At 39.3% G+C, this 72,089-nt stretch overlaps 4 protein-coding genes across 6 annotated transcripts in view; 2 read left to right on the top strand and 2 right to left on the bottom strand.

The window, feature by feature from the left end:
- Positions 1–7,491, top strand: part of LOC135482343 (small ribosomal subunit protein mS35-like) — a 13,894-nt gene extending 6,403 nt beyond the window's left edge. Inside the window, 6 exon segments of the mRNA XM_064762278.1 lie at positions 858–904; positions 906–998; positions 2,622–2,731; positions 4,649–4,718; positions 5,870–5,995; positions 7,210–7,491. Of these exon segments, the coding sequence (XP_064618348.1) occupies positions 858–904; positions 906–998; positions 2,622–2,731; positions 4,649–4,718; positions 5,870–5,995; positions 7,210–7,398 (635 nt within the window). The 3' untranslated portion in view covers positions 7,399–7,491.
- Positions 7,492–14,897: 7,406 nt separating this feature from the next.
- On the top strand, positions 14,898–25,454 carry LOC135470520 (PRKC apoptosis WT1 regulator protein-like). Of its 3 annotated transcripts, none has more exons than XM_064749525.1 (7): positions 14,898–15,623; positions 17,406–17,525; positions 17,796–17,836; positions 18,352–18,844; positions 21,460–21,552; positions 22,483–22,501; positions 24,947–25,454. In XM_064749525.1, the coding sequence occupies exons 1-6, from the start codon at positions 15,237–15,239 to the stop codon at positions 22,492–22,494; spliced, it is 1,146 nt and encodes a 381-aa protein (XP_064605595.1). In that variant the 5' UTR covers positions 14,898–15,236; the 3' UTR covers positions 22,495–22,501; positions 24,947–25,454. The 3 variants fall into 3 exon arrangements, with proteins under 3 accessions (XP_064605595.1, XP_064605604.1, XP_064605587.1); XM_064749534.1 differs by having other exon boundaries at positions 22,483–22,505; XM_064749517.1 differs by lacking the exon at positions 22,483–22,501 and having other exon boundaries at positions 14,899–15,623.
- Positions 25,455–27,957: 2,503 nt separating this feature from the next.
- Positions 27,958–55,575, bottom strand: LOC135481733 (sentrin-specific protease 6-like). Its single transcript, XM_064761401.1, has 19 exons — positions 55,448–55,575; positions 53,969–54,146; positions 51,394–51,493; positions 50,684–50,993; positions 48,694–48,808; positions 47,795–47,942; positions 44,094–44,433; positions 43,321–43,652; positions 42,533–42,716; positions 41,056–41,235; positions 39,828–40,122; positions 39,108–39,224; positions 38,601–38,726; positions 38,146–38,238; positions 37,401–37,524; positions 35,904–35,980; positions 34,378–34,446; positions 31,078–31,228; positions 27,958–30,356 (listed from the first exon to the last, which is right to left on the bottom strand). Exons 1-19 carry the CDS (start codon positions 55,461–55,463, stop codon positions 30,213–30,215), a joined length of 3,099 nt encoding a protein of 1,032 aa, XP_064617471.1. The 5' UTR covers positions 55,464–55,575; the 3' UTR covers positions 27,958–30,212.
- Positions 55,576–66,131: 10,556 nt separating this feature from the next.
- LOC135482184 (DNA-directed RNA polymerase III subunit RPC8-like) lies at positions 66,132–67,133 on the bottom strand. Its single transcript, XM_064762050.1, has one exon. The coding sequence runs from the start codon at positions 67,047–67,049 to the stop codon at positions 66,441–66,443; it is 609 nt and encodes a 202-aa protein (XP_064618120.1). The 5' UTR covers positions 67,050–67,133; the 3' UTR covers positions 66,132–66,440.
- Positions 67,134–72,089: the final 4,956 nt, after the last annotated feature.

Raw genomic sequence — 72,089 nt, 5'->3', positions numbered from 1 at the left:
TTAAGCAGGATTAGATTAATTTTTTTATTGTGGTATTGGGTATTAGGTATCAGGCATTGAAAAGAAAATTATATCCTGCTCGTAGTTTTATCTAAACTTGAATATTTCCTTGTTAAAAGATTGACATGTAGCCCTACTATTCCATAAAGCAGCCACGTCATTTTGCACTGTGACGTCACTCTGCTGTCAAAATGACTGTTGACAGCTCTGTGACATCACTCTGCTGTCAAAATGACTGTTGACTTAAGTTGAAAACTTTGTATCAGTTTTCGTTGTATTCAGAAAGCCTCACATCACATTTAAGGCGGCAAATTTGAACTACTTTTGCTTCACCAGTGTATTCTGTTTGTTAGGGTGTGTGGATTAAGGCACTTGCCTGTCAGTCTCCAGCACAAACGATGTGTGGAATTTATACTCTAGATTCTCTCGCTCTAACTGTTGTTTGGCCACTCTTGGCCAGCTTGGTTGACAGCTGTGAACAGGCGCACATTTTGAAATTCCACTTGTCTTCCACCAGTATGATGTGCATATCTGTAATGTCATACACGAGAAAGTTGGTCAGTATCTTACCAAAGGTTGGTGGGTTACTCTTACTTCTGCCACCCATAAAACTGACCATCAACTTATAAGTTGAAATGTGGGAAGGTCTGTCGGCAACCTGCAGATGGTAAAGGGTTTGCTCGGGCTCTGCCCGGTTTTCTCCCATCACAATGTTGGCCTCTGTCATGTACGTGAAATATTCTTCAGTGTGGCGTAAAACACCCATCAAATAAACAAATAAATATAAGTTTAAACTTCTGGAGTATGACTTAAACAACCATCAAATAAATATGTAAATGTTGTACTTTGTGATCCAGAATTCTGTACACCTTGGCCTAAAGGACTGGAAACAGATGAGAAATGTGAGGGCACATTTCCCCCTAGAGGTGATATCATCTAATTACTTGTCAGCAGGTCCATCAATACGCAACCCCAAAGCCAGAGGAGTCACATGCAAGGTATGGTAACTTTTGTGAGAAAGAGCCAGCGATACATCTTACACACCTGTACCTGGTCTGGACCTTACAGAAGTGTAAATCAAGAAAACACTTTTGACCAAAGTCTTTCTGTGGACAATCACATATGATTTTACCGAGAATGGAATGAAAATGGGAGAATGGATGGTGGGATATGGGGTATGTTGGATCCCATGCCTTACAGCGGGAAGGCTGCAGAGGTTGTTACTATTATAGCCTGATACCAAGGACAAAGTATTAGGTGATTGGCAAATTTAGGAATAGGAAACTATGATTGTAGCCCCTTAAACGTACGCAGGTAAGGTGAGTCAGCATCAAACAGTTTGAATAAACCTCAGTGTGGTGAGAAGTAAAAACTATGATTGTAGTCCTTAAACGTAAGCAGGTAAGGTGAGTCCAGCATCAAGCAGTTGAATAAGCTACAGTGTGGTCAGAAGTAAAAACTATGATTATAGTCCCTTAAACTTAAGCAGGTAAGGTGAGTCTAGCATCAAGCAGTTTGAATAAGCTACAGTGTGGTCAGAAGTAAAAACTATGATTGTAGCCCCTTAAACGTAAGCAGGTAAGGTGAGTCCAGCATCAAGCAGTTTGAATAAGCTACAGTGTGGTCAGAAGTAAAAACTATGATTATAGTCCCTTAAACTTAAGCGGGTAAGGTGAGTCCAGCATCAAGCAGTTTGAATAAGCTACAGTGTGGTCAGAAGTAAAAACTATGATTGGTAGCCCCTTAAAAGTAAGCAGGTAAGGTGAGTCCAGCATCAAGCAGTTTGAATAAGCTACAGTGTGGTCAGAAGTAAAACTATGATTGTAGTTCCTTAAACATAAGCAGGTAAGGTGAGTCCAACATCAAGCAGTTTGAATAAGCTACAGTGTGGTCAGAAGTAAAACTATGATTATAGCCCCTTAAACATAAGCAGGTAAGGTGAGTCCAACATCAAGCAGTTTGAATAAGCTACAGTGTGGTCAGAAGTAAAAACTATGATTGTAGCCCCTTAAACGTAAGCAGGTAAGGTGAGTCTAGCATCAAGCAGTTTGAATAAGCCTCAGTGTGGTCAGAAGTAAAAACTATGATTGTAGCCCCTTAAATGTAAGCGGGTAAGGTGAGTCCAGCATCAGACAGTTTTGAATAAGCTACAGTATGGTCAAGATTAAAAACTATGATTGTAGCCCCTTAAAAGTAAGCAGGTAAGGTGAGTCCAGCATCAAGCAGTTTGAACAAGCTACAGTCTGATCAGTTGTTTTAATGTGTTGTTATGTTGTTTTAATTTGATGAATCAACCCTACTTCATAAAATGTTTCACAAAAACTAAAAATAGCAAATTACCTAAAATTTTGCCTATGACTAAGGTTTGCATTTTGCCATAATCTATTGACCCTTAGAAAGGTGTTGTTTCATGTTTCTTTTATTTAAAAAAAAAAACCTTTAAAATGGCACTGTTCTGGATGAAATTTACCATAATCATTTTATACCTTGATGTAAATATGATCCTACCTGTGGGCTTCTATCAACAAACAAACAAAAAAACAAAACAAAAAATGGCAAATCCAAGTGAAGAAAGTGCCATTGTCACATCAAACCCTTTGAGAAATCAATTTCTTTGTCAGTTGAAGCTGCCCAGACTGGAATTGGATTATCATGGCCGAGACAAGCTGATCCGACTTGTGGGGGACAAGTACAACCCTAAATCACAAGAAATCACACTTCACAGTGATAGGTTTGTAAAGCTGTACCGTCACAACATGGCTAAAATAATGCAGATATGGTATTAAGCCATAATCTTTCGTTCAGTAAACTTCAGAAATTAGTCTACAGTAGTGTGATGCCATCATATTTCTTCAAACATTTTAGCTGAAGGTCATGTTATCAATTACATTGCATTCCTGAAACAATACACTGGATTTTGGATGAAATTACACCGCTCTCTCGAATTTACGCGGCTTGATTTAAGGCGGAATCGCAATCAACACGATGGTGTGGTGTCCCCCATTTTTTTTTTTTTTTTTTTTTTGTACCGGTATCAAAATGTTTAAGGGGAAAAACGGCAAAATTGTTGTCACAAGTACCTCTTGAGGCATTACTTTTGACCAAATTTGAGTGTATATCAAGTTTTTATTAATGTAAAGTCGTAATATAACATATTTACCATAACACCAAGTATGTTTCTTTCAAATCACCATGAGGCTTGCCTGCTTGAGCGGTGGAAATTTGGTTGAAAAACATTATTTATCTGTTCAGCTGTTATGTAAATATAAATGGAAATATGTGTATTGTGGAGTGACCTTTGCTCGACCTACGAAGACTTGGGAAGAATCCCCCTTTGTGTTTATTTCGAGTGACAGATTTATTGTCACCAGTCCAGAGATGTATCAGTGTGTAGTCGCCATCTTTGCTTTCTTATACATTGTCAAGGCGGATTAAGATTTGCTTTCTTTAAAATACATTATTCCATAAAAAAAAGTAAAGAATTCTTGACATACTCTTGTCGTGCAGGTCTAAAATTCGCCTTTCTCGAAGATAACAGATTATCGATTTGCGGATAAAGCAATGATAAATCACTTTCATGGGATAATGTTCCATTATTTCAAGACTTCATTGCGACATGCAAGAATTTTTATTACTGTTATTTTTTTGTTAAACTAGGTAACTCAATCAGCACAAGTACCTGAAATTCTTGTGTACATTTTGTATCATACCATACAACTGTCGTTGGTCACGTTCAGAATTCTACTTATTTTCCAGCTGTTACAAATTATCTGCCTTGTCAGGATTCGATTTTGCGTGGATTCGATTATAACAGGATGTGAATCTTTTGGGTGCAGTTGAGCGTATTATTTCGAGGGAGTAGTGTACAGGCAATCTCTTTTATTCATCTCTTTTATTCATCAAAGTTGTCTCCCTTGACTTAGACTGGACATGAATGTGAGGCTGTGTAGATCAAAAACCAAACAGATCCTCACTTTCTTAACTGCTTGATTGTTACATGTTTTTTATTTCATTTTTTTTTTAATATTTATTCCACTATTTTCATCGAATATACCCTTTGGGGAAAAAAGCAATACTGAAGTAAAACTAGGCCGCCATCTTACACTATTTGTTGATAGCTGAGAGAGCGTCACATTAAGGTTAAAGGAAAAGAAAGCTAAAATATGAAGTAAGGTTCATCGTAAAAACTGAAGACTATGCGTAAAAATACTTTTATTTATTTTTCAGATGCCCTTGAGAGTGTTGAAAGGCATTCAAATATTTGAAAACTATGGTTTCCTTTATGAGTCATTCTGATGGTATCTAGGAACTGTGACGTCACATCACCTTTTTTCCTGATGTTCACCAGAAGGAAGGAATTTCTGTGAATATTATTTCAGTAATCTATGGATAAATCAAGTTATTCCAACATTCATTGTGGTGATTAGAGTTGAATAAACTTTCTGTGACCTCAGAGTTCCTAACCTCTGATAGTATTTTCCATAAAGCCCACCTTAAAAGTAAAATGTTTGAGCGCCTTTAATTCTGTTCACAAAAATCTAAAAAAATAAATGAAAGTATATTTATGCATAGTTTTAAATGGTCTTCTTAAATGTGGTGGACTTTTATGTTGAGTTTTAAGTTGTTCTGTTTGCTTTATCTCCTCCAGATGCCCTATGGTAAAACAGAACAAGGACTTTGTCATATATCTTCTAACAGCCTTATACTTTGAATCCCAGGTAAAGTATAGAAAAATCAGTAATCATGTAAATAAGTAAATACAACAAATGCAGGTGGATATATTTTTTGGACTAGGTGTTGGATTGATTGGGTCTTCCTTAGTTGAGTAACTGTTTGATTGGCTAGTCAGTTAAATCATTGACAAGCTGGTTGATAGTGTCACAACAGACTGATTGACTGATTGATTGTGTCACCGTTGGGCTGATCAGTTATGTCAATTTATGCTAACTAATTTATTTGTTGTTTGCTGTCTGGTTGGTTCAACCACTGCACTATCTGGTTGGTTTAGCCATTGTACTGTTTGGTTGGTTTAGCCATTGTACTGTTTGGTTGGTTTAGCCATTGTACTGTTTGGTGGGTTGAACCATTGTACTGTTTGGTGGGTTTAGCCATTGTACTGTTTGGTTGGTTTAGCCATTGTACTGTTTGGTTGATTATGTCACTGAAGGGCTCATCAGTTGTGTTACTGTATGAGTGCATTGTTTGAGTTACCAACTGGCATGTATATAACAAAGTTCATTGGTAGCCTATGATTAGATTTAACATTAGCTATTGTGTCATTGTTATCTGTGATCAGATGGTAATATGTAACATAAAAACTGCATTCACAATTTCAGTTTGTAAGCACTGATCATTTGAGTATATATATTTGATTGGTGTTTTATGGCATATTCAAGAATATTTCACTTATTCAACGAAGGCCAGCATGTTGGTCGAAGGAAACTTCCGGGGGAAACCCACGACCAGCCGCAGGTTGCTGGCAGATCTTCGCACGTATGGCCGGAGAAGAAGCCATCATGAGCTGGGCTTTAACTCATAGTTACCACATTGGTCAGAGGCTCCTGGGTCATTACTCCGTGTTGACACTCGAACCACCTCATTTGGGTTTGTTAACTTCATGATGTTCCCATGTTGGTATCCAGACTTCTTGTTTCACTAGTACACATTACAAGAACCTTATAGTAATACTCAAAACTTTCCATTCAACCTTTGTCGATAGCAAACTTTTTGTAAACTTTACAGCATTTGTGGTTACTCCAAACCCAGTTACCAGTTCCACACATTTTTTGTGAATTTATTTTATAAATTCAGGCACAGTTAAATTAAAATTAAATTAAAGGCATACACAATTGCTGTTCTATGTTGACAGAAAGTAGAACCATGGGAAGAAGAAAAGACAGCTGCAGATATGGAGCAGTATTTTTGGGACATCAGCAAATCCAAGACTTCTGTTGTTAGGCTTCTGACCCGAATTCATCAGGTCAACCGAAATCAGGTATGTCAGATAATGTTCTTATTCACAAAAGACCACAAATACTAGCTGTAAGACAAGCCAGTCAGCAAAGGACCCCTTGCAACTATAACGGACTGTGACAGATTGTCTGCGAAATGAAGCAAGGGCTTCCCCGGCATGCAGTAGAAGCTGTTATGTAACGGGTGTGACCTATGGGATAGGCCAAGCTAAAATATTTGTTGATAACCGGTAGCTTCGGTTCACGTAATCATATTTTTATTATCATGGGAATTCCTGCAGGAAAATGCCTTAAAATAGCAAAATCTACCTTTGACCCTACTTTTGTCTTTTGATAAAACAAAAAGTAAAAATTGCATCACTCCAATTTTTAACAAACATGTTCTTCAGTAATTGTTCTTCATATTCAAGTAAGTTTTACTTGTTTTTCTGCATGAAAAAAATATTACACCTTACTGCTGCACCGAATTGAGATGATTTCCTATCTAGTTGCAAGAGGGCCTTTCATATAACCCTTCAGCAAACTTTGAAGTCACAGGGTCAAATCTATCTCATACTGTATTGGTTGTGGTTTTAAGTCAGGGGTTGTCCTGTGCCTGGCAAAGAGTCGAGTTAACTCAGTTTTCCAGTTTACCTCGGTGATAAACTCTGACAGCCATTGTATATGTAAAAAGTTCTGATTTAAGACAGGTCCAGGTAAATAAAATAAGTATCAGTTCACTTTGATATTTCTTAGCAATATCTTACATGCATTTTCTGTCCATGTTGGATTGAAATACTCCAGGTGTGTTTCATTAATGATATCCATGCCATAGATTTTGTCTTTTGTAGAACTGATTTTCTTTTTGTTTTAATATGGTATTTGTGTGTGCGTTTGACAGTATTCTGCTTTGTTTTCACTTTGTGTTAATAACAATAGCGTAATAATACAAGCTCATGTAAGACATAATGCCTCTAAACAAATATGCATTACCCCTTTGATGATCATGTCAAAGATGTAGCTTCCATCGTTCATTAGTACATATTAAATTAGCGGTTGGAGGAGTCTTGACCAGTCTTCAGCATAAGAATTGTCCAATTAAAGATAACAGTGTTTCTTAAACCGCTTTTTAAATGACATCCACCACTCTGGTCATGAAAGAAATACGTACTTATGTTATAAGTGAAATATGAATTATATATTAATAAATCAAATAGCTTCAAATCTGCTTTTTTTTTCTATTTTTTTTTTTTGACAGACAGAGAATGATGCCAGCCCTGGATCTCCAGCTTTAGGCGAAGTGCCCAACCCTGAGGATCTACTAAAGATGGAGACAGTACAAGACTACAAGGCTGCCACCTGTGATCTGATCAATAAGGGAGAAGACCAAGCCAACATTAACCATTATAAACAGGCTGTGATGAAACTTCTCAATCTGCGGAGTTAAACCTGATTGCCTGGCCTTCACCTTACTTTTGTTTGTTTGTTTTTGTAGAATAACGTGTATTTTACAGTGTTGACATATTAATCATGTGGAATAAATGCCATATACTTGTAAGACATTGGCTTTTTAGTATTTATGAAAATTCAGTGTAAGATGCACCCAGAGTCCTTAACAAATTTGGCCAGTGAACTATAACTTCTGGTGCTGTTCAGATACACCTATGTAAAAGGCACTGGCATGGGTAAAAGCCCTGGCATATTCCTCTTGACCGTTCATTATCCAGGAAAAAGTACCAGAGCATCCAGGGCAAAGTAGCAGAGGATTCCGGGAAAAATAGCAGAGGATCCATGGGAAAGTAGCAGAGGATCTGATGGAAAGTAACAGAGGATTCAGGGAAATGTAGGAGAGGATAGGGAAAAGTAAGTAGAGGATCCACGGAAAAGTAGCAGAAGATTCAGGAACAAGCTGGAAAGGGAGGAGATAACAGTAGAGACCCCCTGGCGAAACTGGGATGATACTGACTAAGGAAAATGACTGAAGCAGGAAATGTTTGTGAGGAAAGTTTTGAGAGCATTCGATGTGTTTGAGGAAAAGTGAGGTTAGGAGAAGTCCATAAGGTAAAACATGAGTTTGAGACAGATGTCTGTTAAGTGAGTGAGTGTTTGGGGTTTAACACCGTACTTTTTTCTCTAGTCATATGACCACGAAGTCCTTACAGTGCACGTAATGTGCCTTCTTGTTCTTGTTCCACAGCTCTTTTATCTAGTGCTGCTTCACTGAGACAACTTACCAAAGGCAAGTAAGCCACCCCATCCGAGCCATTATACCGATATGGGTCAACCAGTCATTGCACTATCCTCTTAATGCTGAACGCCAAGCGAGGAAGTCACAACTTCTTGTTTTAAGGTCTTAGGTTTGATCCAACCCATGATTGACCCTGGATCTACCACCCCAGAAGTGGACCCTCTACAAACTGAGCTTTCGGGCCGGTCTCTTAAATGAAGTCTCTGTCTCCGGACATGTCCATCATGTAAAACAACGAAGGGAAATGTTTCTTAGGTGAATCGCAGTAGCAGAAGATGTCCATGAGGTAAACAACAAAGAAAATATATGTTGTGTGAAATAATTTGCATTGAAGATGCCCAAAGAAGAAAATAACGAGAAGATGCCTCTACGTCGAAATTTCTCTCTCAAGAGATGACCACTATGACTGACTTTGATGGAAGGTGTAACCAAGATATATTAGTGGAGGACACATTTCTGAGATAAAATGGTTAATGTTTGGGGAAGGATAATTTTTCTGTGAGATACAGTAACAACAAGAGATATGTCCTTGAAATGTAGCGGTAAGGTAAGTGATGGAAAGAGATGTCTGCGAGTAAGGAGATGGCTCTAAGGCGTTGTAATGAAATGATGAGTTTCCATGATATAAGGAGATGGAAGCCAATGTCCAGAAGGGTATATAGTGACAAGAGCCGTCAATTGTCTGTGGCCGAAGATATCCGATGAAGGGAAGCAGTTGTGAGATACAATCGTGGAGAAAGAATATGCCTTGGACCTGATGTGTTTCGAATGATATTTACGGGAAGTAAACAGAGCACTGGTGCTTTTGGATGCGCCCTAGTAACGAAAAGTATCAAATAAATAACGCGCCGGAAATTATCCAGGAGATTATGTGATGAATATACAAAGGGTAAAGTGTCCTTAGGGGATAAGGTGGCGGAAAGTGGAGATGTCCAAGAGGTAAAAGCTAGAAGGGAGGTGTTTGCGCCGGGAGCAAGTCACGAAGTATCCGGGATATGTCTTAAGAGGTAAGTGCTAGGAAGTAGTCGCGAAAGTGCGTTTGCTCGGGGATAAAGGGGGGAAAATTTTGAAGGAGATAAAGTGACGGAAAACGGATATGTCCAAGAGGTAAAAGCCACGGGGCAGGTGGGTGCGCTCGGGAGTAAAGTGACGAAAAGTGTGCAGCAGGTTGAGTAACGGAAAGTAGATATATCCAAGCGGTAAATGCCACAGGGCAAATGGGTGCGCTCGGGAGTAAAGTGTCGAAAAGTGTGCAATACATAAAGTGGAGAGGTCCAAAATTTAGGAGGAAGTCAGAAAGACGATGAGTGTGCCCAATTCGACGGACGTTGGAGGTGTTCTAGCGATTTGGGGTGTCCAGGAGATAATTTGACGCTCGAGTTGTTTGAGACGAAGAGACAGGAGATGCCGTAGAGGTACAAAGCTATTGGAAGGTGTGAGGTGATTATGGCCTTAAGTTGTGACGAAGGAGAAAATGTCCGAACCGTATACTGGGGATGAGATGTCAGTGGGTTACATCCTCAAACGTTTTATCTAGTGCTGCTTCACTGAGACGACTTACTTAAGGCAAGTAAGCGGCACCACCCAAGCCATTATACTGATACGGGTCAAACAGTTGTTGCACTATCCCCTTAATGCTGAACCCCAAACAAGGAAGGCAGAACTTCCTTTTTTCAGGCTATAGGTGTGATCCCACCCAGGACTGACCCAGGTTGTACCGCCCCCGAAAGGGGAAGATGAAGCCCGGACTATGATGTTGCGGAGAGTATACCTACACCATGCCATATGGATGTATAGCAGATCCAAAACAATGGAGAAATATATCTGATTGAGTGAAAATGAAGCCGGGGGCGTGTTAGTTCATTATGGACAGTTCATATGTACCAGGTTGTGGACGGAGAGTTATAGATATGGAGGAAAAGAAAGTCCAGAATATATAGCTGAAGAAATATATAGAAGTAAATTAATTATACTGTGTATAAAGCAATCCAAACATTTTGTGTCCCCAAGGCCGGGATTTAATGCCCACTTTGAGTGCATCGTTGTCAGGAGACTCCGTATTAAGCTACATCTCGCCCTTACTCACATACGTTCACTTTACACCACTTCCACCACCAGTAAATTTTGTACAGGAGTCTTGAGCAACTCCAAGGTCACTGGGGTCACAGTACTGATGAAGAAGGGACTGATGTCCAAAAAAACACTAACACTGTCTCAACCGTTGTTTCTGATTATACTTGATTCATATGCAATTTTTATTGATGAATGCTGATTATAGGTTCGCGCCACGCAGGACATGGTGAGGCTAAGTCTACACAAGATTACGTGCATCGCACAGGATCCAAAGGTCGAGCTTTTCTATAGTGGCAATGGTGTTAAGCGAGCGTATATAGATAGCCTGGCATACACTGTAAAAAAATGTTTCCCTCTCCCTGTGTTGAAGATATATGTGTCTCAGGAAAATATTCCACTGTGGATTAAGCAAAATTAAGGAAGAGCAAAATGATGTCCTGTGTATACTAGTAACGGGAGCGGGATGTCAAAGTTCAACAATATATATCGAAAGAGCAAATTATGCACGTAAGAATGAGATGTTCGTGTAGAAAACGACAAAAGCAGTGAAAAATGTGTTACGAAAGTGCATAAAAAATGATGTCCAAAGAATAAAGCGACAAGAGGGAGATGTCCAGTGTGAAGCTGTAATGGAATAATGGAGTATTCAGGACACATTGCGGAGGAAGGTGCAAGATAAATGGGAGGAAACTAGGCTACATGCAGAAGATGATGTTAAGTTGGCGAAGGGGGAAATGAATGATGTGCATTGCGAAATGCGACGGTAATGGTAAAGTTAGCCCAGGCTATAATGTTGCTGAGACGTTAATGGAAAAGTTGGAACATATATCGTGGAGGAAGATGTTGAGGGGTTTAAGTGGTGGAAGGGGTAGCTAAAGTTCATTCATTGCGGAAAACGGCGGGAATGTTGTAATGAATATTTTGAATATATATGGCAAAGGAATTCAAATGTTCAAGTGGCGGAAAAAGAAAATGATGTACATTGCGTAAAGCGACGAGAATGGTAAAGTAAACGCTTGGAACATGTGGCACGGGAATTGAGGTGTTCAGGGGTTATGGTGGCGGAAGAACAAAATCATGTACATTATACCTGAAGCAACGGGAATGGTAAAAAGGATGGCTTGGAATATATATGGCGAAAGAAAATTTTCAGGGGGTAAGGTAACGGATGTTGGAAAACTGATGTCCAGGAGCGCAATGGATGTATAAACAGGAACTGATGGAAGGAATAATGTCTTGGATATGTCTGCATGTATGGGCGTATAATCTAAGAGATGCGGGTGCGTAGTAGTAAGGCTGGCGGTGGGGGTGGTCACAGTGGTGCACATGTATGCGGGAGGAGAGAGATTTTTAGAATGGCTTGAAATATACTCTGGCCTTAGAGGATGAATGATGCTTCATATGGTGAAAAAAAAACTAAGTAAGAGACACACACAAAGATATATATATATATATATATATATATATATATATATATATATATATATATATATATATATATAGTGGTGGTGGTGGTTGTGCAAAAGGCTTGGTTGTGCAAAAATGTACGCAGTGATCATGGGTGTGATCATCAAAGTCCAGTGTTATTGAATAAAAATAATCTGTTCAGGTATGGCTCATGACGGTATGCGCCTTTATAGCACTGTGGAGTTTTGGATAACAATAACAAGTATGCACCTGCACGCCTGTATATATGCTCAGTGTGGTCTCTCTATATTTGTGCTCTCTAAAGGAAATCCGGTTTCTGAGCCCATCTATACTAAAATTTCACACGCCTCGAACACAGGCTTTCAAGTTCAACTATTTTAACGCACATTTAACAGCACTCATAAAAACAGGCCACTTTTAATCCCATTCCAGAACTTCGGTATGCATTATGCGAGACAATTTACGTTTGACAAGGTCCTGTGCACCATATATTTACCATTAAGCTTTCAGATTTATTTTCAGTGTGTGTGAAATACCGGATCCGATCACCCGGAACGCTTCGGCAGCACGCTGCACAAATGTACATGTACTAAGACTGCCTATAGCAATGACATAAATATATGGTAGACTGAAACCATACAGTGTTTGTATATATATATATAACTGAGCTCATGCAAGCAGAACGGACTTTCTCGGTGGTTGGTGTAGGAAAATCGAGAGTTTAAATACAGTGGTAAGAAAATAGAAGACATATAAATATAGTGTGTGTATACAGTCAGTGGAAAAGAAAGCAAAACATGAAGCCTTGTCCCACTTTGTTTGTCTTTTTTTTTTTAACAAAATGCATGTATATATTGTACGACGCCCACGTAAATATTTAAGGTGCTAACCATGAGCATATAAATATATATGAACCAAGCAGTTACTTAAAAAGTACGTCTGATTTGTAATGTATAGATATAAAGAAGGTGGTATGCTAATTATATACGCCTTTTTATATATTTTTGGATTTTACGGTAAATACCTGTGTAAGGTTAAATGGAATCCGATACCGGTCGACCCGCATTTTCAAAACATTTAGGACATAACTATAATTCATGGACCAACGGAACTTATATGCACAGAGGTGTCTGTAGGACGCTATATATAAGTTCGTGTTTTATATAATCGGTATACAACGTTGTTCACATATACGTAACGTGCCATGCGACTTTTCAAAACTGTGCTGTCCATAAAAGAGATGTGTATATATGTATGCCTCCTTTCTGTACTGCACTCGTGTGTACGAAGGTAAAGCAAAATTACAAAATTGCAACCCCTTGTAAACGTCAATCATTTTGTATAGTTATATATACTAAATTAGGAAATAAGAATGTAGGGAGTCTACATATGCTTAGTTCTAATTTACTTCTATAATATAAACAACAACAAACTATACACAGCCTTATATACAGATGAAAATGTACTGTAATCATATAGTTTACGCTCAATGGGTACAATTCACAGCTATTCTCGTAAAGGGATCGAATTGTAAAAAGAAGAAGACATGTATTTCTTGGGCATTATTTAGCGCAAATGCATAGTTGTAATCACTGCATACTTAAACTCGGTATAGCCATATAGAATAAGTCTGAAACGTTTTTAAAAAGTATATGTCTTAACAGACTTTTGATTAATGTTATTTATATGTTTGCATGTGAATACTATGACAGGTAGGCTATACGTTATATGCTATATAAGCTTGGATGTAACAGACCCGTTATTTTTGGTTAAGAAACCTTGTCTCTCAGTACTTCGTACACTCGACCCTCGGAAAGAGAATTTTTAATTGTAGAAAATTGCCTGGTTATGTCTGCTGTATAACTGGCAAAATAACCATTCATACACAAATTGGTTGTATTTAGCACTTAATGCTGAGGTTTTTTAAGGGTCTATTCTATATGTGTATGTAAGAGAGTAAGAGAGGATATAGCTTTGTTTATTCTTGAAACAAAGTATATCATACGTACTTGCGCCCACTCGAAAACCTCATCAGACACTAGTGTACAGTAATCAGACATATTACCATTAACTACAGTTCAAGTTTTAGGATATATATGTACATGAAACAATGTGGGAGTCAAAACTCAACGTGTATATATCGGTACACACATAAATCGCCAGTCACACAGAAATGTACATAATCTCATACAATGTAAAAACAACTGTGATATTTATAAACACTGTTAAATACCTATAACTTTCTATCCTTGGCGGAAATCCTGTTATTTCTCTTTAAACAAAAACTAGTTATACCTCATGGTTCACCCATTCGCAAATGTGGGGACCTATGTGATGTACAGCTTGTGACTTTGCTAAGCACATGACAGAGAAAAACACACATTACTCTATAGGTGGCATGCCTCTATCATAAGTCTGATTGCATACTCTAGGTCAGCTGCGTTGTTGCATTCAAGTTACAGGAATGAAATTTATATACAAAGGGCTATAGGGGTCTATCATATGTATATATACATACAGCTTTGATGTCAACATATGTAGTGTTTAAGCTATACAGGCCATGTCGAGTTTTGGTATAGTCCTGTCGCCCAGAGAACAAAAACTATACATGTAAATTAACAGAACTTTGTTTCAAGCTCTAAAGATTTAGTTATTATAAGGAAAGATTATAAATTCTTATATATTTAGAGCTACAGGTATATAGGCCTACATCTAGGTATACAACGACCATTTAAATTTGCATTTATGGTATAAACAGCAGGTGTGTGAGAGTATAGTACTGATTAAACATCAACATTAAACTTAAGAATACGTATACGTGTAAGCCTAACGTGCAGAAAGGAATGGTATGCCCAGAGTCTTTTCTTTTGTATTTCTTTGGGTTTGACATTTAGACATTTACAAACTAGCTGCCAGTAGATCAGTGTCAGAGCAATTTATATGTGAATGTGTGTGTGTTTTTAAGTGAACTTGGCACCCAAACAACTTTATTGAACATAACGGAAGGATCGGCATGTTGGCTGACCTCTTCACCATTGTGGTTCCGTCAGCAGGCTATTTATAAACGCTTGCCCATGCATATCCTTTGGTGGCGTGCTCGGATATGTCACCCTTCGGCTGTATTTAGTGTGTGTCATTCGCAGTCAGTGAGCTGAGCACTGAGGATGTGTACAGTAAATTATTTTGAAATCCCAATTACAATCAGTTAAGAATAAGAGGAACAGGTAATAATGTAATGTTTCTTACATGACGTCATGGTATTGTAAGTTTCTTTGGGTATAACCGTGTGCCAGAACGAGGCTGTTTTAAGGCCGCGAGAGGAAGTAGGCCTGTGTTCAGGTGAATTTTGGGCACTCGACATAGGAAGGAAGTTCTGAAGGCTACTGATCATGTGTGTGAAGTGCTCTTTAAGCCGATGTGGTCTGGCAAAGTAGCTGTTGTTTTTCATTATCAGGGAATCAGTTTTAATCGACAGGACAAGGCACTTATAGTGAAATTCCGTTGAACCAGGCGACTACCCGGTTGACACATCAATCATGGCGTCGCCATCGAGTTCGATGAGCCAGGAAAGTTTAGACCATGAAGAGGGTGATGACGGCTTCGCGAACAGAACCAAGAGTAAAAATATCCGGCTGTTGAGAGCTAGAGGAGCTCTTCGCACAGACAGAGACAACGGGGATAGTTACGATACCAGAGACAGCACCGTTCAAAACGGCGATACCGGGGAGGGGGAAGGGTGCGGGGGTGGTAGTAGTGCGGTGGGAGATCATGAGTCGACAGGCAGGTCACTTGCATCCAGAGATCGACCTAAAGATAAGAGAACGAGACCCAATCACTTACAGAGGGGCAAATTACCCAAAGACAAACGAAAACTGCGAGAGAAAAGGCGAAGTACAGGAGTGGTCCATTTACAGTCAACAGAGGTAGGTGGGCACAAATTCCAGAGCAGGTGGTTTATTCATAGTTGTCTGCCCTTGAGTACCAGGTGTGTACAAGTGCATATCATTGCTTTTGTCGTTAGTTATCATTTTAAGCTATAAATCTTCCTTGTTTTTTTTCCCCTGTATATTCTTTTGGTGTAATCTATGAAAATAATACATGTATGCATATTTACTTCACAAAGAAAGTTTTAACTCCATTTTCAACAATGAAAATGTCAATCTCAAGAATTTAATGTCATTTTGCATGTCTAAGTCTAACTGCCTGCTGATTCATTATCAAAATATTAACTCCATCCACAATGGTCTAAAAACAACTAAGTTGATACTTGTACTTGCACAGTAAAGAGATGTCCCATGTTAAAATCTTAAATACTTTTAAGTGTAACAAGTGAAAATAATGTTCGTAGATGCTGGAGCTCACGGTTGAAAGCAAACCACTATTATGAAGATCTCTACAATTTATTATGGCACTGGCGTGTTAATCCTGGAAAACTGATGTATTATGTATAGGGGGCAGGGGAATGATTGGGGAGTCAAACCCATCTTGAAAGAATCGGTAAATCCATAGGCCCCTATAGATGCAGTTGAACAGTTGGATGGATGATTCCTTCATGGTTGACTTCACACTTGCCATAAATAATGCAACTCTTCCTATGTGTACGTTCATCGCATTTGTTCTGTGCTCAGCCTCCACTGTACAAGCTGAAGGCCATCATTTATTTATGAGTCTGTAAACCAGTTAGTTTCTGTACTGTAACTCACAGACTAAAGTGCACTCCTTTTAATCCATTACATATATATCTCACATCAACATGTACATGCATGCAGCCTTTAGCATTGGCAGTTAAAACACACAGTGATACATAGGCCTACAATAATGGACATGCTTGAATTTTCAAACCTTTTACTTCAGCAGCTTCAGATGTACAAATGTTGTAAATGTCCTGGCCACAATTTTCCACAATAAGCAATGTTCCCCACCATCTCAACTTTGATCTTTTTCCTTTAACCTTTGAATAACTGTCATTTTTTATGTTTCACTTCTTTTGAACCAGATAGAATTTTTGTAACAAATTTGCCAGTGTTTTCAGTTGATGATCAAAGGTTTACATGAAACCTTTTTTAGTTTGTTGAACAACCCCCTTGTTTGGCATGATAAGGATGATATCAGGAAGAACATTGGGTTATGCAATGACTTTATCCCACAGTGGCATAAAGTTAAGTGTCCTGCAACAAGGAGGCACATTACATGCACTCTGAAGATTCCTTTGTCGTCATATGACTGAAAAATCGTTAAGTACGATGCCGTTAAACCCCAAGCACTCAGTCATTTCCTCATAAGTTAAGTGAAGCCACACAACGTTGTACCACAGTGGTATCAAGCTGTGTGGAAGGCATGCAATGTTGTACCACAGTGGTATCAAGCTGTGTGGAAGGCATGCAACATTGTACCACAGTGGTATCAAGCTGTGTGGAAGGCATGCAACGTTGTACCACAGTGGTATCTTGGTGTGTGGAAGCCATACAACGTTGTACCACATTGGTATCAAGCTGTGTGGAAGACATGCGACATTGTACCACAGTGGTATCAAGCTGTGTGTAAGGCATGCAACGTTGTACCACAGTGGTATCTTGCTGTGTGGTGGGCATGCAATGTTGTACCACAGTGGTATCAAGCTGTGTGGAAGAAAAGCAATGTTGTACCACAGTGGTATCAAGCTGTGTGGAAGACATGCAACGTTGTATCTTCTGTTAAACCTACAGAGTACTGGAGACTCCTTAGATGATGAAGATACAGACAAGGATAGACCTGTGATGGAAACCAGCCGAAATACCAAATACAATGAAATCATTGATGCCGACAATCCACAAACACCTGCAGAGGTTGGTTTTTGACTTACTATGCAGCTTCAATTACAAGTGTATGTTTTTCTTAGTGCTTTCTATGCAGACAACTAAAATGTTTGAGAAGTTACAATATACCCAAGTTTAATAAATGTATGTACAGTATTCAATAAAGGCCTCCATTGCTGTACATATGACAAACATATGTTTGATTTACAGAGAAACCATTCAAGAACAGTTAAGCTCAACAGCTACATGTACATGTCAAAAATAAAACTATTTTTATATAAATGTCCTTCTGTTTTTCAGAGTCATGGAAGGAAAAGTTTTGCAGCCAGGAGGAATAAAAGGTAAACAACTTTCTTAAATTTGATTTATTCTTGAGTGGTTCTCGCAGATCAGACAAGCAGATGTTCATGAAATCTTGATCTTACTGTCACTGTATCAGATTTGGCATTAGTGTGTTGAACCACTGAACATTACATTTTCACTTACATCTATAAAATGATATATAGAAAGATCTTTTATATACATGTAGTATTAATATTGATGATGCCTGTGGAAACAGAACTTTTTTCCCCTGAAATTTCACCTTGATGACAACCTTGAATCTATTACTCATGACGAAGAGAACTATTCCTGCAGTTATCCTCTGTTTGGGAAAGATGGCATGTAACATCAAATTAAATCCAATAACAGCAGCATGACTGACTATTAAATTTATACTTGAAAATGTAGCATCGGGAGCTTTGAAAGTAAAAGTGTGATCATATGTTGATGTTTAAGTAACTTTATCTTCAACTTGATCTTGTATATTTATATGTTGATGTTATCGTTTTCTTTAGATAAGTTTTCTTTGTTGCAGCCCCTCTGACCTAGAAGCTGACTTAGAGGACAACCAGGATTATGACAGTACTGTTAGCCAGTCAGAGTGTAATCTTGTGCTCATTGACCAAAAGGATCCTGTCTCCTATCCCAAACGAACACCAGTGCCCGTCTCTCAACACACTACCAGGGCTCCTGGTTATTCAAAGATTGGCTACGGGGTGGCGGCTACTTCCGTGAGGGGAGAATCTCAAGTAAAGACGTCCTATGTCGCCTCTGTCTTATCCACATATCCCACAAGCGAAACAAATCGCCCACGACATTCCAGTGTTTTGAGCCGGTATCAACCAGATAGAAAACCGGAGACATCCTTTAAATCAGACTTTGGCCATCGTTTTCGCGACAGAGACATTTCATCAACTGGTACCAGTGTAACCAGGGTACAATTACCAAAGGAAAACCTGAACAACTCCAAAGGCAGCAGTTCATACAGCAGCCGGCAAGCCGAATCTCAGTCTTCTCAGCTGGAAATTGTAAGTTACTCTTGTTACATTACAAGTGAGAAATGGCGCTAATTGTGTTACCCTAAGTAACCTAAGATTTCACCCACAAAGGTGAATTTTTAGAGGCAAATAATTGTCACAAAATCTTTTATTTGGTGCCGAAACTTACAATTTTGCGATAGAATATCATCCCATTTTCCAAGCAAACCTCAAAACACCGTTTTTTAAAATCAGTAGAACTCTGAGAATCAGGAAAAATGGTCATGGACGGGAGTTATGGTCATTTAGGGCATCTCTCTTGCACTAGTAGTGCTTGGAATTCCCAGTTTGATAACTGGATCCATGTATTGAAATTCAAAGCTGTTGACAAACCAGATGTGTTTTTGTATTGAATTTGTATCAATTCAAATTGATTGACTTTCAGTGAGAATAGATTTTCCATTGACACATTGCATTCAAATGAATATATCATTGTGAATGCAGTGTACTCAGTTCAAGGTTTCAAAAGAGTTGTGTTGCAAGGATTTCTTCCACAATACATCCCATTTATATTACACCATGAGGAATTCTTTCTACTCCATCTGAATTTTACTGAATGGATCGGTATTCCAGTTGACGCACCTCGTCACCGATCCAAACTGTATCCGAACTTCTCAAACCACATAAATATTTATTTATTCATTTGATTGGTGTTTTACGCTATACTGAAGAATATTTCACTTGACATGATAGTAGCCGACATTATGGTGGAAGGAAACCAGGCAGAGCCCGGGGAAACCTGTGTCCATAGGCAGGTTGCCGGAAGATCTTCCTACTGCATACATATGTGTGGATTGAGATTAACACACATTGAAGTAAAGTTGTAACTGAATTTGGTCCATGTGCCCACATCCATTTTCATGCAAATTGATGCACATTCTGTTTTGGTGTGTCAGGGATTTTAGGGTAACATAGGAGGCTTTTTCTTGTATGCATTCTGTGATGTCACCAAATCTTACTTCCTCTCCTTGAGTGCATGTAGCTTTAGAAAATGATAGGTACCTGGGACTGGTTGTTCAAAAGAGTATTAAGCATTAAGGTAGGCTTAAATCTTATTACCAGCCTTGGCCTAATACACAACTAATGAAACTTCAGTTCAGACTAAAGTTAATACCAGGTTTAACCTCTAATACACTTAAGAGCGACCGAACCCAGTACATTAATTGATTTATGACTCTCACATCTGCTGTGTTCAGTTAAGTTTACATTCCATTGACCTCTCCCTGTAAATATGTTGCACCAGCACCTTCTGGGGGCTGTAGCAAACAGGTGCTGTTATGATAATACATATAAGTGCGATCACTGATGGGCTAGGCCATCCTTAAAAATTCTGTGTTGGGGAGGGTTGGTGGGGCAGAGAATTTTATTTTTTGAATTCTGGCAGATGAAAAAGATAAAAATTTGAAAGAAATTAACATGGAGAGAAAATTTAGACAGAAATTCGACCAAACCCCAGTAAAAACTTTTTAGATTTGGCTTTTTTCTTCAGGGGTCGACTGGTTTACAAGCAACAAACATATTTCAAAAAATGGCTGTATTCTTTACACTGTATGTTGTTGTATGTGGACATTGCACTCATGTTTGTTTAGAAAGTAATAATCAACAGGCTTGTCAGCCATATACATGGCATCTATACTGTATACATAAGATATTAAGCGGCGGTGTGCATCTGACTATGTGTGGGCACATTGTTGGTGCTTATTGATTTGAGTGAGGAAGTAGAGAGAAAGATAAGCACAAAAACCCCCCTCCCCTCCCCCTAAAATTAGGTCCATACGTGTACATAATTTCTTCAGAGGAGTTTTTGGCTTAATTTCATGTTTGTGTAGAATATTGTACAAGAGGTTTCTGCTGGCCAAGTCGAAGAATCTATGTACCTGACAAGGGTGTGGGATTTACCCTCTAAAGGCATGCCAGTTTCCTTCACGCATAAACCTAGCTGTCATAATATAAGTGAAAAATTATTAAGTGCATCGGTCAAATAAATAAATTGTATTGGAGTTATGTAGTCAGTGATTCTTAGTTTGATTGAGATTTGGTGAGTGTTGAAAAAGTAACTTTCAGTACTTTAAAATATTATTCTAGAACATAGGATCATTGTTGAAGTGAAAAATTAGTTTTCTATAAATTATAGTTTTCTATAGTCGGGCAAGGCTTTAAAATGGTTGGTTCTGTATGCAAATGACAGGAGTGATGCAGCCATTACAGAAATAAAGGTACATGAACATGGTATGGTCAAAGTTACTGTATTAGAATCATATCCCGTTAAAAATGGAGCGCAACTTGTTGAACACTGCAGGTTATATTTTATCTTAATAAATTTTGTCTGCAAGTGAAGACTGTTTAAGTGTTATGAAATGCTGATCAGCAAAATTATGGATAAGAATTTAGATTTTTGCTGGATCGGTTGAAAAAACTTGGTGATGAACTTTGTCACACATATAGCAAGCTGTAGGGGTTATCCACAAGTACATATAGAAATACTTAACCATGTGGCATCAACCGGAATCAGAGTGAGACTAGTACCCAAGTAAAGCATTACATATGTGTGGGTGTGTGTGTACCTGTCATTTGTCATCTGGGTTCATTTTATTTTATGAATACAGTTGAAAGAAGAAAATAGACGCCTTGAAAAACTGCTGGAAGAGAAAAACAGAAGGATTGGAGAGCTGGAGGAAAAGATATCTGCTCTAAATGAGGTGTGTTGAGACTAGAAAGTCTGTTATTTGATAGCTTTTCATGCCATGAAATATAGCTACCTTACTATTTGTTAATGAAATAATGTTATTTAATTAATTTTGTATTCACCCAAAAATTTGAAACATAAAGTACATATGTATGTGTTTGTAAAATAAGGGAACAACACATTTTGACATCTGAACAGACAGCATGGTCACATGGAATGTAAGGATGTAAGGGCTGGATTGCAGAATTACAGCATTTTTGTTATGCTTATTGTTGTAATTAAACATCGTTTTTGTCTCAAGATTGATAATGTGATAGCAAAATCAAGGAATTACAAAAACACAGTTAGATTAAAATGCTGCTATATTACAATACTGGGGGATAGAAATGCTGTAATTCAACAATGCAGCTTTTACAGACCATGACAAACAAGCATCATTCACTAGGCAATAAAGAAAAGCATGTGTTGAGTTTTGCTTACATTACAGAAAACCTGTACTTGCGAAATAATGTGTATTTTATCCGGAAACACTTGACAGATAATGAGAATAGTTGATGCCAACATGAATAAATGTGAGCAGCTGTAAAATCGTTGATTCATGCCCCCTCCTTGTGGTTAGCACAGCAGCATGGCGCAATGACCCAGGAGCCTCCCACTAATGCAGTCACTGTGAGGTTAAGTCCATCTTATGCTGCCTCCTCTCTGGCTGTACGTGGGAAGGTCTCTCAGCAGCCTGCGGATGGTAGTGGGTTTCCCCCATGCTCTGCCCGGTTCCTCCACCATAGTGCTGGCCAACATTGTATAAGTGAAATATTCTTGAGTATAGCATAAATAAACAATCAAATAAATCATATAAATAAATTGATTCAAAAATAAAACTTATTTGGCCCAGTATGCAGTGTTTTGAACCAAACATAAGCTAAGTTTTTGTGGTTGTTATCAGATGATTCACTGATATGAAGGTAGGTGAGTGACCATGTACGTGTATGTTAGCCTGCATGTTACTGTACATGTTATGTACCTACCCCTTCCACAGCCAATGTACTGCTGCATACATGTTAAACTGTGTTGTTGATATGCCAGGATAGCCAGTAGTGTGAACGTCTCGAAAAATGGAGACAATAAATTTCCTTATGGTTAAGTGCATGTAAGCTGAGCTCATTTCTTAACGAATTCTGTTAACAATGTGTTTAGATAGACAGGTGTAGCAAATTTTTTTTTTTCATTTTTTTTGGTACCAAAATTTTGGTACATCAGCAAAAGGCAATATTGTTTAGAAATTGCAAATTCTTCTTAAAGTAGTATGTTTGAACTCAAGACTGATAATCAAAAAAAGCATCAGGCATAGTGTTTAGACTACGTGAATATTTTGACTCATTTAGGTTAAATTTTGGCATGGCAAACTTTCTCATGTCAAAATCTGGAGAAACTTCGTACTCATTTTCCTTCAGGATGGGTTGTCAAATCTCTCGATTTTTTTCAGTTCTTTTGTGTTGTAATGTTTGACCCACAAAGTTTTTGAGTTGACTTTAGAATAGCCATAGACTGAAGACCAATGTCAGCTTTTTATACCTGATGCACAAAATTCCCAGTCTTTTTGTATTATTTGTCTTTTGAACTTCTGAGGCTCTTAAAAGGCTGTTCACTAATTTTGGTCATTTTCTTAGCCAGGTTTCAAAACCCTAAGGAGTTTAATACTCGTCCAAAAAAAACAAAAACATTATGTTTAAAAACCTTGAAAATGGGCATATCAGAAGCCCAAAATAGACTGTTAAGAGGGTAGCAACATCATTATTCATATGAAGGATGAGTTATTTGATCCATAATATAGGTGAACTTATGTTTTTATTGAATGCAATCTGGTGAATTCTGAATTGGCTAAATCCTGATATTTTTCCAATATAACATAAGTCAGTCACAGCCGACAAGCCCACGAAGTTCTGGCAGAAAACAGGAACAGGGTAAATGCTGAACCCATGTCTAGATGTGGACTAAACTTTTCTGGTGCATCTTTACAGATATGGGTGATGTAGATTTAAGCATATATCAGGTATTCTATTCCTGTACATGTACTTGTCAAGCTGCTGTCACCCAAATGACCTTAGCTCGTACCGTCCTTTTTCTAGCCTTTTCACTTGAATGTCAGCCAGACCTAGAAGTTTAATACAATGAAGCTGATAAGAAGAATCTGGAATAACATGTTTAATGCCTTTGAAAAATAGATGCAGAACAGCTTCATCAATACATTTCCATGTACAGTACATCACTGTGTGGAATGTGGATATTTTTCTTTGTGAAGTTTCCTTGAAGTTTTTTTATCTGATTAAATGTTTCTTTGTAATAAACTTGTATATACATTTGTGTGAATGTTCAGCATGTAGATACACTTTTAGCCATTGGTATTGTTGTTGTTAATTACAAGAAATATCACATGTAATATGTGCATGTTTTATTTTGCATGCAAATTGCTTGGATATGATCTTCACTTTTCCATTGTCAGTCAAGTTTCTTTGTAATTTTTTTTTTTCTTGAGTATACTGTTATATAAATTTGTTCGTATATTTTGCATTTTAAGTACATGTGGTACACACTGTAATGTCTTTGTTCGTCATGGCTTGATGATTTCCATTACTGTCCTCAAAGTAAGGATTAACACATTGTAATCTTACTCCTAATGCCTTGAATGACATTTTATGTCTTTTTCCCTGCGATGTTGTTTATGTCTATGACCACAAGCTGCTAATGGCCACAGACGTGTAGCTATGTTTCCTGTATTGACCTACATCTCCAGTACTGGTTATGCACAGCACAGATAAGGAGCACTTTTGAGAACTTTCTATTGTGACAAGAGAAACAGTTATAAGCTGATCTTTTCACTAAGTTATTCCAAGTACACCATTTACATGTAACTTATAAAGGAAGGAATTTCTGTATGTCTGTTTTTCATTTTTTTCCCACAACCTTTCATGCGAACGACTTCATGCGTTGGGTGTATTGCTTAGGACCCAAAGAAATACAATGTCAAGTATCAAAACATTATGTGTGCAATTTCCAAATTAGGCAGTGATGACTTGGCAACTTTTTTCAGGAGGCATGGCCTCTGTCAGACATGCAGGGTTTGTCATGCACAAAAATTACGTTCCTCAGATCTGCAGAAGGTGTAAGTGACTGTTCTTTAGCAATGGAATGAATACTATTTGAAGCTGAGGTATGCGACTTATACTCTGTGACAGATATGCATTATTTTCGAGGGACACTGCACTCGTATTATTGAATTATCAACTCCTGCAGTGTGGCAGGATTGTGCACTGTGGACAACCTCATTAAACAGTTGATTGAACTTAAATGAGCATAACGAGTGCATATATGTTGTACAAACTAATGAATTTTTTTCATTTTTCTTCCAGCAAGTCATCTACGTGAATGAACAAAATGACAACTTGAAGGGGGAAAACAGCGCATTGCTTCGAGCTCTCACCCGACTAACAACTTAAAATGGGCAGAAGTATTTGTTTTTATGATGCTACATCAAACCACGCATCACAAGTGAAATGGACATATTGTTATGACAGACTTACTTGTTGTTCTTTATTTATGATTGCTTGCATAATACCCTTGAAAGCATAATTCCATTTCCACTTTATATGGCATTTATAGGCTGACCAGGAAAGCCTGCTTCAGCTAACATATCGCTACGGTTCGGGGAAGCTACATGTAATATCCTATTTCTCATTCAGAAAAGTCTTGGATTGTCTATCCAGTTAAACAAAAATATACAGACATTACATTGCTGCAATACCATGACAACTGCTACTAAAACTTGATAATAACATTTGGTTCCATATCAAATATGTGGGAAGTGGAGCTTTACTTTAGAAAGCCATGTACATATTCAAATAAAAGTATTTATCATTATTTAGAACTGTTTGTCTTCTCGATCCACCAGACCAGACAAACTGAATGGAAAGTTGAGCATTTTGCAAGTCACATAGTTTGCTTGATTCTGATTGATGTATTCAGCTTATGGGGTCATTTAGGAGTTTTATGTGAACATTTGTTATCAGAAGTGTTGGTATTGAAAGTATCTTAATGCTGTTATGTGCTTCCAAAAGTACATTTTAAAATAATTTATAGGAACTGTCCACGATAAAAAGGGCAAGAATCTGTGTCATCAAATTTATTAAGCTATTAATTTGATTGGTGTTTAAGCTGTACTCAAGCATATTTTACTTATGCAATGGCAGCCAGTTGTAGTGGGAGGACATTAATAAACTGCCAGTGATTGATAACCATGGCTGGAAATTTGATCGGCCTTCTTATGCAGAATGGCAGCGTATGAAGTATAGCTAAATGAACAAAGAGTGTCAGTTTTACAGATCCGACTTGAATCGGGATGATTGCTTACAAAATATTTTGGGTTACCCATGCCTGTCTGCAAAAAAGTGATTGTTTTTATACAGTACCTACATAACAATAGTAGGTATGCTTAGGGTTGTACATTGTACTTAACAAGGAGTCATTAGGTGTGAGAACATATACTTTACCTTCCTATGGCAGGTTGTCCATGCTGGCAAAGTATTACGCTGAAGACACCAGACATGACACCCCACCCAGTCGCATTATACTGACAACGTGCCAACATTTTCTTGCTCTGACCTCTCTCTGTTGAGTGCCTATCAAGGCAGCAACAAGTAGGCCTTTTCAAAGTGGTTGGTATAGCCCTACATACATGTATGTTTCATCCCATCTAAGGACTTCCAGGTGGACACTCCATTAGGTCAGTAAAGCAGCCTAGTCAACAAGAGCAATGAGTGAGTGAGTGCTTGGGGTTTAACGTCGTACTTAACAATTTTTCAGTCCTGTGACGACGAAGGAATCCTTAGAACGCATGTAATGTGCCTCCTTGTTGCAGGATGGATTTCCTCTGCTCTTTTATCTAGTGCTGCTTCACTGAGGCGCGTTACCGAAGGCAAGTAAGCCGTCCCGCCCGAGCAATTATACGGGTCAACAAGTCGTTGCACTATCCCTAGGTGTGGCTCGACCCAGGATTGGCCCTGGATCTACTGCTCCCGAAGCAGACGTATTACCAATTGTGCTATCCGGGCCCAGTACTTCAAAAACCTAAAATGTAATTCATTTTAGGTTTTTATTCACTACAGCTGAATCAGCAAGAGCTAGATTTGAACATAAAACTTCATTGGTCACAGGCCATCCTGCAATTTAAGTTTGATTCCGGTGTTACGAAAGAGATTGTCTGTAAACTGAAAGCACCTGTTTATACCGGGTACCATCAGCCAATACCTAAAGATTCTTATCACCTTCCCACAATTGCTACAATATTGTCAAGAAACAAGACGGCGGACGCAACACTTACGTATGATTGGCCAATTCTGAAGTGTCCTCAGAAATGACATGTTTAATAAACAAAATGTACATAATATTATAGAAGTACCAATTACTTACACATGACTTAAATTAGCACATTCAGACAAGTTCAGTCACTGAGAATTCCCACACATTTTATAATTAATAGGCACAGCTAACAACAATACCAGTTAAGTGTAGCTGAGAACTGCTAACCAATTTCTTCTACTGACTTATGTGGTATTTAAAGAGGAAAACCTGTTGAAGGATCATTGGTTTTCACAAATGCAAATTTTGGAGGTAATGGTGAGAAGTGGAGAGAAAAGTAACACTCAGAGTCTCACAGTCACCTTAAACGAATTGCAAGGAATTACTTTTGAACTGAATGAGCAGTCTAGAGCAATGAATAAGTCGTATTTACATCACATACCTAAGATCAGAAGCCTATCTGAGTAAAAAGAAATAAGCATTCCAGTGTCCTTGCTGCTTTTAGTAACTAAAGACTACAGATTAAGACAATTCAGGTTCAAGCTGGAAACTGGTTTGTGAGAATGCCTGTAATCAAAGTACACAAAAAATTCAGGAAAAAAATCTTAGACCAGTACAGACCTGATACAGGATAGAATTTTTTTTCATTTTTTTTTTTTTTTTTTTTTATACTTTCTGGAAGTAGCTGATTGTATTATAAGTCACAACTACATGCAAGTTCCTGTGCACAGAAGCAGTTCTTGGATCATGTGACAAAATGGGCATTGAAAAAGATGCTACAAATACCATGACTGCATATACTTCTTCATTTCACCTGGAAAGCTGACTTAAACTCAGGATATTTGTTTCCAAATTGTTAAAAATGCCATCAATTAAATTGCTTACAAGAAACATGTACATAAAGTCCTGTTTGTTGCCCACTGAGAGAAATGCATAGTTTTAGGTGTAAGCAAAAAGAAATACTTTGGTGATCCATGAAACTCACAGAATAAAGAAAACTTGTTGACATACTTGTAGCATCAGTCTTGTAACAGAAACGCAACCATTGATTGTCATCGATAAAATACAATTTCGTTATGGACTGGGATTGTGAGACTTGTGAGAGTTACCAGTATCATACATTTGAATCATGATGGTTACCAGGTTTTCCACAGGGCAAGATTTATTGTACAGGATGTGGAGAAGTCAATGGGCTAACCTGTCCATAATCTTTGTGTGCGACGGACATACCCAAATGCTTTACATTAACATGCGCATGCATGAATTCTTATCCATTTGAACACAATGACAAATTGTGCAGCTGCTGAGATGGGGGGTGGGGGGGGGGGGGATATTGTGTAACACTGTTGAAATAACCATAACAACGAAACACTGTTAACTGTACTCGCTTAAAGCATAACAATTATCCTGATACTGTAATACTGTATTGTACATGTCTTTTAGTTCTGCAACCACTTTCACTAAACTGTACATCACTTCTTTGGAACTTTTATCAGAAATAATGTTCTTTATATACCTATACTCTGGATAATGTTTTTCTTATGAGAAGTCAAGGAGAAATATGACTTTAAAGATTTGTAAAAGTGGCCCCAGATGGGAAGACTTGACCAAGAGCTGCAGGAACTGTATACCATGATTCTTCTTTCCTTCATTCGGGTACTTATTAGTCTAATTATATTTGTTTAATAATATAAGCAGAGAAACACTGTTTCAATTTGAAAGAAGAAACTGAAATGACAGACACGCACACAAAAAGTTACAGGCAAAGGTGATTTTGTTCTACGTAAATATCAACGCTCAAAATTAATTTCTCAGATCTGATAAACCTCAGAAATTCATAACACAGAAATAAAATGTTCAACAGTCTAGACAGAATAATACACTAAAAACAGAAAATTTTTGGATGCACAGCTCTGTTTCCACAGACATGCAGGGCCAAGTTGTTTAAACGTGTACAAGATGCTTCATGTATGCCTGGTATAAACTTTAGTTTGGAGAGAGGTCACATTAGTTTTTTAATAGAAAAAATATTGTATAAAGAATTAAATCTGGCTGATTAAAAGGGATAAAGAATCTATGCTGATTAGGTGGTGTTAAGAGATGAATGTAAGCCAAACCTAAGCTGAATTTTGGAAGTTAAATTTTATTCAAGCTTGACAAAAGCTGTAAGATTAAACCCAGGGAATCCTGTCTCCACTGTCAGCCCATCAAAGTTGATTCTGAATTGCTTTAAGTCTTGAAGCACTTTAAAACAACTCATTTCTGGTTCACAAATTCTTCTTGTTAAAGCAATAGAGTATCTTAAACCTAAATGAGGACTTCCACTAATACAGCCCGTGTCACACCACCAAAATAATATAAACCCACCCATTCAACGTGACGTATACACCTATCACAAATACTGATCATAAATGTCCAAGAGTCTCACACAGCAAACTTCTGAAGCCCTCTAGAAAGATCACTCTCAATAAAGACTGCTGCTCACTCTTGTCCTCCAACCCCAGCCACCAGCCACACATACAAAGAGTGTTTGTCCAAATACTGGACTAGTACATGATTCACCCTTATATGACAGCACATGTATTCAGTTTTTGCAAGATGTTCCAATCGCTCATACTTTTGAGTTCAAGAGCAAGTTCATATAGTACTTATGACATGTTTGTCACACAGTCTGCAGGAGCAGACTGTATCATGATGACAGAATAATGCCCCTTCTATTACCACTGTTACCACAAATGCAGTCAATCCTTGCACTGCAGAATCACATGAATGGCTCCTGTAGGACTTCAGAGCCTGTGTCAGGCTGGTGTAACGGTCTTTCTGTACCACCACTAAATTCACACGTACCTTGTTTGCTCACAACCTATCTCATGGCCTGCTCCTTTGGAACTCAGAACCTGTATCATGATGGTAGAATAACACATCTATTGTTTCCCCTGGACTGAACAACCATCACAAATGCTGTTAGTCTTTGTGCTACAGAAGGACTGTTCCTGTAGTTGTGATTGTTGAACAACACCTCTGATTTGTTTTCTCCTGCTCCTTTGGGACTCAGTACATCCATCGTGATGGTAGCAAAACACACCTTTTATTTTCTCTGGACTAAACACCCATAGCAAACACTGTTAGTCCTTGTGCTACAGAAGAACCGTTCCTGTAGGACACAGGGCCTGTGTTATGGTTGTAAAACTCCAGAAAGCCAGAGTCATGCTGGTAAAAGATGCCTCATTTCAACAGGAATGCACCCCCCATCACAAATGCTGTTATCCTTGTACTACAGTATAACAAAGTCTGCTCCTGTAGCACTTCAGAAGGCCTGTGTCATGACGGTAAGGACTGTGTTTTGCTCTTCTGATGTAAAGATAAAATCAGACTCCTCAACTGTTCACGCTTCCGCGACACCTCCTCCTCAGAAAACCACTCCTGTAAACCCTTGACTGGAATGCTGAAGTCTGTGATAGGTTTCTGAAATGTAAGGTATAAATCAGTAAACCCATGAATGAAATGATGAAGTCTGTGAAAGGTTTCTGAAATGTAAGGTATAAATCAGTAAACCCTTGTTTGGAATGCTGAAGTCTGTTTCTGAAAAGGAGAGTATAAATCATTAAACCCTTAACTGGAATGCTGAAGTCTGTGATAGGTTTCTGAAAAGTAAAGTATAAATCAGTAGACCTTATTTGACATACTAAATATGTTGTAGGACAGGCCCGGTAATATTTCCTAAAAAAAACTAAATTGAATAAACTGAACGATAGCTTTAGAATTCAGGCCTTTTTCTCCAATGTCAATTACAATTAAGTCTGTTTGGCATGGAAACTGAAGATACGCCAACAGAAGCTGGAACATAACACAGCTGGAAGGTAACACAGCTGGATGTAACACAGCTGGAGGGTAACACAGCTGGAAGGTAACACACATTCTCTGTGTGGTGGATGGCTACTCCAGGATATACATGTAATCTGAAAGTGCTACTTTTCAAACATTTAAATATGTTTTGAAGGGTTTCAAAGACAGACAACTGACATCTTTTACAGTTTGGCCAACCAGAATTTCCCAGGCACAGATTGGGAGAAAAAACTCTATTCTATCGTATAAAATGTAAAACTTTGTACTATCCGCATAAATAAATCAAAAATCAGCACTACACCCCACTCCCCTTGCCATTTTTATGTATATGTACACATACCTTGAAGAAACTTTCCACAAACTGGAGGACAAAAACACCACAGTCGCTGAAATTATTTTGTTGAGGTACTTTTGGATAACCACCTCTTACAGTGTCCCTATCAAATGTTCGTGAGGTTTTTTTCTTTGCATTCCATTCCACACTTAAGTATCTGAAAAAAAAAAACAAATGGATCTCATATCACAAATACACAAGTGGATGTAAATTATATTTTTAAGCAAGAATAAAAAAAAAAAAAACTCATACACACGTACACAGTAACTTTACTTTTAAACAAAGCTATGATATTATAACTTCATGAATAATAATGCCAAGTCTAATTTATTTCATTGCCAAATGCACACTGTTCTACATGTCATCATGCCATAAAATGATGCCTCACTGAAGCATCATGCTGAATATGTGACAACTTCTCAGAAGTTACAGTTACACCATGATCAATTCTCACTACAAAACATTTTCACAATGCTCAGGATTTGGTAGGCCTACTGAAATTTGAAATTTTCACATATTTCTCATAAGACAACATTTAAGATGTGGTCAAAATTTAATTTTAATTTTATGCAGCCCAAATGTATGCTCTCTCGTCCAATGAGCTCCAGAGCACTAGTTTTCAATACTTCATATGACTAAGCAAAGATTTGAACCTGGGTCTCCAACTTACCATCTGGCTCTCGTGTCCTGAAGAACACTTAGCTAAGTAAACCCTTAACCCATATCCGCCCAAGCAATTTTTAGTAAATAAAGCTGAATCTGCCCAGTCCTATAGAAAAATAACTATTGTTTTCTGCACAGTGAACAGAAAATGTAGATTCTACACATTTGGTTTGAAAGGAACTATGTCAAGTTATATACTGTTAGAAAGCCTAATAACTGTCCTACAACATGGAATGATTTATTACATAACATTTTTGCTGTTGCCATGGTTACCGTACCTGTGAAAACTAAGAATAGTGGGGGTAAATTTATCACAACAGTGGAGTTGTAGGTTTATCTGCACCCATAAAATCAGAAATAAAGCTATAAAATGATTTCTTTCCTGGATATTATAGAGGTATTGGCGTAGTACACAGAGACAGACATCACAACTTACTTAGCTACAGTATAAGGTAACAGGTGAGAATTAATTACAGGTGTGTTGTTTTGAAATATAACGTCACTACACAAGTTAGAATATCCAGAAGTGTTACAGCTCCATTTCAATGTACAGTAACCATGTAACATGTCCATAAACACAATAAAATAAAATTACAGACTATCAATCACTCTGTCCAGGTAAATTGATTTATTTTGGGGATATTCTCATCAAATATCATGGCTCAAATCAATTTTTGCAAACATTGTATGACATGTAATTGGACACATTTGAAAATACCAAGATGTTATTCTATGCAGATGGGGCCACAGATCATATCAAATAAAGTAACTTTTGAACCCAGGATTTCATTCACACTCATGGATTGATGTATTGAGTGATCAATTATATTATTCTTTGATTAGTTTATCGGCTGTACCGGTATGCCAAGAGAACGAACTCTGACTGGAGATTTTTGGATTTCGAGATGTGTAAAAGTCCCATACCCACAACCAGCCCCAACCATGCATTTAGTTCAGCGTTTGTCAAAGGTGGGAAAGAAGACTTATTTTTTTCAGGCTTCTCTGTGTGTTTTTTTTCGTAGTTCAGATTTGTCAATCGAACAGTTTCTGAAATAAACTCCTCAGTGAAAAACAGTTGAAATATTTCTAGGACACTCTTATTTGAGTGGTCTTGAGTAGGGCCAGGTGCAGGGCCAGTAAATCTTTTAGGGACATTTACAGTCAAGTTGTCTGTCCACACCCTGGGAGGACTGGGAACTGTTGACCTTTTCCTTGGGCCTCTGGGTCGACCTCTTTTGCGTGGACGAGAACGTGCAGGAATAGACTGGTCATCTGATTCAGAAGAATTATCATGTAGATCTACATCGCCAATGTCAGTGTCACTGTCATTATCACTACCATCAGCAACATTACCATTGCTAGTAGTTGATCTAGGCCTAGGCCTACTGGTGTTGACATCTCCGTTGTCACCAAAACTATGCAGCACATAGACGTCTGACACATCAGAATCAAACTCAATTTCACTTTCAGAATCATCACTAAAGAGCTGCGATATATCTCCTCCACTGTTGATAGCTTGGGCAAGTCTCTCGTTTTTCCTTTGAATGCCATTTTTACACACAAAAATCACCTCCAACAGCGCGAGATGCTCAGTCCGCACAGGGTAAACACGTGTGTAAACAAAACCTGCCACGCCCCGCCTGCACTGTCCACTAATTTTACTGAACAATCGATGTAAATTTCTTCAAAATCGCAAAACACAAGACTGCAACTACAACGGAAGCCCACTGAAGCAGATCTGACGTCACATCAATGCTACGGGGATTCCCCAAGCCAAGAAAAGCGTGACCTAAATGATGATACGGAATACCCCGTATCTGGGCATATTCAGCTTTCAAAACACGTACGGCGTACACCGTACTTGGGCGGATATGGGTTAAAGGATCCATGAAAAAGTACTACGAAATGAAGAGTATGGTTTTAAGGAAAGATGTGTAAAAAAAAAGAACTTTATTTTCAATTTTGGGAATATTTTATATCTCTTACTTCATGCATATTTTCCATCAGTGATCGGATATATTCAGAAATGACGTCATCAATGGACATACTGGGAACCCAGAACCAGCTCAGCACCCCCAATTCCAACTCAAAGATTTTTTGACAGCCTTCAGTTTCACAGATGATACTTAACACTACGTACACTTCATGAAGACTGAGTTTGCACTATTAACTGAATAATAGAATACTTTAGGCAGTTTGTCAAAGAAAAAAAGGGCCATCTACCCCACTTAACAATCCTGACTGAGGTTTAAGGACAATGCTTCACCAGAATGAAAATTAACCCAGGTATATAGGGTCTTGTCTACTGTGGTAAGTGGGAAGGTCTGTCAGCAACCTGCAGATTGTTGTGGGTTTTGCCCAGGCTGTGCCCGGTTTCCTCCCACCACAATGCTGGCCGCTGTCGTATAAGTGAAATATTTTTGAGTACGGCATAAAACACCAATCAAATAAATAAACAAATAAAATAAATCTATTCTGTGTTTGTCTATTAAGCATCTCGCTGCAGTTGATTTCCACTGACCTGTGTACCTAAAATTCTTTACACATACAAACCCGACTCAAACATAACCGACTCAAACATAACCGACTCAAACATAACCGACTCCAACCTTATTCTCCTGCAGGATATGGTATCATACTTACTCTCTGAGTGTTTTAACCACAGTTGTCCTTGCTGGGCCGGCCAGTGAATCAAACACCAAAATACAGGGTCTGAAACAGCAGGAAATCAGCCAGAATCATAGATGGGACAAGCAAAACTGATTAACAATTGTCATATGTGTACATTTATTTCTGAGCTTCTGACCAAAACAAAAGATAATGCAGAGAAACAGAAGCACTTCTGCTTGACAGATACTTGAGAAAAATAAGTTGAAATACACTAAGCTGCTTAATAGGCAAGGTAGTGATTAAAATAATGGGTGCAAAGATGCACAAGTTCATTTCAAGCCATGCATGTATGATACCTGTAAATTCAAGTTTTCTACCTGAGGCTGCAGTTGTCCCAGCAAGCTACATGCACAGCCATAGTGTAATAGTGTGATGTCATGTTTTCAACATCAGATTGGAGCTGGCTCAACATGGTACAGATGCTGTGTATGTTTCGCAATTATCCCTTTTTCAAATCAGTTTATTGCTAACCTAGCAAGATACAGCTAGCGGGTAACAGTTTTGTGTCACCTTTTCCACACCAGGAAGCAGTTGACCTTGTAAGCTACACAGCTAATGTGTAATAGAGTGGTGTCACCTTATCCACATCAGGCTGCAGCTCACCCAGCAATTTACAGCTGCTGTGTAAGAGGGTGGTGTCACGTTATCCACATCAGGCTCCAGCTGCAATTTACAGCTACTGTGTAAGAGGGTGGTGTCACCTTATCCACATCAGACTGCAGCTCACCCAGCAATTTACAGCTACTGTGTAAGAGGGTGGTGTCACCTTATCCACATCAGGCTCCAGCTGACCCAACAATTTACAATTACTGCGTAAGATGGTGGTGTCACCTTATCCACATCAGGCTCCAGCTGACCCAACAATTTACAATTACTGTGTAAGAGGGTGGTGTCATGTTATCCACATCAGGCTGCAGCTCACCCAGCAATTTACAGCTGCTGTGTAAGAGGGTGGAGTCACCCTATCTACATCAGGCTCCAGCTGACCCAACAATTTACAATTACTGCGTAAGATGGTGGTGTCACCTTATCCACATCAGGCTGCAGCTCACCCAGCAATTTACAGCTGCTGTGTAAAAGGGTGGTGTCACCGTATCCACATCAGGCTACAGCTGACTCAGCAATTTACAGCTGCTGTGTAAGAGGGTGGTGTCACCTTATCCACATCAGGCTGCAGCTCACCCAGGAATTTACAGCTACTGTGTAAGAGGGTGGTGTCACCTTATCCACATCAGGCTACAGCTGACCCAGCAATTTACAATTACTGTGTAAGAGGATGGTGTCACCTGATCTACATCAGGCTGCAGCTGACCCAGGAATTTACAGCTACTGTGTAAGAGGGTGGTGTCACCTTATCCACATCAGGCTCCAGCTGACCCAGCAATTTACAGCTACCGTGCAATGGAGTTTTCCACATCAGGGTGTGTAGATGACTGAGCAAGTGTAAAAAGAACAAACATCAAAAAGTCTGGCTGAGTGATGCATGTTGACAGACTTACTGTGCATGAGAAGAGGGGAACTGATCCACTGGATTTGTAGTGTTGCTCTCACTACCATCATCACTGGTCTCCATAGACTGAAATCACAAGACAGTCACACAATGAGAAGATGACATGCTGCCCCCCCAACCCCCCCACCCTGGGCTCCTAAACTTTTGTAGTTATTCGGAATATACTGGGCAGCTCGAACATGCTCACATTATAACAATATAACATATGGACATTATGTTAGTCCAAAATCTGGAAAAAAAAGAAGCAATGCCCTTTAAAAAACTGAATTTATTCACAAGACTGGGAAGCGGGGTGGGGGTGGTGGTGGCAGGTGGTTGGTGGTCCTTGTTTTTGGGGGAATAATGTACTCACAATGTACTTGTACCCAGACCACCTGTGGGGTAAGATTTCAGTTAACAGTGTATCTACAGTACTTGTACGTACCTCTGAGTGAGGATTATTGACAACCGACAGACAGGAAGTAGGGGTGGTGTTCACAAAGTTAACAGTGTATCCACAGTTCTTGTACCTACCTCTGAATGAGGAGTATTGTCAACCGACGGAGAGGAGGTAGGGGTGGTGGTCAAAGTTAACAATGTATCCACAGTTCTTGTACGTACCTCTGAATGAGGAGTATTGTCAACCGACGGAGAGGAGGTAGGGGTGGTGTTCACAAAGTTAACAATGTATCCACAGTTCTTGTACCTATCTCTGAGTGAGGAGTATTGTCAACCGACGGAGAGGAGGTAGGGGTGGTGTTCACAAAGTTAACAGTGTATCCACAGTTCTTGTACGTACCTCTGAGTGAGGAGTATTGTCAACCGACGGAGAGGAGGTAGGGGTGGTGTTCACAAAGTTAACAGTGTATCCACAGTTCTTGTACGTACCTCTGAGTGAGGAGTATTGTCAACCGACGGAGAGGAGGTAGGGGTGGTGTTCACAAAGTTAACAGTGTATCCACAGTTCTTGTACGTACCTCTGAATGAGGAGTATTGTCAACCGACGGAGAGGAGGTAGGGGTGGTGTTCAAAGTTAACAGTGTATCCACAGTTCTTGTACGTACCTCTGAGTGAGGAGTATTGTCAACCGACGGAGAGGAGGTAGGGGTGGTGTTCAAAGTTAACAGTGTATCCACAGTTCTTGTACGTACCTCTGAGTGAGGAGTATTGTCAACCGACGGAGAGGAGGTAGGGGTGGTGTTCACAAAGTTAACAATGTATCCACAGTTCTTGTACGTACCTCTGAATGAGGAGTATTGTCAACCGACGGAGAGGAGGTAGGGGTGGTGTTCACAAAGTTAACAATGTATCCACAGTTCTTGTACGTACCTCTGAATGAGGAGTATTGTCAACCGACGGAGAGGAGGTAGGGGTGGTGTTCACAAAGTTAACAAAGTATCCACAGTTCTTGTACGTACCTCTGAGTGAGGAGTATTGTCAACCGACGGAGAGGAGGTAGGGGTGGTGTTCACAAAGTTAACAATGTATCCATAGTTCATGTACGTACCTCTGAGTGAGGAGTATTGTCAACCGACGGAGAGGAGGTAGGGGTGGTGTTCAGCTGCTTCTGTGCTCTTGACCTCACAGATATCAGACCAGGAAAACAGATGATGGCCAGAAACCAGTGTGAGCTGTACGTGAGTGAACATACTCACATTAGTAATAACAATTATTTATACATTTAGTTGATTCAGATTGTTGTTAATTATTACACCTAAGAATTTCTCTTTTATACAATGCTCAAGGCTGGGCCCGACTCCTCACCTCATGTGTCCCACCCACTAATCCACTTAGCGACCGCCCATTCATCACACACAATAAATGCTACCAAAACATTTGTGCCAATACTATGCCCATAAAAGCTTCTTAGTGCAATGCTTTTTATATCTGATTGTTTTGTAATGTACAACAATGATCAGATTATTTGGATGAAGGAAACCTGTGTAAACCATGGGCCTTAAAATTAGTGAATCTTACTCCAAACGTGACACATATATATTTAACATGGAGCGATGGGCACGCCAAACTGGTGGAGGGTTACTAATCTCTAAAAAAAATTCAGGCCAGGCCATCAAAGTGGCTTAGGAGTGCTCTCCTTAGCCCCAAGGCATTGACAGCAGTGAGAGTTGGGACTTGTTGGCATCTTAATTGGTGTACACACAAACTGATGTACATACAAAATGTATCATAGATACAAAAACATGATTTTTAAACTAATATTAGGAAAACATCTTCACTTCTATAACACTTACTGTTCATTTATAGGAACAATAATAAAATCTTTAGAAAACAAATCCACGTGACGAGTCCACGTTTTCACTCGGTCATGACGCCTCTCCTTTAGACTTGAAAGCAGAAAAAAAGAACAAAAACAGTGATATTTCTTTCTCCATGATGTACCGGCTATTCGAAAGGTACACAGCAGAGAGATTTTCTAACTTACACATAAAATTATCATATACATAAAATTTTACAGCACATACAGCTGATATGAATGTGATGTGTTCAACAGTGTCTTAAAATTACACAACAAAGACCAAAATACACACTTTCTACAATAACAAAGTTTACCAGCAGAGCTACAAATTTCCAACGTTTTAATAAAAACACTGTCTAATGTGATAAATAAGCCAAAAAGATCCAGTTAGAGACAGTGGACAGTGGCTTTGTTAAAATTTGGGGAAACAAGACTCGTGATAGTACATACTCCATCTGCTGCTTGTCGTCAGGAGAAAGTCGTCCCTGTCGTTGTGTCAGTCTCTTGTAGAAGAATGAGCTGAACACATACGTCCTATTCCTGTCTTCTTCACTCAACACTTCATTCACCAAATACCTTGAATTGAAATTGAAATTGGATAGTGGCACATTTACTGGATCTGTGTATTATTGCTGATTTGTATATCAACAAATTTCTTGAGAGGGTGAGTAAGTATGGGAGGGGGTAGTCAGGTGAGGAGGGGGTAGTCAGGTGAAGAGGAGGTCGTCAGGTGAAGAGGGAGTTGTCCGGTGAGGAGGGGTAGTGAGGAGAGGCAATTCAGTTTAGGAGAGTCGAGTCAGGTGAGGAGAGGGTAGTCAGGTGTGAAAACGGTAGTCAGGTGAGGAGGGCAGTCAGGTGGGGAGAGGCGTGTCAAGTGAGGAGTTGTCAGGTGAAGAGGGGCATCAAGTGAAATCAGCATCAGTACACTGAGCACACATCACAATAGTAAAAACTCACTTCAGGTAGAAGTCGATGATGACATCATTGAGAAACTCTCCTTCTCTCAGACAAAACAAGTCCTCAGTGCTGATGGAAATTCCACCCCGCTCCGACACTGGTCGGTATGTGAAAAGTCTGAAAGCAAACAAAACTCTTTGTTCAGTCCATTATACATGTGTTAAGATTACAATCAATTCCAAACGGCATAAAAGATAAACAATTTATCTCACTTCAGCCCAAAGCATATTTGGGCTGAAGCAAGGCTTGGATTACATGTACTAACTACATGCACAAGGCACTTTAGCAATGTAAAACTATGCCAGACCTAGATGTACAAATTAGCGTACTACAGAAGTGCAATACTCCGTATTTCGCTTCTATTTCAAATGGCGAAGAATTGCTTAGAAAAACTACATCCAGATCCAGGTAAATATGAGACAATGTTCCAAATGTCAATTTAATCCAACAAAGAAAATGTCTCAAAACACAGAAATACGAGTATTGTTTTCTCAAAAATAAATGTACCAATTCACATCATCTGTACCTTGTCATGGTTAAGCCAAGTTTCAAGTCAATATGATGACCCATTTTTGGGCAGAAATCTGAAAAACTGATTTGTGATGGGACCGACACTGATGGACTGACCAATAAGGATAAACCCCATAGTCTCCACTGCTAGGGAACCGATACTCAGTAAAACCACTACCCTCTAATTAAGGAAACAAGGTGCAAGCATACTTCTCTACTGTTCCTGGGCACATGACTTTGGGGTCAGCAGCACACTGGCCTGCCTCTTCCTTGGGAGCCTCCTGGCTTTTAGCTGTGGCTGCCGTGTTCTTGGGTCTCTTACTGCTGTCCTGGATGCTGGTCTGAACAAGCACGTTTTGTGCCTGGTCACAGGTCAGCATCTGTATGAAGTTGTCACGGTGTGGCTTTAGACTACGGAAGTGTTCCAGGATCCCTAGAAGCGTCTTGTGGTCATTCTTATCTGTCTGACGCTCCAAAAGCAACGTTATGAACTTCTTCGGGAAGTCTGGGAAGGTCAAGGAATTATAGTAATCAGGCAATAGATTTGTAAAGTTTAACTGCTGCTGAACAGGCCATTCAGAAACCTGTACAGAGGTGATATTGTACAAGTATGTGATTTGAGACGCATTTTATTTAATAGACACATTATTCACTTCCACAACAGGATTAATCTCATAAAAAAAGGGCTGGAGTTTGGCTTTTTTCCTGCTAGTGGTGAGATGTCAAATTGTATTTATTTTATGCATTTTCCCACACTTCTGAGTCCGGGAATGGTACAAATATACCTCAATGGCCAAACATTTGTGAAACTGACCATCAGCCATGAAGGTGTTACAGGTTTCCAGCACTGACGTTTCCACTTCACTTTCCAGAGAGCTGTTCTGGTCAGTTTGACAAACACAACTGTGGAGCAGGCTGTGTTATTTTAAATAACACTTTCCAACTAGCTTAAGATGACTTGGAGGTATGACGGTCAACTGGTCAATTAGCTAACCCTCAGCTGTGAAATTGGTCAATTCAAAAGAAGCAATGGACAATGGATAAATGTAGATGCCTCTGTCTTATAATAATAACCTTTATAGGGATACCACTAGTTTTATATGTGTTTGGTAGATAGCTCAGTGATTTATCTTTTCAATGAAATACTTCAGCCAACTGAATTATAGGGCAATAAACACAATCTACAGGCGATATCTTTGCTTCAAGTCCCCTTTTCTTGTTTCTCCTCCCCGATAATGATGGCCATTGTCTAGTAAGAAAATACCATAAAAGAAACAAATACACCTTTCCTTGTACAAAAGTCATATGCAACAACTGTTTCCCTTAGAAACACAATATGCAAACAATTAATCCGAGACAAACACTTCCTGAAACCTAAATCAATAAATCTGATTACAGGTAAATTACAGGTACAGGATTACAGGAATTTCTGCCTTACCTGGGGATGCTGGATCAAAGAAATCAGTCTTGGCTGAGCAGGGTTTAAGCTCTGTTTTCAGTCGGTGACCAGCCTGTGGGGTCAGGTAAAGGTAAATCACAGGTAACCGGTTCATCAGGTGTAGTGCCACAGTGTTGATATCTAAAGGCTTGACCTGAACCTCACAGCAGTTCTCATGACCTAGGGAATACCACCATAAATATAGTGTACTTTCTATAACAGTGCAGTTTCAGCCATTACAACATTATTGTTGTTGTTGTCGCATGAAGTCCATATTTTTTCACCGATTTATTAGCCACACCAGAGAATTTAATGGTTTGGCTGATCGGGGATTTGCCATAATAGATGTTTAATAGGCTGCCGGACAACCAGTCCCAGAAATGATACAGGTTTAACCTATACTGATGTGTTATCATGGTATTTTATACATAACTTCCTTGTAAGTAAGTGAACTTAGGAAGGAAGAAGTGATTACATATGTATTTATTGGAATGTTAAAACTGGCAAGGATATGCAGACAAGAAGCTTGTTAATTTGCTGGCATGAAATTTCAATTCCATTTTGATCATATCAACAATCAGATGTCATCTCCGTATAATTGAGTGGTCCCAATGAGTGCATGGTGCCTCACTGTAACGCCATGCAAGAGACACCAACCATGGCACTCCACCAAGTCACAGTACACACTGTACTTGGCAAAGCCAAAACTTTGACATACTGAATCCCACTGAAGTTCTGGGTTCAGCTGAAGACACCTTTATTTGTCAGAAGAAAGGTCATTATAGACCACGATACACTGTCCAGGAAAAAGTTCCACATTTTATTTTTTTTGGATTTGTTTTTTTAAACTGAGTAAAATGCATTTAAAACACTGGAATTTACAGTAGCCATATTGACACTTCATACAAACAGGCTGCTAGACTCAAGAATTTAAATGCGCATGCACGTATAGATATGAATGCATTTGCACAATGGATTTTGTTTTATTTATTTATTTGACTGGTGTTTTACCCTGTACTCAGGAATACTTCACTTATACGTCGGCGGCCAGCATTATAATGGGAGAAAAACAGGCAAAGCCCGATGGAAACCCACAACCATCCACAGGTTGCTGTCAGACCTTTCAGGTATTGCAGGAGATGAAGCCAACATCAGCAGGACTTGAACTCACACCGACCGCAATAGTTGGGGGCTCCAGGGTGACTGCGCAGGGCTGGCGTGCTAACCCTCTCAGGAATTTCCAAAAATACCAAAAATGCTGGTGTCACCCAATTAATACATACTGAGTCTCAACACACCATAGTTGAATTCAATGTTTTAAGAACATTTCACTCAGTTGAAAATATTCTAAAAAAACAAAGAATACATAAATTTCAAACTTAACTATTTTACTGGATGGTGATAAATGGTCTTTCATCTGAAATGTCCTGGTACCGATACCTCATTTTAGTGGAAATTTATTCCCTTCAAAACTTACATTCTAGTTTCATATAGAATCCATCTTTGGAGAGGAAGACTGGTTCCACAGGAGCACTTTTGAGACAGCCAATGCGAACACAGCGTACACTGAGCGTCACACTGGGATCCTTGAGCAGGAAACTCTCACTATAATCAACTTTGGGGGCTTTAACCTTCCTCACCTTCAGAGGAATGTTGCCAGACTGTTCAACAAATACACAGTCAAATACATTTCAATGTTTTATTTTTAAACATTATCTAATGTGTCATTTTTAATGCATGTATGTCACAAGTAAAATTAACAAAGACTGATATTAATAAAACAGAAGTTCATGCGGAGCCAAAAGGCTTTAATTAGATCTGACTAACACCGGCTAATACACACCAGGAGATGAATTAAAAAATAGCTGCATAGGAAATAGGAAAACTTTTTTTATGACCCAGGAGTATTTCACCAAGGCAACCGTTATGGCGAGTCCCAGTTCACCCTCTCCCACTGTACATAAGAAGGTCTCCTAGCAACCTGCGAATGATCGTGGGTTTCTTCCAGCTTTGCCGACTTTCCTCCCACCACAATGCTGGCCGCCATCACGTAAGTGAAATATCCTTGAGCATGGCGTACAACACCAATCAAATAAATAAATAAATGAGCATTTTAAGCCATGTTTTATCTCTTCAACAAAATGATTCAACATCTGTTGAAAAAAGAGTATCAATACCGTTTTTTTCAACCTCCTCTTCCTAAATTGAGTAAAGTAATGTGGGAAGATTTCAAAACTTACTTACACTGAAAATAGTTGTACTTACCGCATCTTCCATCTTATTGCGTCTTGTTTCACTCTGACGATTCAGATATTCAAATATGCTAAAGTCATTGTCCTCTACAGATTTTTCTGGGCTTGCACATGTCGACTGAGGTGCAGTTGAGCTAGGGTTGGGTTCTTCGCATGCTGAGGTATTGTGGTCATCATTTTGCTCCTTGCCATTAGGTTTGCTATCTGTGCCTGTGTCAGACTGGGGCATACTGGCACCATCTGACAAGCTTGTGTTCATACTACAGTTACTAATAACATATGTGTTGTTCTGGTCACTACCTACAGCCCCACTGTCTTCTTCATCGGATGATATTGTTACTGTTTCTGAAATCATAAAACCGCGTCATTAGGTCATTACAACAGACAGAAAGCATTCACAGACTGTTTGAGCAATCTCATAGCTTATAAAATGACTGACTGAGAAGTTTTCACTATACAGTAGTGATTGCCTTTAAAATCTATTGCCCATGGTCAGCAAAGCGAAACTGTACACAACATAGGATAAAATACATGTAGTGCAACAAATAGTATAACTATAAAAGTTTGTCTAAGTCTCACCAGGCAAGAGCGTATTATTTGTAAAACTGATAAGAGGCAAAGCAGAATTTCAAACTACTATGTATAATAGCCCTAATAGCAATACAAAAGTACATTTACGATAAATTTATCAAAAAAACTATATTGAAAACTGAAAGATACACAATGGACCTGACTATTCCATGCATTAAACTGCACTCCAATGAGCTGCGTGTTCCCGGGCTTTACCTGGTTCTAATTTTGTCTTCACCCGTTTCTTTGCGGGCCTTCCTCTAGCAGCTTTGCCCTCTGACCTTCTTGTGTTACTGGGGACCCCACCTCCACAGCTTCTCTCACTGGAACTCCATCCATACGGCTGACTCATTTCAGACAGCTTATTACCATAAAAAGTTTTTTTGCTCAGTATGTTTGCCTGTGAAGATGTTTTCAGGGTTGTCTGAGGGGGGCCTACCCTTTTGACAGTCTTGTCTTGAGCTGTTATTATTTTTTGACAGGATTCACACTTGTTGACACTTTTGGTTAACGCCCCACAGTTCTTACAGACTTTAAACTCATCCTCTGCCAGAGTCTGTCAACAAAAACCATACTAGTACGTCTGGAACCAAGAAAACTGATTAAGTTTTCACACTGTACAAATATAATGTTTTTATTATTTTATCCATGTTAAAATAAATGCAAACTGCTTATACCTCTCTGTATATACATTTATTGATGGGGTTGTCAAGATTATATGCTGTGGTAGCCATTCCTAGTGTAAATAACTATCTTTCACTATGTACCTTCATGAATAAAAATGAACATGTCTTTTTAGCCAAAAGTTATATTACTGACTCTGGAAACAACTTTTACACCAATTGTACCTATTGCTTCATTTTTACTGCAAACATCAAAACAACAAAACAAACTTTGCAAATTCTCATTCTAGATAATTTGACAATTGTTTTGCTATTGCAATCAAACATCATCCAAGTGTTTTCTGACTTTCCTCTTTCAAATTTGTTTCTGATTCATGAATAATGAATCAGTTGCACAAAAAAAACCCTCATTTTCATTTTGTGTAAGAGATGAATAACCCGACTGTAGATGGCAAATATCACGTGCTACTGCATAACTACATGGAACTCACTCATTTTACTTACTTGTCAGAGTTCTATTAATTTTGGGTGGATGTTTGTAGTTTATTATTTCATGGAAAGTTGGATGATAAGATATTTGAAAAAAATTTGCACCACAAGTAAATTTCAACCAATTTTAGGGAAAAATACAGTATATAGTGTCACATTAACTATGGTAAATGACGTAAAGTTTCACATGTGAGTTACTGTTGTTTACTTTCGCACGATCTAAGTTGGCTGCAAGATAACAGAAGAGAGTGATTAGCCCCCCCGCCCATTTCATTACCCTGCATGACACTTGGCATCTCTTGTTGCTAATCCTCACCACATGGGGTCAAGTTACCGACAATGGGGTATGCAGGTCTCCCAACTAGTGGGCCTATATGTACATCTCTAAATATATTCATGAATGAAATTGAAAAAAGTATTAAGACAGGCAATGTCTATTACAAACTTTAAATTACAAACACTGTTTCACAGAATGACCACGCCAAACAAAGAATCTACATGCACAATGCACACTGCAGACGAACCGACTAATCGGGTTAAGCCTATGCGGAAGTCACCTCTCACTGTTATCTGGTAAATGGTTGTCTGCTGAGAGCCTTCCTCACGCAACGAATATGTGTACAAATGTATTATAGCTAAAAACGAACTTCACTAAGAGAATATCTGTCATCAGCTTCCCGTGTCCATGTAATTCCAATTTAGTATGTCGGTCATTTTGTTTCTTTACAGTTGCAGATGTCCTCCTATTGCAGAAGAGTTCCTTTTCCTGCATTTTTATATCAGGAATCACCACTGAACACGTAAAACATACTCCACGCTAGGTTTCCGAAAACTACATTGATTTACTTTTTATCCCTTTTTGGTAACACTGAGTGCGAGTTTGGCATATCCGGAGACAGGATTTGTTTGAGTTGTTATCACATTAGGATTTTGCACAACACCGTCATAAACAAAATGTTTTATGATTTCTTGTATATTGATTTGCCCACACACAATTTACATGTTGCCAGCGACAGATAAAATTAACGTTTTGCCTTTCGCCAGTAAAAATCATATGATTGATGGATAGACACGCAGAAATTTCAAGTCCTGTGACTGTTAGTGGCTTGTATCTACATGTAGATAAAACTAATCTGTATGACTAAAATTTCATCTCAGGGGACTTGATTAAACATTTAGTAAATTAAAGGGAACATAAAGTCAGCCACTAAAGCTGGAATTAATTAACAAATTAGTATTCCAGAAATACTCTAAAAATATTTGAAAAATTCTACACCGCTTATCAAAAAACTAAACAGCAAACAATCGTCAGTACCTAGCCACACATTTGGTGACGCCATTTTGCCATGTTATAGCTATCTAGAGTGACGTCACAAAACCTAGGCGCTCTCCCGTACCATCGGTATTAAACAATGTGACTGATGTTTCCTTTGGCGCTCTGTCAGGTCAATGTTCATAGACACAAGCGCAGTGTTTTAGCAACCTTGCTCGTCCTTGTCCTGCATGGGTGTAAGCATCTGACCTAGCTGGCTGTACCGACTTCAGGAAATTTACCAAACATAGCAGGGCCTTCTGATTGACAACAGACTCTTTCACTCAGATTTTGAGAAGATATCTGTGTAATAAATCTGACATTTCTATAAGGAAATAAAATGCAAACTCACAATATTTCTCTTCAAGCAATGACTCTCGAGAGGCAGTTTTCTTGCCAGTTCAACCTGACAAGTTACTGCACTATCCTGTCCAACATGTGTGCATTGTGACACGGGCAACTGTTCTCAGTTCCCTGCTCACAAATGTATGGTTCAAATGCATTCATCAGTTTAACGCTTCAGATAACCGAAAAATCCAAATTATTGCATCGATATCTGTCTATCCACTATAAAAAACCATACACTGATAATCAAGAGCTGAGGTTTTTTGATGTGACAGCTAAATTATCACGTGATGCTCTCAGCGCTAGTGATTGCCCAAGTTCATAAGGGTTTCTGCCTCATGTCTGCTCGGAGTGAATTGTCCGTCAGAGCCATATCCCCACTGCTTAACTTCATCTTCTCCACTCTCAAAACTTCATAGATTTTTTTATATATTCTTCTGTGATAACTGTGTCATATATCATTTTTTCTATGTATATTTTGCGGCAGACTTTATGTTCACATAAGTACTCATGTTTACGAAATATGAGCAGATGTTGAGTTTTTCCAAAAACGCCAGAACGAACAAGAAATGTTTAGCTGGAATGGTGCAAAAGCACAAGTGTAGGTCTCGCTTTGATCACAATATGACATCTTTATCTTGTCTGCTGGTAGTCCTAGTTTGCAAATATGAATAAGTGGTGTGCAAATTACTGCTACAGCTATGAATACGGAGAGCCCTGCAGTTAAAAAAGGATATTTGACATGACACTCCACATGCATAAAGATACTGGGTAGTCACACTTAATCTCCACAAAGTTTTCTCCCAAATTCCCATTTATCACAAAAAAACGATGCTAAAACAATCAACTTGATACGAAGTGCATGTACTAAAGTTATTATGATTAAAACTGAGGACATCAACTGTTGGAGGTTGGAGACTAACTGCTCAGTGAAGCGTGAGCTTTTTTACTACATACATTCTTCTACTGAACTGTCAGCATAATCCCCTAACCACCCCCGATGCTCTCCCGAGGCACCCAGTCAGTACGAACCAAAATCAACGTAATGAATCACGAGAGACACTTTCCGAGTCCCGGGGCGAAACTTTAGGTCATTTACCATACACAGCATCACATTAACTGTGAAGTACACAATCAACTGTACAAACCTCCTCCGCACAGCCTGGGGCCTCCGGGGCAGACTGGGAGGATATCTCTTTAGTGCTGCTGACAACTGAACTGTCTGTGGTCTGCTGACTCTTCATCGGTTCATTTGAACCAGTTTTACCATTTAACGGTTTTGTGGAAAGACTAGGCCTGTAGAAGAAGAAACAATGAATAAGTCTCAAATGTGATTCTTGCATAGCATGGTTCTCATCCACTCCAAAGCCAGTGTGTCAAAAGTGACATATAAACTGTGTGTACAGAAATACTAACCACTTCAATGTATCTTTTGAAATAACACCAAACATTGTCTATGTGTCTTTTTTGTCAGGATAAAGGTAACATTTATCATCCAGTAAAGCAAGACTGAGCTTTAGCTTTACATAAAAAATCAAGTCTGTTTTGCTTTGCTATAAATAGCATTTGCCAAGACTTAATTCAATGCCTTTATTCAATATTTCTTTTTTTCATTAAACAGGAGAATTTTTTTTTTTTTTTACTTATATTCAATAGTTTTTCAATCATACAATAAGAATCAGTTTTATGGTTGGAGAAAAGCAGAGTGCCCTGGGGAAAACCACCTCTCTTTGGCTAATGAACGAAAACCTTTCCCACAAGTGATGCGGAGATATGTACACCATATTGGTATAAAACTAGAGGTCTTCAACAAAAGCGAGACCGCGCAAATAGCCATACTAGCTTAGTCGCCCAAATCATGTCACCAAAATCCCACCAGCAGTGAAAGCCAGAAAATCTACAAATTCTTAGTCCAGGATTGACTTGACAGAAGCATACACATACATCTACGTTATATGACACAGTTCATGTTTAAAGTTAACCACTTAATCACATGTAAATCACAAGAAATCAACTGTTGAAAACCACTAAAGAGCTACACACTTACTGTTTTTTTCTCAGTGCAGAAAGAACTCCTGGGAACTGGGAGAGATCTTGAGAACTGGACTGGAGTTTTCTAATTGTTATGGGTTCTGTTCTGTTTGCAGCTGTCATCTCCAAATCTGTAAATAAAACTGATGAGTTTAACCTGGAATTCTTGCCAAGCACTTTTCAACACAAATTCTATAGCAGTTCTTCACGTTTAACAGTCTGCATTGTTGTCATGACAATGTTTTCTTGCAGTAAGAATGACCCATGTTCTCATATTTACCCATCTGCCTTTATGGCAGGCCATGCATGATGTCTGCTCATAGCTCTCTCCACTAGATTAGATCACATTGCAGCTTTGTGACATGATGCAAGGTTTGTTCTTGAAACCTTAAACTATAAGAAATGGGACCTAGTCTCTAGGTGAAGCATGCAGTCTCCAGTTTATGCCATGACATATTCTATATTTAATCCATTTGTACAGAATTCAAAACCTTTACTGTATATAATAATCAAAGACAGAAAAAAAAAATAAAACGAAACAAAATAAAGGTACAGTATATATATTCTAGTATATTCTGTGGTCTGTTTCTTGACTTTGACTTCATTTTGGTACTTTTCACTGAAGGATTAGTGTCCAGATTTAGTTACTTGTCCTCATTATAAAGATTATAACCTGTTTATAAACAGTATGTTACCGAGAGGGCCTCTGAGTTATGACTAAAGCTCAGTGGGTGACGTCACCTATGTCTAGCTGGCCCAAATAACATGAGAATTTGTATCAAAATGATGTCAATTTCGAGACGGATTCTAGCTACACACAAGAAAATAGATACAGCCATATCAATTTGAACCCATAGTGGACGATTTTGAAGTTACAATTTATGACACTGACATCTCTGGCGAGACTTAAGATACCAAGTTTTCAGGTGTTGAATTTGATTTTTGTCAGGGCATTTCCAACCGCACTGGCAATATATGGACTGGTAAGCTATAGCTTTATCTTGTGTTACACCGTAGGTCTACATTTTGTATGTAGGGCCTATATCAGATTTAATATTTACTATTCTTCCCTTCTGTGAGCTTCAAATAAATATAATTCTATTCCCCCTAGTGATTCGAAATTCCTACCCATATGCAATGGCAATTACTGGTACGTGATTGTCAACATTCGGAATAGCCTATGCCTATTACGGGCCTATAGTCGTGTGCAATATAAATACATGTGCGATGTGGACGTGCGAGGTGTCGTTATGGAAACTGCCTACAGATGTCCACAGAATTGGAAAGTCTGTGTTGTGTAAAAGTCAGCGAGACTGAGAGGAAAGCCTTGGAGGAGGGCCAGTTATTGTGCATATGTCAACATTGGTGGTTTGGGGCAAATTGTCTCAATAAAGACATCCTGGGTTGTGTATGTCATCATGGTGACTATGGTGGGAATAGCTTCAGGTTTCAGTCGACGGCTGCCCCCATAGTTGCCAAATCTTGTGTGTTCATGTGAATTCCTCTCATAGCTTTCTGCTGGAAAAAGGCGAGAGCAGATACAGCTGTGTTTGGTGGGTATAAAACCTCTCTGTCTTGTGCTGTGAATGCATGCTTTCTTGAGGGCCAAATTGGAAACTTGAAAAAACTCCAGGGTTCTTTGACCAACTGTTTTAGAACCATGTGCAAAACAGCAAACCATTTCGTGGAGAAAATTCCATATGCTTGTTATCGTGTTTGTGGCTTTCTTAACACTGAACCTAAAGGTTCGACGAAGACTACAGAGTGTTGGTGGAAAATATGCATAAACCCAGCCGCATTATCTAGTGATTTTACTGCCATATTACTCAGATTAATGTACATTTTTTCAATATTTTTTTGCACTTAATTTAATAATATAAGCAGGGATAGCTAATTATGAATAAATAGCCAATCTGGACACTAATCCTTTACTACCAAGTATTAGTAATACATGTGTAGTAACAAATTAGTCAGACATACCTCAGCGAGTGGTTTCTGAAGCTTACCTTGTTTACTTGCCTCCACAAACATACTACCATTCCATACTGCACACAAATCTAGGTTTGTCAAGTTTGCAGCAGAGTTGGGGGAGGCCTGTACTCTGTACAGCACCTTCTTTTGGAAAGTGTTTGTCTGACTAGGAGGGGGTGCATTGCGTCGGACAACCACCACCCTTGGGCCTAATGGGTTAGCAGACTTATCCTCTACAGTACTGGGGGTGACAGAGTTTGCTGGATTGTTCACAATCGTCCTGATTTGTCCACTCAAAGGCTTTACGTTATTTATCACGCAAACTTTACTCAAAGATGGCGAAGACTGAAACACATAAATAAACAGCAATAAAAAGTTACTGGGGGCCTCAGTGGCCTCTGTGGTTAGCACAATGCACAGCCCAATGACTCACTAGCCTCTACCAATGTGGTGCCTGTGAGTTCAAGTTCAGTATGTGGGAAGGTCTGCCAGCAACGTGCGGATAGTCGTGGGTTTCCCCCAGGCTCTGCTCAGTTTCCCCTCACCATAATGATGGGCCACTGACATGTAAGTGAAATATTTCTGAGTACGGCGTAAAACACCAATCAAAGAAATAAATAAATAAAATTAGACCATGCTGGTGGAAGACAAGTGGTCTACTGGGTAAACAGCAACACAAGCATAATTACATATATACTTTATTATTCAAGCAAAAACAAAGAAATCACAGGTTCTCATTAACTACCTGACTGGAGGTGGATGAAGCTGGAGACAAACAGGTACTATTCGAGAGTATGTACGTCTTCGCAGGTGAAACAGTAGGATTGCTTGTCACTTGTGTATTTCTGCGAGAAAAGAACAAAAAGATACAAAACAAATATTAACAATACAAGAAATAGGATAAATAAAAAGTAAATGGTGAAATAGAGCTCCATCAAATTACCTCCCCCGATGTCACTTCCCTCATATAGTGTCCTCTTAAAGTGTAATGTTGGAAGAAATGTCTTAAAATGACCTAGGGCTAGTTTCAAAGTTAAAATGACATTAAGAGAAACAAGATGTACTGTAAATCTTCAACCTTTTCAACCAGTAAAGCACTTTTTTCAGTGGAATTTCTGCATATAATTATTCTCCCTGCAGTGAACATGTCAGTCTCTACCTTTCTCTTTTCATCACTGCCACCAATAGCAAATTTGTACATAAAGTTGCACAAAGCTGAGGTCACTGGGGTCATGGTGATGAGGCAGGAAGTGGTGTCAGAAAACACAAACAATCCATCTCGACCTTCGTCTCTAATACTACTTCATACACATGTATTCTCTTTATCAAAAGAATGTGTAACGTGATTCTAACCAATACCTAGAACAATTTTATTGATGAATGTTGATTAAATATTTCCGCAGGAGGACACAAGTGATGAAGCTAATCCTGAACAGGAGTATGACAATTATTATGAAAAAAGTTGTTAAAATGATTTGTTTTCATAATTAAAGATGCAAGCTTCATAAAACTGTGCAAACTATTTGTCTACAACCCACAGTTCTTTCAGAACATTTCAAAATATTGGTTGCAAAGGCGGTTGAAAAGGATGAAGAATAAGGGCAAATAAAGTACGAACCACTGTTAGGAAAATGTTGTGTTCTTCATGTGTCTGTGAGGCCACTTAGGCTATATTCAAGCTCAGTTTGTGAGAAAAACTATAGAATTAATTTTAGTTTTGTAAACCAATGTCATGTGGAAAGCCTAAAATATCATTAAGCCTGCTTGGTGCACAATTTCAATACTGACTAAAAATACACACCTTTCCATGTCCATGATGTGTCTTTCCAGGCTCATTGAAAACTTTGAAGTGCTTTTTTTTATATTACTTTGTTCTTATGTCTATACATGTAATTTCTTAACAGTTTTCTGGTGTTTTCTGTTAAACACTGTTCTGGAAGTCTGTTTCTTTTTTAAGAATCAACTGTCCCGAGTTGTTTCTCCTACTCAAACGTGTTCGTAGTGATGTAACAGCCATCGGTTCTTTTTCAAAAATCGCGCAGTATCATTTCCAACAAATATTAAAAAAAACGTTACGCCACAATTAGCGTCAATGAATTCTTTTTCGTAGCGGCTCTGCTGCAATTATTTGTATGGTTGAACATAATACCTAGCATGGTTGATCTTTCCAGACGGTGTTTACATGACGTTTTAGTGCAACAGTATTAGGGCTTTTAACCAATGGGAGTCCAGTCACTTGTACTCTGTACGGGATACTACATACATTGGGTGTGTGAGATTGTGTACTGGAGCAAATCCTATCCTTGGTGCATTGCTTAATAATAGGAGTGACCCCTGGCCAGCAATAAGGTACAACACATTTGTTCATCAGCGAGATTTTTTCACTGGTCATAATTCTACAAAGGCTGTTTATAACATGAGCAATTAACTGAAACTACAAAAGTTGGCGTACTGCCAAAGGTAATGAGAAAATATCTTATTTCTTTTGTATACTGTGACAGCCACAAATTCGCAACTGTTTTTGTAGTCACTCTGCTGTTACATACAGGATTTGGGTGAGTTTCCATTGTAGGTGATGCCTGATCACTGTTTGTCCCTTGCAAAGACCAGTACATCAAGCAGTTTGGTATCAGCTTATATCTAGACACCTTTCCCAATACCGGTGACCAGTTGTTCTTGAAAAGAAGCGGTCGGTCAGACAAAGGACTGACGTCACAACAAACGTTTAAAGTTGTCTAAAAGGAGAAAGCTATATGGTCTTTCCTGATAGCTCACTGGAATATTTTACAGCCTTGAGTTTGTGGGTTGAAATCCCACTCTACTGTACACAAAATGAAGGTGAGCTCAGGTAGTACAAATCATCACCTTCACCACTCACACCACTTGCTCTCAAGTGTGGATTTTGAAAAATAATCAACTGCTCAGACATTAGTATGACGCCACAGCAAACGTTTAATTACCTGGAACGTCCACTAGAGTTGATTTTTTTTTTTTGATTGGTGTTTTACGCCGTGTTCAAGAATATTTCGCTTATACGACATTATGGTGGGTGGAAACCGGGCAGAGCCCGGGGGAAACCCACAACCAGCTGCAGGTTGCTGACAGACCTTCCCACGTACGGCCGGAGCCCACTAAAGTTGATGAGTGATATACAATGTCTGTCTTACATTCATGAAATATGATTTTCATAATCCCCGCAAATTAATTTTCAAGATTTGTGCAAATTGCAGAAATTCTGACTAACATTCACATAACAAATGGATGATCTATAAAGGAACAGATGTTTTTCATGAAAAATTTAGAACATATCAACAACATACAAGTTAGACTCCATCCACTGAGTATGACTGACATTTCCCACAACACATTGTGCTGTTTTGTGGTTAACTCCAGATCTGTGATCTGTGGAAGTTATGGTTGATGACTGTTGAGCAGTTCCATTGTTGACATTCGACTCGTCTACGCTGACCCAGTCATCATCTAGTTCAAAATGATTACCTGAAACAGAGTAAAATATAAGGGTAAAGTAACAAGTTTTTCAAATTGTCCAGATTCTAACACTGACATAATTAATAGGGCAGCTTAATTATTTAGCTTTGGTTCATGCATCACACACAACCCTTGAACTACACTGACATTTCAGTGGTACACCTTCTGAAAGCATTACCTAGACTTGAATCAGGCATAACTAGAGTTTTGGAATCATCAAAGTCATAAATGATATCAATCTTATTTATGATATCGTACTTAACAATTTTTAAGTCTTATAATGATGACAAGTCACTTGATGCCATACCCAAGAATTTTCACTTATGTGACAGCGGTCAATTTTGTACGTGGAGTAAACCGTTGACATTTGGCAAATTATTGAGTGAGCGAGTGAGTGTGTGAATATTAAATTCCTTGTTCAAGGACAGTTCACTTGCGGCATAATTAAATTCAAAATAATAACTGACACCATGCCATGAAATATTACTTTTCATGTGATGTCATCATGTGTATCAAATTTACATCAAGGTGATGCACTGTTAGTCATTAATCTAAGAAGAAGAGCACATTTACAACGTTGCTTTATCATCCTTGTCATGGTAATTATTTGTGAGGCCATCATCATGTCTACCATATTTGTAGTGCTGCTGACTGGGACACAATTTTCAAGACATGACGCCTTACTTAGTTACAGTATGTGAAGTACTGTACTGTGACAACAGACCTCAGTTCTTGGACTGTCTCTTAATTTTGGGGTCATACAAGAAAGTGCCATGACTGTAAATATGCAAGTCTTACACATGGCCCAACTCAGGACTGCACATGGATCTGTCTTGAGCGCGTACAATGAGAAAGCATTTGAGGTAGATGATTGTCCCTAACTTTATAATATGATGTTGTATCTTGTTCTTGAAATGAGCATTTCTGTGCTCACATACATTATGCTAAAAAAATCAAACTGGCAGCTCTACTTGAAAAATTATCTACCAAACAAATATCAACATAAGGCAAATCAGTACCGATATTACAAATGAACAAACCAATGGTAAAGTAAATAAAGATGGAGGGAAACTACTATGGCATTACTAAATAGAGCTGAAATTGTGAAAAATAGAAGACATATGATACTCAGACACCCAGCAGACACTGCAGAGTTATAAATGAATAGGCCTTGTTGCCACTTGCAAAAAAGTAAGTACTGGTTGCCGTCGATCTCCTGTTAGAAGAAAAAGCGCAACAACAACAGCAACACTTGGCGAACTGTTCAAAATGGTTTAAAAATCCATATGTATTTTATGTTGAGTATATACCTGGCAGCAGTGACATTCCGGAAAATGTTTTAGAGGGGATACAAGCAATCTAAAGAGGCGCTGCTTAACATTTCTTCGATTTTCAAGGTATTGAACCCGCAGTTAAGTCCACATCTGGTGCGCCATCTGTTGACAACAAGGGGATGTAACACAGCCCGGTATTTTTTAACTGAGGGCGGGTCTTGGGTTCGCGTGAATCGTTACTACACTAGGCCATGTAGAGTATTTTGAAAGATGCAAAATATCGTCACTTTTTGCAATAAATTTTATCACTAAAGATTTAAACACCATTGTTGAATAATCTGCTCCAGGAGCCTAGACAACAGCGCACCAGACACCCAAACCACCAGATTACCCCGACAACCAGACAACAGACAAGCAGACCACCTGACACAGACCTCCCAGGCCATCTGACGAGTACAGGTGAATTGTACTTGCATGGTCAGTGTGTAAAATTATCCATGCCCATCCAAAGACCCGAAGTCCTTAGACATGGGGCCGGTGCGATAGAAGTATTCGGGCCAGAATATGGCCGTCTATGTAACGTTTACTATAGCCTACATACAGAGCAGATTCACAATGTCGGTGAACGGTTCTCTGCCCTTTATTTGAAGATCTTGCTACCATGTATAAGCTAATACTGCTCCATATGGAACATTGGATCTAAACGTAGAATAACATATCTACATTAGCTATATCGCCATCAGTGAATGTGATGTGGCGCTGGGACAGGATTTTTGTTGGTATATATAGTGATCGCTTTTCCTTCCATCCTTGTCCGTCCTATTAATCTTGACTACGTCATATTTCAGTATTGGTTGGTGGTAAGAATCTGAAATTCATTCTTTACTTAAATAAAGACCTGGTATGGCAAGGCGGGGATCCCAGAGCAAGAAAACATGCACCTCAAGAAGCGAAACTGGCTACACCTGCGAGTGACAACTGCTAAACATGAGACTTCCAAAGCTCCCAGCATACACTGAAGAGATGTATATGTCATAAAATCGAAAAATGGTAGCCTTATCCACTTCAATGAAACATCTTTTTTTCTTTAATTAGATACTGTGGAGTGTGGGAAATCACCCTACCACAAATGTAACTTTCTGAAAAATTCTTGAGCATGCAGTTATGCACAAAGCAAATTAAATAACTTTCAGCTTATACTACTGTTAGGGCATAACGTGTTCATGCTAATGACAGCTAGACGACCACTTGTGTTGTCAAAACGGGATTCACGTGTGATTCGTTATAAATTTAATTGCCACACGTTAGGTAATACCATCTTCACAATTATCGATTCTAATTCATGATAACACTTATTTAGTGCAAGACGGCCTATATCTTTATCCCACAGAAGTAGGTTTCCAAAATAAGAAAGACCAACAGAGATTAGAACTCTTCCTTGAGGTACAGCCTGTTCTCCACAACGACTTGGTTAGTTCACTGTACTATGCAGTATGCCTGATAGACTATGGCAGAAATACGGATTTTTTTACCTGCCGAACTTGCCAAAAACATAACAAAATTGATCACTTTATGAAGTTTATGTTTTATATAAACATGAAGACAAACTTTAACAAACAAAACTTTGATAGCACGTAGAAATGCACACATGAAAGTTTCAGTAAAGATATATTTCTGGTTAACGTTGATCTTCATTCTGTAAATTAAAAGCACGGTGCCTCGTTTGAACGAAAAATTGGCTATTTTGATCGAGAATGCCTGCAATTTAGCCGTTTTATTACAAAGAAACCATCTCTTTTATGGTCGTATAACATGTAGGGCCTATGGGTGCTTCTACCTTTTTGAGGGCCGATTCTCCGCCTTACCCCACCAGGTCCTTAATTTATTTATTTATTTATTTATTTATTTATTTTACTGAATTGTTGCTTTAGCCAGTATAGCCAAAATACAGTAGCCAATATTATGGTGGAAGGAAACCAGAGAGAACCCACGGAAAACCTAAGACCACCCCCGAAGTTGCTGACAGACCTTCTGTGTACGAACGGAGTGGAAGTCGGTCAGAACTGGTCGCTAACTGGCCTGACCTCCTCGGTCGCTGAATTTGAGTGAGGGTCGTGCTGAGTGATGCAGTATAGCCAAAATACAGTAGCCAATATATGGTGGAAGGAAACCAGAGAGAACCCACGGAAACCTAAGACCACCCCGAAGTTGCTGACAGGCCTTCCTGTGTACGAACGGACTGGCCTGACCTCCTCGGTCGCTGAAATTTGAGTGAGGGGTCGTGCTGAGTGATGCAATACACTGGGGTGCAAGAACCTATCTCAAAGAACCCAACTTGCGCACTGTTGTATGCCTCAGCCTGACACTAAAGTGGGTGTAATAACTGCTCCCACCTCCTACTTCGCTGACCTCGCTACCTCTCTACCCACGCGGCCTCGCTACCTTCCTACGCTGTTTCGCTACCTCTCTACCTCGCCCTTGGTAAAGGTCGGTGAGGTAGAGAGGTAGCGACTCAGCGAAATAGGAGGAGGAGTGCAGTTGCGATGCGAGGCAGCGAGGTAGCGAGATTAAGATAATCTCGCTTTCCCCGCCTCTTTACTTCGCTACCTCGTTACCTCTCTCCCTCGCCCTGTATTACAAAAGTCGAGGAAGTGAGGTAGCGAGATGTTCTCTTTCGGCTTCAATATAAATGGTATCATGGCGATAGGACAAATAGTTGTCCCTGCAGTCTTAGTTTCGAGCCAGAATTCAGCTTTGTTCACGTATCTGGACCAACAAAGGTTGGGTTCTTTAATATAGAAATACATGCCTGTAAATATAGAGAAATTATACATAGGTTTATTTGCGTGTTTCCCGCTTTCCTCACATCATAATGCTGACCGATATCATATACATGTAGTATTGTATATATGGTGTTTTTACGCCATACTCAAGAATATCTCATTTCAGAATACTCTATGATATCGGTTAGCATTATCATGTGAGGGAAAGCGGGGAACACGCGCAAATAAACCTCTCTATCTCTCTCTCTCTCTCTCTCTCTCTCTCTCTCTCTCTCTCTCTCTCTCTCTCTCTCTCTCTCTCTCTCTCTCTACATATATATAATAAATAGCGGCAGATAAATAAAATATATTTAGGTGAATTGTACCATTTTTTTATTTATTTCAGGCTGAAAATGCTTCCACAGAATAACGCTGGCCTATAAGTGAAATATTTCTAAGTACGTCGTGAAACACCAATAAAGTAAAAATAAAATAATAATAATAATAATAAAATTACTAGATAGATAAATAAATATTTTCATGTTGGCTGAACCAATTCTTTTTAACTTCACGTTGAAAATGGTTTCATTAAAGGATGTGTAAATAGACTTAGTTAACATTCATCAGACCCTGTCAAATGGCATTGTCCGTGACCTATTGTCTAATTTTAGCTTTAAGTAATTACTGCAGCACCATCACCATTCACCACCTATTGTGACACACCAGCTAAACTGTCACATAAGCGAGGTTGACATGGGACGTGTTATATATACCACCAGTCAGAGGTTGTGATGTGTGAGGTGCACAATTGTACAGACGTTGACACCTACAGGATTAGCCATGCCACTCCATTTAACTCTCAATGATGTCTTATTCTCTCACATTTCTCGCCCATCTGACTGTGACGTAAAGCAGCACGGTTATACGCCTCTGTTAGACGTGTGCTAAAGATGACTACATGTAATCTTCCCCGCTTTAAGATAAAGGCGGTGATATTACATCAGGGTGTACCGCATTTATATTCGTTCTCTTGTGGGAGGAGTATTTCAGTATTGAAATGTATTTAACTTAGAATCACCGCGTACCTTCTCACTGCGTGGGTGGGAGTAAACGGAGAGGCCAAATTTCAGTGACATTCTGATCCTGACAAACGCGGACCTGTGCAGAGACCACCCCCTCGGAAGTTATATTGACGGGCGTAAAATGTATACCACGTGATAACGTCAAACAAAAAATCAAGTGACATTCAACTTTGGGGCGGGGCCGACGTATTTTGAGCGAACAAGCGTATATAAATAAGAACGTTAAAATAAAGACTATAGGTGTATACAGAGCCAGTGCTTTTTTCAGCAGAAACGTTTGCAATGAGGGCAATCATGGATTTATCGTTGTTTTGGATATTACTGGCAAGAACAGCCTTTTTGTCCAATCCACCCGGTGCAAATGGTGTGTCCATTCAATTCGACTTCCAAAACTATCTAGAAAACTCGGATATTGACGCGATTATTCCACGATCTAACGCCTCTGGATTACAGAGTGTGGTACTGAAGGCCGGACATTATGCGGGAATAAAATTCTGTCTTCCCGTAGAAGCCACCGTGACTGTAGAGAATGTGAGATACTCAAATGACGGCGAAGGAGACAGTGTTCCCGTGTTCATTAACGAAGAACTTGTGGGGTCCTTTGACAGTAAGTCTCACACGGACTGGGGTAAGAACTGGAACCTATTCTTGTCTTCGGGTGCTGTTGGTGAGCCCAAACGGCTCCCCCCGGGCTTCCACAAGGTGCAGTTCAGTCTGAACCAAACCGATGCTCACGGGGTAGAGTTGGATACTGTCGAACTTAACATCGATATTCCGAATTTCACCGACGAGGAATACTTACGCTGCGAAAAATGCCTGGACGAGGTGGTGGAAGAGTTCGACTATGACGAAGAGGCGGGTAACCCGGTTAAAGACTCTGGCGCTGTACTTCTACTTCAGAACCAAGGTCTGATCACGACGGAAGACGGCCAGACGGCGGCGGCGATCGACATGTTCCCACGTCCCTTGGTTCCTTGCAGAGTTGTCGCTGTAACACCTTGGTACGTCGGTGGAGGTTCCTCCGGGAACGCTGGAACCCAGGCCGTCATTTGGCAGATCGGCAATGAGGACGAGAGCGCTGGTGAGTTCTCCGATACTCCGTCGGGCAGTATTAACCAACTTCCTGAGTTCGTCATCGGAACACCTGACGCAGAATTTCTCGGAACCCTAGACACGTCTTCGGTCAGCCAGTTCCAGGTGAGTTTTAATGGAGGACAATTCGCAGGTTTGCAAAATATTCCAAACGGCTTGGCTTACGTTGAAATAGCCTTAGTGACATCGGAATTGCCCGTAAACGTTTCAGTTCAGGCACTTTTCGACAATGGTGAAATGTCTCCTCCACTGTTCAAAAAATTTGATCCCAACTCTTTGAAAAATGTTTGGCAATTCGCTGTAGGAGAACTGGGATTAGACCCCCTTGGGCAGAATAGACTGGAAATTGTTGTGGAGGCCGAGATACCGACTCAAATTGCGATCGACTTCATACGACTGTTCTTAAGTGACAGTGTATCGGAGAACCCTGTATCTATTGACGCTCAACAGTTTTCCATCGAGGCTATTTCGTCTGGGGATCCTGGAAACCCTGATCGTCCTACAATGGCTGTAAGTGGGATAAACCCGTCACCCGTGAACGGAGCAGACGCCATTGTCGTAAATCTCAAGCCTAACGGAGGGTTGGACTCAGTACCAATATTCGAACTGACCCAAGACGGTTCTATCTCCCTGGCGTCGCCAATACTCGGCCAGTTCCTCCCGCCTGGCGAACGATCCACGTTCAAACTGGCACCGGGTGTGGCCGGTATTCGGTCGGTGGACGTAAACCCCACAGAACTGTCGATGAACATCACTTTCTTGGACAACAGCACCGTCAATCTCTTTATCGACGCTACCTCCGAGACGGCAGAATTTACCATCACTGGCGCTAACGTCAACATCGACACGGAAACCTCCCCACTGGTTCGCTTCATAGCACCATGGGCGAGTGACGCTACCAACGGCGTGGACACCATCGTGACCAATGGTCGAACGGTCAACCAGCTGACAAACGGGTGGGAGACCCAGGAGGCCTCTACAGTGGATTTCATCAACAGGTGTGGGTCAGGGGAGGAAATCACAGGGTCTGACTGGAAAATTGAACTCTTGCAATAAGTCAACAAATCGGTGCTTGTGCATATACACGTGAAAGATTTTTACCAACTGATGACAGTGTGGGAATCATTCTAATGATTGGAACGTCAGATGTCTGCCTGACAACACAAAAGATGCTAATATTTTGCAACTATGGTTGCCCTGTGGTGGCGTTTATACTAAAAGTCGTATAGCATGAAAGCCTGCACAACTTAATTGCTCTTATATTTTAGTCTGTGTAACATGCATATCAACAGTTACCTATACAGATTTTGTACTAGACTTTATGAGTTCCATATCTGTTACAACACCAGGTCAGTTAGTCCGCGCCAAACATTACCATTTTAATGACTTTCATCTATTGTTAGGATGCGATAATTAACGTTCGTGTGTGTTCTGTCAGTAAACGGGTTACAATGTTTACAAATCCCCTTCTATCTTTGTTAATGGCGTGCCTACTTCCCGAGGGTTGTGTTAAAAAAGTCACGCATGCCCAAACAACAGGTTGTCCAAAGCCTGCCATACCCTTCGAGATAAACAACAGATGATGAACATAGTTGAAATGGATAGTTTTAACTTGAATGCGCGGAAATATTTCAACAGGACGTGTGCATTGCGCTGACCTTTCAACCAATCACGGCGTGCGTGTCACAAAGCCAATTCACAAGTAATACTACGACAAATAGTCTATCCAGTATGACATGTAACCTGTATATGAAGTCGTATGGCGTTATATAAGAATGGATGGGCGTGTACCACAGAAGAAAGCTTTCACTGGTAACGTTTTCCCCTCAAAGTAATTCGGGCTCAATCTGAGTGGTTCATTACTAACTTTGCGATGACGATGTGTGTATGTATGCTTTGGGTTTTACGTCAATTTGTCAATCATATGATGACAAGAAGTCATTAGGTGAATGTACATATACTGTGTCTTCTTGTTCCAGGGCGAGTTCGTGCCGCCAAAGTGCTGCCGCCACTTAAATGTCATACGAAAGACACCAAACATGACACCCCACCCAGTCACATTACATTGACACCGGGGATGCTTCCTTCTTGTAACCTCTCAGTACTGAGTACGAGGCAAGGCAGCAACAAGTAGCATGCTTTTTTGAAATCTTTGGCATGACCCTGTCCGATTTTGATCCTTGGCATGAATTCGAATTCGAGACGATTAAAAAATGTTAGACCTACACGGATTTCACTAGAGCCCCGTTTGGCTCAGCCCGATCTCCCATCTCGTCCTTGCGTCAGTAAGGCTGTGTGCTGAATCCAGTTGTCAGTGGTTATAAGTTCACTTAAATGGGTTTCGTCCACTCCATACACTTCATCGTTCCGTCGCATCCATGGATGTATACTATTACTGAACGCCGTGCAACCAGATAAACTTGCAAATATGCAGTTTACAATATATCCCAGAATTCATTATAATATCTTGTAGAAAATAATAACCGACGTTTTCCAAAGACAAGTGGAAATTTTATAGTTACGCTGGTTCTAATTCAGCAAATAGATAAAGTAACGTTGTAATAAGGTAACTTATACTTGACAGAAACCACTAAAGAACCAAGATATGAAAGCTAATTATTCTTAATTAACGCAGTACTCTGGAATAGTTCACTAATGGAACGACGGCCATCTTTACTGACGCCTGACATGGGATGGAGATCCTATATACTGCTCATAATGTTTCACTGAATGGTTGATCAATTGGTTTTTGACGCCCTGCTAAAGACGATGGTCAAAGAGCCCGGCAGTCGCAGTCATCTTCATTTTATCAAGCCAGACATTTCGCATACAGGCCCTATCTACGTTTACTAGTGAAAGGAGTGATATAAAACATATAGCGATGTACGTATTGTTTGGCTTGATTTATTGACGATGGTCGCAACGAGCCTGAGTTTTAACATGGGAGGCCCTACATACGGTATCTCCTGCATCATAGTTGCCCAGTTTCATGGAAGCTGGATTCGATTTCGTTACCCTAATGCTTAAGGACCGACCGGTTACAGTGAAAAATTAAACGTCGACTGTTGCGATAGTGGACGATGTTAAAGTTAACGGCCGGTTCGACAACTGTCAGATGGTCAATTATCGCCAGAATTGACATTTACTTTAACTGAACTACATGTAGTCCAACCCAGATGGCAAGACGAAATCACACTTTAGAGTGAAGCGAGATTTGGATTTAATATAGACTTAGATACATGTCCATATGTCAGTCATACGATTTCAAGGACAAATCACGTTGAGAAGCGGTATTTCGCATTGTAGGACTGAAGAGTAAAGTTTGCGATGGTGAGCCAACCACGACCAACTAGTCGCAAGCACGAGTAAATCGATGGAACTGGATACAACTGGATGCTTCCAGTACTATAAAGTAGAACAAGAGTCAGCAGTTGTCGACGATCGCAAGTCCGCGTAAAACTACCGAAACAGGCGCTCTCTCGCATATGCGCATAGCTTTGGTTTTACTGTAGTTCACAGTACAACGATTCACGGTTATTCGTCGGCTATAGACCGGCATTTTAACGATGTGTGGCAGTTTTAAACCATGGATAAAAAGAAAATATCTAAGATGTTATAAACCGCGGAGGTTAAAAGAACATTGCCTGTGTTTTGATTTGAAACATACTGTATTCATTTACATGATAAATCGGATGATAATCTGCGTGCACTGGCAGTACAAGGGCGTTCTCCCATGGACTAGCACTGGACACCCATACATCACAGTAATAAGACTGCACTCTTTTAACAACTTAGAAAATGTACCAGTGAATTTCTTTTCCAAAATACATATTTTATTAAGCTCTCAATAGTTTTTAGTTCGCTATACGACATACCAGGGGAGATAACCCCCAAGGCTAAAGGCAATGCACACATCGGTTCCCTAATGAGTTCATCCCTGAGAAAGGAATAAAAAAACTAGTGGTCAAGGATTTAAAGAAAACGATACCTATGTTTACAATATGCAATCTGCATTTTTGAATACTGCCCACATTACTAAAGTCTGAATAATATTCCTTTAACTAACAGTCAAACGTATTCATACGACTGTTAGTAAAAGAAATATTATTCACTGATGACAGTTTTTAGTTTATTAGTAATACATCCACCTCACTGCTGAAAATATGCATCAATCTCAAATTTAGCATGAAGCTGTTGGAGATCCATTCAACCAAGATTTCATTCACGACATTCAGAGGCACACAGAACCTTTTCACCTCCTATATAATCAGTTAATTCTCAAAAGTGTAAACTTCTGACTGATACTTTACATCACAGAGGACTTTTTATTTATTTATTTATTGGATTGTGGTTCTACGCCATACTCAAGAATATTTCACTTATACGACAGCGGCCAGCATTATGGTGGGTGGAAACCGAGCACAGCTTGGGGGAAACCCACGAGCATCCGTAGGTTGCTGCCAGCCTTTCCCACGTATGGGCGGAGAGGAAGCCAGCATGAGCTGAACTTGAACTCACAGCGACCGCATTGGTGAGATTGCTGGGCCATAACGCTGCGCTAGCGCACTAACCAACTGAGCCAAGGAGGCCCCGAGAACTTTTTAAATGGAAAAAACTGCATCACCACAGCTTCTTTAAATCTCTCCCACTACAGGTTAAATACCAATTCTTAGCAGCTTTATTTGTTCATACTTCGCCATTAATGAGACACACTGTAACAGTCCTGCACTTCCATAAAGTGGATGGCCACATCACTGAACATTCAGTGGATCATAAGAGGGCTCTGGAGTTAAATCTAGCTTCTACAACTTAAATTCGAAATGGAAATTTGGAATGTCAGTACATACTAAATGGAAGTTCTGTCTACAATAAAACTAAATCTCTCATAAACGAAAACACTCATACTTCTTATACTCATACTCAAATTTTGCACAGAAACAATGCCAATGAGACTGCAGTCACAGTGATGAGGCCGGTAGGAATGTCTGAAAATATAAAAACTATCATCTATTAATACATAATACTAGAAGTCCCTTATCTAGCATTATGCAACCTCCCTATAGCTAGTCTCCCAGCACATTACACCTTACGTCATCTGTAGAAGGTCGCACCTTCTCTGGTGGAGAAATATGCCAAGTTCTTGGGTGGAAATTGTGAACTGAATCATGGGAAATATAATTGTAAATGGCTGCTACAAGAACTCGCCACACCTTGAAACCAAAACTCTGTATTTAAAAAGTATGACTTCTCAGATAATTGTTGCTATGCACCCAAGAACCCACTGCCTATTTTTATATTTCCAAGCAACTATAAAACAATTACTATCAAAGACAATGTTGTCCTTTTTCCAAAACCTTCCGATGTGTAATTTTTTTAAGCCTATTTCAATACAACTGCATTCGGAACCCATCGTGCATCAGCTGTTTCTCAAACATTTGCTGCCTAATGGAGAGAAATAAAAATACATGGCTACGCAGATACGTCACATAATGTGTTACAGATGAAAGAAAAGTGTAAAGTGCCGTGGAGACAAGTTATAGGGAAGTCGTATACTTCTAGGTAATGCACTTCTAATAATACACATGCATTTTATTTATCTGAATTATGCACATGATCTAAAGAACACCCGAAATACCTTTATTTATGAATGCTGATTACAGCTCAGTGCAAGGAAATGAGTGATGAGGTTATGCCTAAGCAAGCCTGTGTGTCACACAGGTTCTAAGAGTCGTTCTTCTCTAGTGGTGGCAGTTATGAGCATAGACAGTGGTGCATGTGCTTTATACTTTCAAAACTTTAATCAAACACTGATAAATGTTATTTAATCTAAACGTGAAATGTACCTTGCTTATGAGCATTCAATTTTAATTCACATATAAGACGTGTAGTTATTAATTTCACAAATGAAAACAAAAATACAAGTGTCATACACAGACATCTGCAATCAACTGTCACATTATTAGCTTCAACCATGGCCTTCTTGTAATATAATGAATATTTTGTCATGATTATGTGACCAATGATTATAATGGACTGTGTGTGTTCCATGGTTGACCGTTATGTGTTTCCTGTGTGTCTAATGAGCGTATAATATCACGAGTTCCACCATGAAAGAAGACCCAGTCCAGGTTCACTAATTGAACCTATAATAGTGTACGGAGACTTTTTTGTATCTTCACTTAAGTCTGGCTGTTCTGATACACTTTCGGGAGCATTCGGCGTTGTGTCCACGAATATCTCCTCGACAACCCGAAAGCGTATTTCTTCTCCTGGATCCATGAAGAGATCGTGCTTCCCATCCTCAGTTTCGTATTCCCACACCCAGAGCTGTTCAGCTTCATCAAATCTTGACGGATGCTGGAGGGAATCGGAGGGTAGTAAAATGTCATCGAAGAACCCAAGCGATATGTGCACACCCTCCTTGCTGCAGCTTTTTATCTTTCCTACCAAAATCTCGTCCATAAAAGGTCTGAAAACGACATATCTGAAGAAGACAACCGTATGGGATGCGCCATCTCCGGGGAAGATGTAACTGTCTTCTAGCTTAGTTATGTCCCATAATGCAATACATAGACCGACGTTGTGGACAACTTTGTTTGCCAGTTTGTCATTCAGAGTCTTCTTCACAGCATCGTTCAGCTTCTTATGGAATGCCCACGGCGGTACACGTACCGTGTCCTTCATCTCTGACAACACAAACATATTTTTACTGAGAATACAACATCGCTATGCTTGCTTGGAAACACAGTGCTGCTTTTACAACAACAACTTCTCGTGCAACGATATGAAAACGTGCTCTTTCACTGAGAATCATCTCCCTTTGCAAATAAAAGGTAATGCCTATAGGTGGCGCTACAATAGAGGTATCGCGTCCGGTGGCTGTTCCGTTTACCAAATACCCGCCCTTGTCAGCAGTGGAACCTGTTTTAGATAGGTGGGGAGGACACAAATGCGTTGTATGTGTATTTGTAGAAAGACAGGTGGGTTAGTTGTGTTTGTAAACACAAACGAACCTCGTTTTGACAACAAAGTGCTGTTGATGTTCATTCATGCAGTGATTTTTTTCTTCAGTTGACTGAAGACATTCAATGTTTGCCAGGGCTACTTATACTTAAATAGTTTAAAAGTAACGAGCAAAGTATTATTATCAGTTTGTTTATATCTAGGCCTACACTCACAGATACCCTACAAAAAACAACATATTTCGCCACAACTGTACTAGAATTCACAGCTACCTACCTACCTGTAATTAACTGAATTTGGTTAACATGTAAAGATCGTAAGAAATTAAACTGCGAGGAAATCTCGTTAACTGGAAATATAATTTAATTTTTATTCGAAGGTTCCTAAGTGTAGCTCTGCGAACGTTTATGAACTGGATACATATAGGTGACCTAATATTTGTACACACATTATTTTTGTGACATATTTCTACAGCACTGTAACCATTCGTTGTGTGAGATTAAGTTTGTGTATGTACACCATAGTCCTAAATATTTCATAGGCTTTTACAATGTGTCTACGTAAATTAGTCCAGAGTGAAATGTATCCCCAAGCTGATGCTGACTTCGAGGTTAATTGTGATGTGTCTCCAATATATAGCGGTCTGCGGGAGTTTAAGCATACGAGTCTAGATGAATGAAGAAACTTAATATGGTGGTAACACTATATAAAACTTTACGTGTGCAAATGCATGTGCTATTATGGGCCAAAGCCTAACGTCCCATACGAAAGACCTAGGTCTATGTACCGCTACCTAGGCCACGCGAGCCTACATTCCCATTTACGTTTATAGGCCCTCATTTATTCATTTGTTAATTATACGACCGCAGCCAGCACTATGGTGGAAGGAAACCGGGCAGAACGCGGGAAAAAAACCCACGACCCACCCGCAGCTTGTTAGCAGACCTTCCCACGTACGGCCGGAGAGGAGGCCAGCATGAGTTGGATTTGCATAGGCCTTCAAGTTGTAAATGGTATGATACTGTATGGCGAAAGGACACGTACGGCTTTGTGCTGTATGTTTTTGTATTTGAAGTAGGTGGGTGAGTCTCTGCATGGGTTGTTATGAATGGAGCCCTGACGTGATTATCTATGCGCCTTATATATGCCTAAGGCATATCGAACATCCTGTATATATATATAGATGTGAAAAAATGTACGTAATATCTTCAAATAGATATATATTTCCTACTGTTTCCTTGGGGATACATTAAAGGGATAGCAGGGGCGGCTCTACAGGGGGGAAGGGGACGGGGGTGGGGTGTGTGACAGACGGGTCTCGCAATATACAAATAACTTCCGCCATTCGGCTGAAGTGTTTCGCATCCAGTCCGGTTATTTGATGTTTTGTACACAATATACTGGCATTTATATGAAGGCAGGCAGGGTTACGACGGATAGAGCTCGCGGTAAGATTGCATGAAAATACAGCAGTACATGCTCTATATACCGTCTTCTTATAGAAGTCAATATACTGTGTAGAAAACAAACCAAAAGCAAACAAGCTGATCGGCGTTTGAGAAAGATCGCAGATTCCAACATAAAAATACGTTTGCCAGTGGTACTGTTGTCCACAACGATTTCTCCACAGAGCTCTATAACGCCTATAATATCTCCCGAGGGAATCTCTTAGAAGGCAAAATATTACTGCACACGAAGTAAATTAATTTTCTCCAAATGGCTGAGAACGCATCTCCAGCCATCTAAGATTGTAGGACTTTCGGGGCCTAGGTGGCCCCTGGACCCCCGCCTGACGCATTGTGATTGTAGGATCTCTCCTATCATACTCCACTAGATCTTCCTTGTGATATGTATATGAAGAGGCCTATATATATATATATATATATATATATATATATATATATATATATATATATATATATATATTGTGACTTTTCTGTCTGTTCTGATGTGTTAATATTTATGTTCTGTTTGTATGAATAGTTATTCGTAAAGATTGTTTGAAAATATTACATAGTTAAAAGAGGTGTTCGTCTTTGTCACAGAAAAATATATATGATACATAATATAACGATGTATAACATCTGCGTGTACGCGTATACATAGGTATCGATTTTAGGTAAGTGGGAAACAAAACGAAAATTTTAAAAAAAAAAAAAGTAGGTAAAAATACAGTTATTTGTAGAGTGAAGTTGGTCGTTAAATAACCCATTCAATGTATTTAGAGGGCTGAGTATCTATTAACGTAATGCAGTTTTGTGAAAAAAATCAAAGTGATGAATTGGGAAAACGTGTAAATTACACATCCCCAGTAATCATGATGCCAGCGATACTAAATTTATATACATTTACATGTGACACATCATATATTAGGTATGTGTGGTGCTTGCTACCATTCAGTTAAAGGTAGACCTATTTACAATATATGTGTGGTACATATTTGTGCGATCGGGCAATGATCAGAAATACAGTCATTTTTTTCTTGCTTATTTAACACTTATATTAATCTTTACATCCGGTGAATTGTATATCTGTGTAAGGATGTCTGAAAACCATATGAATATGCATAAACCTTCGTATACATATGCACTGCCTATATATACCTGCGTAGTAAACTGCTAGATACACTGTACTGTATAACAGGCCTATATATAAGACCTACATGACACGCATTAACTATATACGGTACATTATATACCTGATATGGAAATGCTCGCATTATCTCACTGTTATTGCATGCAAGTCATCAACATTTAAGGCGTTGAATTCGAGTTCGAATTGTTTATGAAAACTAGGCATGTTTAATCTCTAAAAGCAATTATGTACAAAAAATACACAAGCTGTGTACCACAGGAACACATTAAATGTAACAAAATTGCACTTGTAGAGATATTAATGAGTATCTTGCATTCATGCTCTTCAAGTCTTTCACATTTAATGTGTACCAGATTATGTACCTGTGATACACATCTTGTTTACATCGTGGGTTTACGCAGACACGTGTGGAAAACGGTTCACGTTTGTTTTTTGAGAGTACACAGTCTGGTGGTTTTGGGCATCATAAACGTTTGCAGGATTGGCCAAATACAGTAGAGAGCAAGCGAGTGAAACAATTATTGGAATAAGAATTCTATGACAATACCATTCAAGCCAATCAATCAATCAATCCTCCATCACCCTGCAAGCCTTAATGAGGCATCACCTAATAGACCAATTAAAACTATGTCTAAAAATACTTTCATTCATTTTTTTAGATTTTTGTGAAGAGAGTTAAATGCGCTCAAACATTTGAATTCTAAGGTGGTTTTTATGGACCATATATTATCAGAGTGTAGGAATTCTGACGTCAAAGGAAGTTTTTCCAACTCTAATCACCACACTGAATGTTGGAAAAACTCTTTTTACCCATGACTAAAAGATTACTGAAGTAATGTTCACAAAAATTCCTTCCTTCTGGTCAATGGTGATGTGACATCAGCGTTCCTAGATACCGTCAGTATGGCTCATAAAGCCCACCTTAGAATTCAAATATTTGAGTGCCTTTCAACACTTCAAAACATTTAAAAAAATGAATGAAAGTATTTTTACCCATAGTTTCCAGTTGTCTGTATGGCGAGCCTTATTTCATATTTTACCTTTCTTTACATTTAAATATCAATTTGTCGTTATTAATAATAAACACACTTGTATTTATTGCACACTGACGTTTGAACACCATATAAATATTGTTCTGATGGGAAACGTGCCCTCGACTTAGGTAGTTCGGACCCAAATAGCTGTGTGGTCTGTCACCTTTGCGGTGACGTTTTGATGCATAAAAACTGGTCATGAATCACACATGGATTTCAGGAGAACGACGCAACCAGCTTGGACCCAAGCCGCCACGTAGGGTGGAAAGGTGGCATGCGCATTGAAATGTTAAAATGACAGCTCACGAACCATTTCGCGTTGCTTTTCCTTTTCTCTGTAATATTGAAAATACTCGAACATAATACTCGTCAATTGAAGATCCTTAATTCACACATCATGCATATACTCAGCTGATCAAGCTTATTAATTATGTACATCTGCATGAAATCATTGCAGTATACATATATCATGCACAGTGATATATGGTAAGTCTTCATGTTTGCTGTAATTCCGCTTGTTCTGTGACTGTATCCCAGACTGTGACTGTATCCCAGACCTATGCATGCCAACACTACACCTAACGGTGTGTAACGGGTCGATCCCATCAATGTTGGTTGTGGCATAGTGAAATAGCTTTTGCCAGTCTCGGCCTGGGATGCTATAGAGCTCATCGCAAACGAACCCCTATAACAACATTTCAAGTCAGCTCATACTATAGTTCAAACTACAGCTTAATGTGCCGTCCATACACGTGTGATGACCGGATACACTGTTTGTGCACGAAGTGTGCGTGAGTGCTTGGGATGTAACGTCGTACTTAACAATTTTTCAGCCATATAAGGAGTCCTTAGAGTGCATGTAATGTGCTTCCTTGTAGTAGGGCGGATATCCACCGCTCTTTGATCTAGTGCTGCTTCACTGAGACGACTTATCGAAGGCAAGTTAGCCGTCCCACTCGAGCCATTATATTGATACGGGTCAACCAGTCGTTGCACTTCCTCTTAATGCTGAATGCCAAGCCAGGCAGCTACAACTTCCTGTTGGTCTTACATATGACCAGACCCAGGATTGACCCTGGATGTATCGGGAGCTGACACATTGGGGCCGGTGCATATATATAGCCTATATCAATGCATATATAATAGGTGA

Source organism: Liolophura sinensis, chromosome 1 (assembly GCF_032854445.1).
Source record: "Liolophura sinensis isolate JHLJ2023 chromosome 1, CUHK_Ljap_v2, whole genome shotgun sequence".
NCBI lineage: Eukaryota > Metazoa > Mollusca > Polyplacophora > Chitonida > Chitonidae > Liolophura > Liolophura sinensis.
The sequence above is the reverse complement of the archived record's forward strand: the minus strand, read 5'-3'. Positions and strand labels throughout refer to the sequence as shown.

Coding starts and splice junctions, on each gene's coding strand:
- LOC135470520 (XM_064749517.1), top strand. CDS start 15,237: ATGGCGTCGCCATCGAGTTCGATGAGCCAGGAAAGTTTAGACCATGAA. Junction 17,837..18,351: donor GCAGCCAGGAGGAATAAAAG/GTAAACAACTTT, acceptor TCTTTGTTGCAG/CCCCTCTGACCTAGAAGCTG. Junction 18,845..21,459: donor AGTCTTCTCAGCTGGAAATT/GTAAGTTACTCT, acceptor TTATGAATACAG/TTGAAAGAAGAAAATAGACG.
- LOC135481733 (XM_064761401.1), bottom strand. Junction 50,994..51,393: donor CTTCATCCACCTCCAGTCAG/GTAGTTAATGAG, acceptor TATGTGTTTCAG/TCTTCGCCATCTTTGAGTAA. Junction 38,239..38,600: donor GACGACAAGCAGCAGATGGA/GTATGTACTATC, acceptor TCTGCTTTCAAG/TCTAAAGGAGAGGCGTCATG.
- LOC135482184 (XM_064762050.1), bottom strand. CDS start 67,049: ATGTTTGTGTTGTCAGAGATGAAGGACACGGTACGTGTACCGCCGTGG.